At 37.7% G+C, this 72,089-nt stretch overlaps 1 pseudogene across 1 annotated transcript; it reads right to left on the bottom strand.

Moving 5' to 3' along the window:
- Window positions 1–21,906: 21,906 nt before the first annotated feature.
- Window positions 21,907–23,576, bottom strand: LOC308423177 (stress-induced-phosphoprotein 1-like; annotated as a pseudogene). The gene has a single exon. The product of its transcript is annotated as a stress-induced-phosphoprotein 1-like (transcript).
- Between the last annotated feature and the right edge of the window lie 48,513 nt (window positions 23,577–72,089).

The following is a 72,089-nucleotide window of genomic DNA, read 5'->3' on the forward strand; positions in this document are numbered from 1 at the left end:
ATTTTCATTCTTTTGAATTCTGAGTGCCAGTTGGAACAGCACCATTTGTTGAATAGGCTGTCCTTTTTCCATTGAATGTTTACTGCCCCTTTGTCAAAAAACAGGTGACCATATAAATGAGGGCTCATTTCTGGATCTTCTATTCTATTCCATTGATCCACATGCCTATTTCTGTACCAGTACCATACAGTTTTCAGCACAATTGCCTTGTAATACAGCTTGAGGTTAGGGATAGTGATTCCCACAGATGTTTTTTTGTTGTAGAGGATGGATTTCTCTATTCTAGGTCTTTTGTTATTCCATATGTAATTGCACATTGATCTTTCCAATTCCATGAAGAACTGGGTTGGAATTTTGTTGGGGATTGCATTGAATCTGTAGATTGCTTTTGGTAGGATGGCCATTTTTAAGATGTTGATCTTTCTAATCCATGAGCATGGGAGATCTTTCCATTTTCTGAGATCCTCATCAATTTCCTTCTTTAGAGTTTTGAAGTTCTTATCGAACATGTCCTTCACTTACTTAGTTAGAGTAACACCAAGGTATTTTATAGTTTTTGTGACGACTGTGAAGGGGACCTTTCCCCTAATTTCTCCACATGTTTGTCCTTTGAGTATAGGAAGGCTATTGATTTGTTTGAGTTAATTTTGTATCCAGCCACTTTGCTGAATTTGTTTATCAGCTGTAGGACTTCTTTGGTGGAATTTTTGGGGTCACTTAGGTACACTATCATGTCATCGGCAAAGAGTGATGTTTTTATCTCTTCCTTTCCGATTTGTATCACTTGATCTCCTTTTGCTGTCTAAATGCTCCAGCTAGGACTTCCAGTATTATGTTTAATAGGTAGGGAGAGAGTGGGAAGCCTTGTGGAGTCCCTGATTTTAAAGGGATTGCTTCAAGATTCCCGCCATTAAGTTTGATGTTGGCTGTTGGTTTGCTCTATATTGCTTTTATTATGTTTAAGTATGGACCTTGGATTACTGTTCTTTCCAGGACTTTTAACATGAAGGCTTATTGGATTTTGTCAAATGCTTTCTCAGCATCTAGTGGGATGACCATGTGATTTTGATCTTTGAGTTTGTTTATATGGTGGATTATGTTGATGGATTTTCTTATGTTAAACCGTCCCTGCATCTCACGGATAAAGCCTACTTGGTCATGATGAATGATCATTTTGATGTGTTCTTGGATTCGGTTTGCAGGGATTTTGTTGAGTATTTTTGCATCAATGTTCATAAGTGAGATTGGTCTGAAGTTCTCTTTCCTTGTAGGGTCTTTACGTGGTTTAGGTACGAGGGTTATTGTAGCTTCAAAAAATGATTTAGGTAATATTCCATCTGATTCTATCTTTTGGAATAATTTGGAGAGTATTGGTGTTATATCCCTAATAAATGTCTGATAAAATTCTGCACTGAACCCGTCTGGATTTAGGCTTTTTTTGGTTGGGAGACTTTTGATGACTTCTTCTATTTCTTTAGGTGTTATAGGGTTATTTAGATGGTTTACTTGGTCCTGGTTTAACTTTAGGATCTTGTATCTGTCTAGGAATTCGTCCCTTTCCTCCAGATTTTACAATTTTTTGGAGTATAAGTTTTTGTAGTAGGATCTGATGATTTCTTGAATATCCTCAGTTTCAGTTTTTATGTCACCACTTTCCTTTCTGATTTTGTTAATTCGGATACACTCTCTTTGCCCACTGGTTTGTCTGGCTAGGGGCTTATCAATCTTGTTGATTTTCTCAAAGAACCAACTTTTTGTTTTGTTGATTTTTTCAATGGTTCTTTTTTTTTTTTTTAATTTGGTCTATTTCTGCCATAATTTTGATTATTTCTTGCCTTCTACTCTTCTTGGTTATATATATAGAAAATCCTTAATTTCATTCTTTATTTCTTCTTTGACCCTGCTATCGTTTAACAGAGCATTGTTTAGTTTCCATGTGTATGTGGGCTTTTTGTTGTCTTTGTTGTTGTTAAAGACCAGCCATAGACAATGGTGATCTGAGAGGATGCATTGGAATATTTCAATCTTCTTTTATCGATTGAGGCTTGTTCTGTGTCCAATTATGTGCTCAATTTTCGAGAAGGTGCCATGGGGTGGTGAGAAGAAGTTGTATTCTTTTACTTTAGGATAATATGTTCTATATATATCTATTAATTCTAGTTGGTTCAAAGTCTCTCCTAGTTTTTAAGTGTCCTTGTTCAGTTTCTTTTTTCATGATCTGTCCATTGGTGAGAGTGGGGTATTAAAGTCTCCTGCTATTATTGTGTGGGGTAAAATGTATTTTTTGAGCTTTAGTAGGGTTTCTTTTATGAATGTGGGTGCTTTTTTATTTGGAGCATATATGTTAAGGATTATGAGTTCCTCCTGACAGATTTCCCCGGTAATGAGTAAAAAGTGTCCTTCCTTATTTTTTTTGATAACTTTTGGTTGGAAATTTATTTTATTCGATATTAGAATAGCCACTCCAGCTTCCTTCTTGGATCTGTTTGCTTGGAAGTTTTTTTTTGCCACCCTTTTACTCTTAAATAGTGTCTGTCTCTGTCTCTGAGATGAGTTTCCTGTATGCAGCAAAAGGCTGGATTTTGTTTATGTATCCAGTCTGGTAGCCTATGTCTCTTTATTGGGGAGTTGAGTCTATTTATCTTAATAAATATCAAGGAATAGTTGTTTCTGTTTCCTGCAATTACTGCTTTTTTTTTGGTTGAGTTGTGTCTGTGTTTTTATCTTCTTTTAGTTTTCGTGTTTAGGAGTTTTCTTGTTTTTACTCGGCTGTATTTTCCCTCATTGTATTGGGTTTTCCACCTATAATTCATTGTAGTGCTGGGTTTGCGGTTTGATATTGTGTAAATTTTGATTTGTATTGAAATATCTTCATCTCTCCATCGATGGTGATTGATAGTTCTGCTGGGTATAGCATCTTGGGCTGTCACTTGTGCTCTCTAAGGGTGTGCATGATGTCTGTCCAGGCTCTTCTAGCTTTCATAGTCTTTGTTGAGAAATCGGGTGTGAGTCTAATTGGCCTGCCTTTATATGTTACCTGACCTTTTTCCTTTACTGCTTTTAGTATTCTTTCTTTGCTCTGGGCACTTTATGTTTTTACTATTATGTGTCCGGAGGTATTTCTTTTCTGGTCCAATCTATTGGGAGTTCTTAAGGCTTCTTTTATGCTCGTGGTCATCTCATTCTTGAGGGTAGGGAAGATTTCTACTACGACTTTGTTGAAGATATTTACTGTGCCTCTTAGTTGATACTCTTCTCCCTCTTCTATTCCTATTATCCTTAGTTTTGGTCTTCTCATTGTGTATTGGATTTCCTGGACATTTTGGGTTAGGAGCTTTTTGTTTTTTTCCTCTTCTCTGGCTGTTTTGTCTATGTTTGCAATGTTGTCTTCTGTCCCTGAGATTCTCTCTTCGATCTCTTGTAATCTATTGGAAATGTTTGCTTCTGTGACTCCTGATTTCTTTTTTTGGCGTTCTGCCTCTAGGGTTATCTCTTTTAGTGTTTTCTTTATCGTGTCAATTTCTGTTTTAATTTCCCTCTTCCATTCCTTTATTTCTTTGGTTCTCTTTTCCTCTTTTTCTTTGAGTTTCTTTGAGTGTTTTTCTTGTTTCTTCTTTAAAAGCTTTTGAATCTTTTTGCTTTTGCTCCCGTTCTTGTTTAAGTATCTCTATCAGCATCTCTAGGTATGATTTCAGGTCTGTGTCTTTTTTTTTCTGGATTGTTTGGAATTCCGATGTTTGCTGTCATGTTTGAGCTGGGTTCTGGTGTTGCTAGATTGTCTTGGTTTCCTTGGGATATACTCTTTCGCTTTCCTCTTGCCATTTTGTTGTCAGTGATATGTTCTTGCCTTTCCCTTGTGTCTTGTCTGTGTCCCTGGATCTCCACTGTTCCAGGTGTCAGATGGGCAGAGCCCAGTTCTATGCCTCAGAGTCGTTCGGTGGGAACAGAAATTCTAAAGTTCTGTTCCTGGTCGTTGGCTCAGGCAGGGCAGGGCAGAGCAAGGCAGGGGGTGCACTTTCCGTGTGCACTTCGCAGAGATCTCTCTGCTCCCCGGCAGCTCAGGTCTCCCACCCACCTGTTGCTCAGCCTCTACAAGTTGCCGTTCCGGGTGGCAGATATAAGTTTATTTTTTTAATATTTAACAAATGTGTTATATAAATTCTGTGGTACCCAGAAAATAGAGGTGACTTCTTAGATAAAGAGAGGCTCAGGTCATGGTTGCACAGATTATAGTAGCCTCCAGCAATTGGAGAGAGGACACTTTTGAATAAGTGAGTACAGATGGACATTAGAGATAGCAGATAGAAGAAATGTCTAAAGAAGTATACTCAATAATTTGGATTCAAGTAACCTTGTGGAAAAACCCAGCAGAAAAAAAAAAAATAAAGATCTATGCATACATTGAGATAGTTAAATCATCAACTTGATTCAGAGAAGGCAAATCTTTTGGAAGTGTGTGCATGTATAACACTCTCAAGATGTTGAGAATAGGTGAATAAATATCTAAATTGTGACTGATTTATTTATGATTGAGGGGAAAGGGGACATTTTAGTGTTTTCTTTACTGCGTCAATTTCTGTTTTAAATTCCCTCATCTCTTTGGTTCTGTTTTCCTCTAGTTCTTTGAGTTCATTGAGTGTTTTTCTTGTTTCTTCTTTGAAAGCATCTCAATCTTTTTGCTTTTCCTCCCGTTCTTGTTTAAGTATCTCTATCAGCATCTTGAGGTATGACTTCAGGTCTGCATCTTCTTTTTCTGGAGTGTTTGGCATTCCAATGTTTGCTGTTATGGGAGAGCTGGGTTCTGGTATTGCCAGGTTGTCTTGGTTTCATTGGGACATACTCTTTCGCTTTTCTCTCGCCATCTTGTTGTCAGTGATATGTTCTTGTCTTTCCCTTGTATCTGGTCTGTGTCCCTGGATCTCCAGTGGTCCATGTGTCAGATTGGCCAAGCCCTGTTCTGTGCCCTGAGGTTGCCGCAGGGTGGAAACAGAAGTTCCAAAGTTTTGTTCCTGGTCCCTGGATCAGGCAGGCCTGGGAGTGTGCGTACTGTGCGCACTCCACAGAGATCTCTTTGCTCCCTGGCTGCCCAGACCTCCTACCCACCAGTCTTTAAAGCTATAGGAGTTGCTGATCCTAGTGGCAGATGGGCCACTCTTTGTTCTGCACCCTGAAGTCGCCGCCAGGTGGAAACAGAAGTTCCAAAGTTCTGTTCCTGGTCCCTGGATCAGGCAGTCCTGGGGGTGAGCTTACTGTGCGCACTCTGCAGAGATGCCTCTGCTCCCTGGCTGCCCAGACCTCCTGCTCACCCGTCTTTAAAGCTTTAGGAGTTGCTGATCCAAGTGGCAGATGGGCTGCTCTTTGTTCTGCACCCTGAAGTCGCCACCGGGAAAAGGGGACATTTTAATTGTATTTATGAGTGGCATAACAGGGAAAGACATCTGGAAGTGTCTAAGACTGAACATGACTTGCAGAATAAATCTGGTCAGGAGAGGGGAGAGATTAGAGTATAGAAAAAGAGAAAGAGAGAGGGGAAAAGAGCTTGGGCTAATAAGTGAAGAAAGAAGATGGAGATCAAGATAATAAGGAGTGGGATATGAAGAGGAATCACAAAACCTCAAAGCCAAAGGAGCTAAATACTATAGAAATAAGAAGTTATGTGAAGGGAATCTAAGAGAATCACTTGGGTAGGGGAGATTTGGGGTAGCAGGTAGGATGAAAAATGCTAGAAGGATATTTTGTAGTTTCATCTATTTCCCTAAAAATTAATGATGCTCTTGGATTTAATATTTAAATAGTACCCCATGTGAAAATGAACCACAGATTCTGTAGAGTTTATCTGATTGAGGTACATCTGGATTGCTTCCAGTTTTAGGCTATTACAAATAAGGCTACTATAAAGGTGCTTGAGATCATGTCTTTGCGATATGCTGGAGCATCTTTTGGTCATATGCACAGGGGCAGTATAGTTTAGTCTTCACTTTATTAGTATTTCCAATTTTCTTAGAAAATCCTTAGTCCATGGTGATCTGATAGGATGCATTTTTGTACTTGGTCTTCTTGTATCTGTTAAGACCTGTTTTTGACCAGCTATATAGTGAGTTTTGGAGAAGGTACCAAGAGAAAAAGGTATGTTCTCTTGTTTTTGAATGAAATGTCACATAGAAGAATGTTAATAGCAGTTGGTTTAAAACATCTGCTAGTTTTGCTGATTCTCTCTTCAGTTTCTATCTCCATAATCTGTCCATTGATGAGAGTGTGATGCTGAATTCTCCCAGAATTATTGTGTGTTCTGTAATATATGAATTTTAGTGGGGTTTCTTTTATAACTGTGGGTGCCCTTTTGCTTGGAACATAGATGTTCAAGATTGAGAGTTCATCTGGATAAATTTATCTGTGATTAGTAAAAAGTGTCCTTTATTTTTTATGACTTTTGGTTGAAAATCTATTTTATTTGATATTAGAATGGGCACTCCAGATTGTTTCCTGGGCCCATTTGCTTGGAAGTTTTATCCCCAAGCCTTTTACTCTGAGGTAGTGTCTGTCTTTGACTCTGAGATGAGTTTAATGTGTGCAGCAAAATGCTGGATCCTGATTATGTATCAAGTCTGGTAGGTTATGCCCCTTTACTGGTGAATTGAGTCCACTTATGTGAACAGAAATTATGGAATAGTGATTTTTGTTTTCTATTATTTTTTTAGAGGTAGACTTATGTTCCTGTGTTTTTCTTCTCTTGGTTTTCATGATTTTCCCCCCTTAGGTGTAGTTTCCTTCCTTTTGTTGGACTTTTCCATTTATCATTCTTTGTAGGTTTGTAGGGCTGAATTTGTAGAATAATATTCTGTAAATTTGATTTTGCCTGGGATATCTTGGACTCCCCATCTATGGTTATTATGAGTTTTCCTGGAAATAGTAACGTGGGTTGGCTTTTGTGTTCTCTTAGGGTCTGTATGACATCTATCCAGGATATTCTGGATTTCATAGTCTCTGCTGAGAAATCTGGTACAATTCTGATTGGTCTGCCATTATAAATAATTTGTCCTTTTCCCCTTACAGCATTTATAATTCTTTCTTTGTTTTGAATATTTGGTGTTTTGACTATTATGTGTTTGGAGGGGTTTGTTTTATGGTCCAATTTATTTGGACTTCTTTAGGCTTCCTGTATGTTCATGGTCATTTCATTCTTAAGGACAGAGAAATTTTCTTCTATGATTTTGTTCAAGGTATTTACTGTGCTTTTTAATTGGCATCTTCCATCGTCCTCTATACCTATTATCCTTAGGTTGTCACATTGTGACCTGGATCTACTGGACATTTTGAGTTCAGAATTTTTTTGGGGTTTTACATCTTCTCTGACTGTTTGTCTTTTTTTTAATGTCCAGATGTCCTTAATAGAGGAATAGATATAGAAAATGTCATACATTTACAGAATGGATTACTACTCTGCTATTCAAACTGTGACTACATGTAATTTTTAAGCAAATGAATGAAACTAGAAACTATCATACTGAGTGAGATATCCTAGTCACAAAATACCATGGATAAGTGGATAATAGCCCAAAAACCTGGAATACCCAAGGAACAATTCAGTCCATATTAAGCTCAAGAACAAATACCTAAATGTGGATTATTTAGACCTTCTTATGAAGAAAAACAAAATATGCATGTGAAGAAACACAGAAACAAAGAGTAAAGCAGGGATTGAAGGAAAGGTGATCGAGAGACTTTCTCATCTGGATTCCATCTCATATGCAGCCATAAAACCCAGTCACTTGACTAATGCTAAGAGGTGCTTGCTTACAGGAGCCTGACATTCAATCTACTGGGAAGCTCTGTCAGAAACTTACTGATACAGATGAGGATGCTTGCAACTAACCATCAGACTGAGCATCGAGACCCTAGTCGAGAAGTTAACAAAAAGAATAACGGAGCTGAAGGGTTTGCAATTCCATAAGAAGGACTACAGTATTAAACATCCAAACACCAAAGAGGTTTCATGGACTAAACTGCCAAACAATGAGTACCCATGCAGTGAGTCATTGCTTTAGCAGCATATGTAGCAGAGGATAAAAAATATTCTGGCAAAAGATGAGAGGAAGCCCTTGGATCTGTGAAGGCTCATTTCCCCAGTGTAGGGGATGACAGTGTGTTGACTTAGAAGTGGGTGAGTGGGAGTGGGAGCATCCTCATAGAAGCTCGGGGAGAATAGCATGTGAGAGAGGAGAATGTGTATAACATATAAAATGTAAATACATAAAATATACAAAAAATGAATATTAAAATAAATCTAAAGAGTGTCTCCTTATAAGCAAGCACACTTATTTTATGGCCTCCTGCTTTTAAGCTAGAATAGTTTGAAGTTTAAAATTACTCCAGACAAACACAATATCTGAGTTCATATTTTATGAAAAACAAAGTTGTTCAATTAAAAGAAAACAAATACTAATACAATTTTAAATGCCTAGCTATATTTTGTCAGAGATTCCAAAATTATCAGTTTTTTTTTGCTAAAAATGCACATCTCAAATCTGCAATTACGTGCCTCTCCATCCTCCTGATTCAACTGATGCTTATATAGTTGGTTTATTGTAATCATTTGTTGAAAAAACAAAATATAGGTTTCAAAAATCTCATAAAATAAATATAAACGATTGTTGAAATATTGTAGTTATTTTTGATAAACAATAATATTTGTATTATTTCCTATTACTCGGATCATTTGAAGTGAGTAACATGGGACTTCTCTTATAAAACTGTGCCTAAGAAATGTATAAAGTATCCCATTTTTTCCAAGGAAAATTTTCTGTTTTCTTTAAAGGATACAGATTAAAGTTCTTTGTACAGGGGAATGCACATACAGAAACAGGTGAGGGAAAAAGGAGGAGTAGTAGGGGAGAGAGAGAGAGATAGATAGATAGATTGATAGATAGATAGATAGAGAGAGAGAGAGAGAGAGAGAGAGAGAGATAGAGAGGGGGGGACTCAAACTCATAGATCAGACTGATAGAACAAAAAGATAGAGAAAATAAAATAAAGAATAGAGAATTCAGATCTGAGCTTGCCCTTGGTTAATTGACATAATGTGATTTCTCATCTTGACTCTAAATTGCTTTCACAATAGAATTCTGCCTTACAAGTGGTTATGGTACCTGCAGAGAAGAAAAAAGAAGTCTTACATAAATGAATTGGATTTAAGTACAAATAAGATAAACTCATCAACTCTTGACTTTTATTAAGAAATATTCATGTTGTCTGGAGCATGGAATTCTTTCTGGATATTGTTTGAACACTTATGATTGATGGTTCTGGTTTATGAGGCCAGTTTTACTAAATCATTTAGTACTGTGAAATCAGGTTGAGCTATATATGTTATCAATAAAAGAAAAGGAAATACCAGAAATCTGTTTCTCTATTGCATCTTTTGCATCTATTCTGCATGAATCCCAGACAAATGTTAATGTATTGTCAACCCAGGTTCATTAAAATACTTTATATAAACTTTTCAGGCAGCAACATTTTCAGTCATTAGTGAAGTGTGACATAACAACACCCATGAAGCTATCCTTTGTCATAAATGGTGATCTTACAAAAGTGTTATATAGAATGGTATTGAAAGTCATCTCACTACATGAATAACAGATATTATGACAAGTATTATGGAATAAATTTCTTTGACTAGCAAACCATTATAATTCAATTCTCGAACCCATAAGTTTGGTCTGTGGCTTCAGTGACAAACAGATGAATATCTGCTCACTGATTCTCACAACCAAATTCACCAGCCAATTATCTAGGAAAACAACGAAACAGAGTGCAAAAAAATTCCTCCTCCCAAGTGGTTATTATCAAAGCTTTTATAAATAGTTGTAAATAAAGTTACTCATATTAATACTCCCTTAGGCTTCTTTCACAGTATCAGACAAAAACCTACACAGCCCTTTAGGAATTTTTTGATCATCCAAAAAATGTTGCTCAGGAAAATAAAAATACTGAAGAAGTTTCTACCTTGTATCTTTTCTCCATTACTGAAAATTAGAATTTTAATTGTAAAATCTGTAGTTTCTAATACTTTTCATATTATTGATTATTTGATTAAGTCATGTAAAAATTTGGAACATAAGAATCAGTTATGGCAATATTCTTTGACTTTCTACGTGTTTCTAATGAGGAAGGAAAAAGACCATATATGAAAATAAAGAAATTTAAACTTGCTAATCATCCTCAGTATAGTAAATTTTCATCCTATATAACTGGGCTATGAAAACTTTTGATATTTGCCCACATGTTGTTAATTTGAATTTACTTGCCATATTCATAGTATAGTTTATTTGTGTCTAATTTAGCAACAATTAAAGACTTCTTATATTTGAAAAACATCCATATGTTCATGTATTGCAGTGATATATTCTGTTTTTTAAATAACAATAGCATGACAATGAAGATGCTAACTGATAAAGAACTTGTCTACATAGAGTGTACTCTAGGGGTCTCCAAAATCAGCATCATTTTATTTGGAGACATCATTTAGAAAAGTTGCCAAATACCGTGAAGTACTATGAGAAGGAGGCAGACACATGGACACTCAAAATTACTAATTCTGGGTAGGTTTATAGGATAATATTGCCAGCCATCTCAGTCCCAGGGCAGATTTCTTTTCCTCTGTGGTTTCTGCCACACTCAGGATGTGGTTGCAACACTGTGCCTTGCACAGTAATAGACTGCAGAGTCCTCAGAGGAGAGTCTGCTGAGTTGTATGTAGGCTGTGTTGGAGGATTTATCTGCAGTCAGTGTAGCCTTGCCTTGGAACTTTTGAGCATAATTTGTTTCACCATCTGCAGGATCAATCCATCCAATCCACTCCAGGCCCTGTCCAGTCCTCTGCTTCACCCAATGTATAATGGTGTCAGCAATGTTGAAGCCAGAACCCTTGCAGGACAACTTGACTGAGGATCCTGGCTTCACCAGCTCAGGTCCAGACTGCTGCAGCTGTACATCTGAACGCACGCCTGTAGAGAGAAATGTGAAGTGATTGGCACTGTCACCTGAGTCTAAGGTCTCTTAAATTTGGGATATGGGAGCCCCTTACCTGTAGCTACAGCCATCAGGAAGGAGAAGATCCAGCTGCATTTCATGATAAGGACCGTGTGATTCAGTGACTGTAGAGAAAACAATGCTCATATGTTGTTGTTTGGTGTGGATATCTCTGCATTTATCATCATAGACTTCCATGGTTTGCATATTCATGAGCCAGGGTATTTCTTACATAAGGACATCCCAGCTGGAGAAGAAGGAAGTATAGTACACCTGGTCAGTCAACAGGATGCTGACATCCAAATCCTAATTCTATCTGAGAAACTTTCTCTGAGACATGTGCAGGCCAATAAGATTTCATATCAAAGCATAATTTTTCAATTTTAAAATAGAATCATAACCTGAGACATTTACTTGTCTTGGTGTCAACATTGAGTGTTGGTAGTAGGAATGATGATAATGTTTACTGGAAATGAAAAAAAAATCCTCATTTTTAAGAGTTTGCAAACTTCTTTCATATACATAAAAATAGTGTCACACTAAATATAACATAAATGACAGCAGGTGAACCTGCCTCAGAAATATGTGCAAATTTATTCAGCATCCTTTAACAGCTAAATCACTGAACCAAACAACATGTAAGTCAACAAAAGATTAATAAACTAAATATGCTATACATACACCTCAGCAGAATGTGTTATTCTGTAATAAATATGGAACTCAATGTTCTTAAGTCAATTAAGATATTAACAGAAACAGAGATATTGATGAGTCACACATGTGTCAGCAATAGATATTGTCCAGTTAGAAACAACTGTGCATGCAAACACTCAACAAAGGTACAACAAACTTTCTACTTGAAAAATTGACCAAATGGGAATGTTAAGGACAAGAGAAAGATATGTTGATATCATAGAGGATATACCCACTACAAATTATGCTTTTAATAAAAATTCCAAACATATGTGTAGTTTTAAGTTTTCTTGTTAAAAACTTTTTTTGTTAATCCCCTGAAGTTTTCATTCATGACTGAAAACCCTCCTTTGATCTCCTTGATCAAATGCCAGTCAAAGCTGCTTGATGTGGATGAGAAGGTTCATAACAATCTCCTGGATCACACAGACATCACTAATACACTTACACACTTCACAAGTTAGACCTCATTGTGAACACATGCAGACACATAGAATTCTGGTTAGGAACCTGTCACTCACATCATAATTTCCATTAACTCATGGAATACCCTCAAGGCATTACTTTTTAAAGAGCCAAATGCAAGGTCAAGCTGATTGATAAATACAGGTTAAATGGTCTGCGTCCCATGCTGATTCATGAATTGGCAGACATGAGAATCGAGGTTTCATGTTCTCTTCCATAGCTGTAAGATCAGTGCTGGTTCACATTTCTTCAGTTGAGACAATTTTGTCTGACTTCCTGATAAATAAGTGGTGCATGATATATATATATATATATATATATATATATATATATATATATATATATATATATACATATATATATATATATACATATATATACATATATATACATATATATATATAATAAACCAGTAACTTTGCATTGTACAGTAATTGAATTTAAAGTTAATACTGATTAATGCAACAATTAATATTATAACATTTTTTCTAATAATGAAATAATCTAGAAAGTCTCTCTCTTACTCTCTCTCTCTCTCTCTCTCTCTCTCATACACACACACACACACACACACACACACACACACACACTCACACACTCACACACACTCATACAAAAATATCTATATTATGCATTTCTACCTGTCACTTTCTATATCATCTATATCTATATATCTACATGTGAACATCATTTCATGGGGTATATTTGAGTTAACATCCTTAGGATTCAAATCACTATTTAATATCCAAAACTAAGTAAATATACCATATGTATGAACACAAAAGTTTGGAGAAATGTCTTCATCGTGAATCTCATAAGATGTTAAAAATTCACCTTCTCATATTCTACCTGAGGATATAATAATTCTGTAAGAGTTGTAGGTTAAATTTTAAGATTAGGTTTGTTGAAATATTTGCCCATTTCTCCTTAACCAAATCAATTTTGCTTCTCTGTGATTGAAGAGTGTATTCCACTATGAGAACAAGTGAGTTTTTGGTATTCCAGTGTTGCTGTAGATTGTGACATTTTTATCCCTGTGAAAGTCCCAGGAAAATAATTTAAATTCAAGGGTATATGATAGTGATCTCTATTCTTAGTTGGATTGAATCTGTCAGGAAAAATACAATACAGCTCATTAGGGAATGGCCTCTGGAGGGCTACACTGGTAAATTTAATCACATGTTGTTTATTGAGGGGGATATTCTGATGGAGTGTTGAAGACTCCCTGCTGATTGCATCTATAATCTGCTCTTCACGTTTCTACCTGTGAGTGAAGTGAGCACCACCTGCTGGCCCCATTCCTCCTGCAGCAGGGTTATTCTTGTGTGACCCAGGGTCTCTCTCTACCTGCCCCAGTTCCGGAATAATGACGAAGATCACATTTATTTATTTATAAATTTTGACCTTATACCTAGGAATATCTACAAATAGCTAAGAACTTAATTAACCTGAGAAGGGGCTTTCACTAAAGCTATTTATTTTCTATGGATTTTGTTCCCTTTTCTGGGCTCTGTGTAGATTGTTCCACTTAATCTTGAAGAAACATCATGAGCCTAGTTGGTAGGATTGTAACCAAGGGAACAGTTATCAGGATGTAAAAGTGAAATAAATAAAATAATGGAAAAGGAAGATAATGAGGTCCTGAATTTGAGAGGAAGTGAACAATGGATAAGAGATGGGATTCCAGTGGGAATATTGATGCGTACAATATTCAGGTAAGAAAATCAAAAAGGTATTTCAATTAAAAATTAGAAAAATTGTGAAAGAAATTTCACTTCATTTCCAACATTACGCTGAGTGGACTGTGTCCTGCTTTACTGAATGGAAAAACCTGGGAATCCACGTCTTCCATCCTCTGTCAGAGCTGCAAGGTCAGAATAGATCTGGTTTTCATGAATAGAGAGGCCTTGTTTATATTTCCCACTTATTGTAAGCTGTGAATTAAAATCATTAGTATTATGAGTACAGAGAACAGTTTAGTAAATGAAACAAAGAATGGGCAAAGAATTAATAAGTGTGTATTATTTAATGTGAATTTGTAGTATAATTGAATGTCTTATTTATTTAGTTTTTGACAACCAATACACCGCTCTACACATTTTGTGTGTTATAATACAGTTTTAGTGAGAATGTGTTTCTTTTCAAAACCACAAAATTATTATAATGCTAGGTTTTTGTTTTAATCCCACGTGTAGGAGATGGAGCCTTTTCAGATTGTCCAATGTTGTTATGATTTACCTTGTTGTCTAGCAGAGGCATGGCTTTTTTATCTACCAGTGGTTTGTGCATTTGTGTAACATTTGGAATTCTAGGAACTTTTCATAGGGTATATACATGCTAGAACCCTGAGAGGTGGAATTGGTCAATGTTGTTTATTTTTGGTGGGGGGTAGTGTTCAGTTTTGTGGTTTGTTAAGAACTAGTGGGCAAAGAAGAAACAATTAGATCTCTTTCAGTTAAAGAATAAACCTGAGTCAAATACATCCACATGCCTAATTAGCAGGAAGTAGTACAAACATAACATTGATCTCTATCCTTTTTTCTATTCTATACAGTGTTATGGAATTTGAAGGGCAGAAAAAGAGAAATGGAGATAAAAAAAAAAAGAACCCAAAATACCTAGTGTCATGCTACATACATTGTTGATAATTTTAGGAAAAATTACAAGGATCAAGAAATGAGAAACATATAATAAATTAAAGTAATTAGTTTAAAATATGTAGGCTGTAGTGAATTATGAAAAATAACTCATGTGCAATATCCAGTTTTGCAAATTAATCTTATGTAATTTATGTATATATATACACATTATATAATTATACATACATAACACTTGCCTACCACAGGTAAATATTTGAAAATACTTTCAAATATAAAGGAACATGTCTGTGAGTATAGAAAGGTGAAGAGAAATTTAGAGCCATCATTCTAGTCCCTGCTCTGATACATTTCCATCCTTTCTATCTTTATCCCTTCCTAGAGAATCACACTCTGTACTGATGTGTGTGAAACTCGCTCAACATGATGTGTGTAAACATTTAAACTGCCTCACCACGTGAATAGACTCTCCATTTTTTTTTTTTTTTTTTTTTGGTTTTTCAGTTCACAAATTCATACTACATGACACACTTTTCACATAGAGGAATGGATACAGAAATTGTGGTACATAAAAAAGTGGAGTACTACTCATATATTAGAGATAAAAAAGCAAGTTCATGAAATTCCTTAGCAAATGGCTGGAAATTAAAGCTATCATCCTGAGTGATGTACTCTTGTAACAAAAGAGCACTCATGGTATGTACTCACTTATAAGTGGATACCAGCATTCACCCCCACAAATAAGTTCAGAATACCCAAGAAACTATCAATAGATCTTATAAAGCTCAAAATGCAGGTGCCTCTGTTTCTTTTAGACAGGAGAACCAATCAGGGGAGGAAATACAAGGTTAAATAGAGTAGCAAGAATTGAAGAAGAGATTTACAAAGACTACCTCCTGTGGAGAACCACCCCAAATGAAGCCATCAAACCCCATTACTACTGCTGATGCCAAGAAGTGTTTACTGGCCAGATGAATCATCAGAGGACCTGAATGTTTTCTCAGAGGCTCTGCCAGAGTCATATAGATAATGATGAGGAATCTTGCAGCTAAACATAGGTCTGAACACAGGGACACCAATGAAATAGCTAGAGAAGAGACTGGAGGAGATAAAAGATTTGCAACCTAAAAAAGAGAACAACATCATCAACAAGCCCAGGCACTGAGGTGCTAAAAGTGATTGGGAGAGGAAGCACTTTCATGGAAGCAAGTTGAAGGGAAGGAGGGAGGAGAGTTAGGGGTTAAGGGTATAACATTTGCAATGTAATTTCAAATTGAAATGTAAATACAAAAAATATTCAATAAAATATTTAAAAAAATAAAAAAGTGACCTATTAACATGTAGACCAGAACACAATTATCCATGCTAATGAGTAGTATAACATCCATGACAGTTTATCTAGAAAAATTTTCCTTCTAGGACATTCTGTTCTGCAAATGTATTTTGTCTATGATCTTCCATAAGGAGATTTATTTTTCATGATGAATAGTCAATATACAGTGTGGATGGATATACATGGACTATCTCTTTTATCAAGGACAAATGTGGCATGAATGGAAATGGCCTTTGCTTACAGAACTACAGCCCAAAAAGCCTGATGAAGGCCCCTTTATGTTCTCAGACAACTGCCAAACTAAGTATAAACAGAGTTCCAATTCTTCTGGATCTGGGCTCATCCTCAGTCTGCAGATTCCTCATTCTCTTACCAACTCCATGTGATTCAGCAGTTCCTGGCGGTCAAGAAGATTGGGAGTCTCCAGTTCTGGTCTTATCTCTGTCCTTTGGATCCCCTATTTCCTCATTCCATCTTCTCTGTGTGGTTTTCTCATGGCAACTCCCATGGGACCCTGCTAGCCAAACCTTCTTCTTCCTACATCCTAGGCTACATTTTCTCACTCCCTGTACAGTATTTTCATGTTTACCTAAAGCTCAGTACCCAACAAACATGGGGGAGGATAATTTTTTTGTCAAACACACTTCATGGGAGCATTGGTGCTAAACGTTGGACTCAGAATGAATGGTCTTCATAATGATAAGATATTTGAAATTGTGTCATTTATGATTCTATAGGTTCTCAGGAGAGTGACATTGATTTTAGGAAGCAAATGCAATGATTTTTGCCACCTCTATGTCCTTCAACACATGAGTTGTGTATGACATAAGTGTTGATCTTCTAGGACTTATATGTGGTTAACTGAGTAGATAATAATTTATAGAGTTAGGCAACGCACATACTATCTCCCCTCTGTACCTGTTCCTCAACATTTGCATACTTATTTTTTTCTTAGTTTTTCTTTTTTGCTGTTTTAACACAACACTACTGATCATACAACTTGATATCATTTGCTAAGTACTAAATTAAATGTGATAACATTAATACAACATCCTCCATAGATTATGGAACATTGTAGGAGATGATGTGGAAAGGTCGTAAGGGCCAGAGTGTGCAGATGAGCTCTATGAAGTGCTGTCTTCATATGACAAGGTCATCACAACCATTACCACTCAGAGATAAGGCCTACTTGAAAAAAATAAAGAAATGAAAAGAAGAAAGGCAATGACTGATAAGAAGAACTAGGTCAGCAGAAGTGGCAGATGGAGAAAATTGTCCACTGGAGGTAACTATGTCTAAAATCAGTTTTACACCCACTCTGAGTTTCTCTACAAAGTTAGAGATTCCTTCCACTCTTTTCTACTTCTTCTTTTCAAAATTGCCTTAGGTCCACATACATTTGCTCACTGTCATGCAGGGTATATGAATTTGCCAACAAATGGCAAGATTTTACTGATTATCACCTCAAAAGTCACATTTATTTATTATAGTATTTATATTCTGTATAAATTCAAGTATCTTTTACTTTACAGCTAATTTTAATATAAATGTATAAAATACTTAAACTTGTACAAGTCTCTAATGTGGTAAGTGTCTTATCTGTTGTGCATAATTCTTCCATGATTCCACAAACCATTAAATACAACTGAAGTCAAGCATAATACCGGAAATATCATGAAGATCAAAGAAAAAAACACACATAGTGTTTTTTAATGTAAATGGGGCATTTATAAGCTTTTATGTGAAGCAAGGAGTTATACATTAAAGAATTTCACAGTTAATGATATTCAATAATGTCTACAATACTAATGCAGGGAAAATGTTGATAGTAAAAACATATTTTTGACATAAATTCATTCTCACATGAAGTTTTCATTTTCTTCCTAGAAACCTAGGATATGGGAGGTGTCCAAGAATCATTAGGGGTGGACTTAAATCTGATTTACTACATTGGTGATTTGGAACCTTAAGAAGCCACCTACTCTAGCAAGGCAGAAATGCCAAAGTAGCTCCAGAGACACAAACCAACCCACAAATATCACTAGTGTTGGAGTAGATCCTATCTAAATTATATCCAGACATGAATTCCATCCTGTCAGCAAGCAAGAATCCCTTACTCTGTTAATATTACTCTGTTCGGGTTGCAGACAGAAGCCTTGAATAACTGTCAGCTGAGAGGCTCTGCAACACAGTTGATTCAGACACAGACACCCACAGCCAAACAGTGGATGGAGCTTAGGGGCTCTTATATAAGAATAGTGGAAGGATTGAGGGTACTGAAGGGGATAGGAACTCTACAGGAAGACCAACAGCATAAACTAACCTAAATGCTTGGGGCTCTCAGATTCTGAAACCCCAAACACAACACAAAATCTGATTTGACCTAGGCCTGCCCATTCATATGTAGGACATGAGCCGCTTGGTTTTCATATTGGGTCAAAACAATTATTATGGGTTTTATCCCAAAAGCTGTTGCCTGCATGTGGGTCATGTTCTTTTAACTTGGCTTCCTTGTCTGGTGTCAATGACAAAGGAAGATCCTAGCCTTCCATAAATGTAAAGTATAATGGTCTGGGTTGATAATAAGAGGGAATCTCAGCAGACAGTGGATAAGGGGAGGAGGTAAAGGGGGAGAATCCTGAAAGTGAGTGAACTTTAGCAGGGGTAGTTAGTGGGTTGTAATGTGTATAAATAAAATAAAAATAAAACTGAAAAGGTGATACTGAAGTAATTTTTCTGGGCATTTTCTAAAGCACAATAATTACGTTTTGTACTGTCAGTAGTTTCAACCCAATAAATCACCCATTCCTGTCACTGGGCTTCTTTGCTACAACCTTAACTAAAGTTGTTAGTACCAGTGTTTCTTCCTATATATTAGGAGTCTGTGTTTTATGTGGTCTTCATGTCCTCTCTTTTGTGCTCACAATGAAGACACCACACCATGTTTCTTGCACAGTAATATGTGGTTCTTTTGCCATTATTCCAAGGTAATTTTTTTCATTGTACCTCTGTTATATGCTATTGAATGCTTTTTTTTTTTTTGGATTTTGAAAGATGAAGGTAGAATTCTGTGACTTGTGCAGAGACATCAATGAATAATCCACCTTCTCATTTTACTATCTAATCTCACTCTGTATCATGTATGGAATTCTCTCTATATCTGATCTAAAAAAGTCCTTCAGTTCCTGGTTATAGCTGAAGCATTTTCAAAGCTATGAAATTTTCTTGATGGTCAGAGCTACATGGTAGTAGATTTAAAAACATCAAAGTGACTGTGAGTTGTGAGAGAGGTTCAAATCATTCTTATCATAGTGTTCCACTTTAAAATAATAGGTCAGTAGAATTCTGACAAAACATCTAATTTTGAATCGGATACTGTATCACAAGGCTTTTATGATTTATAGAAATGGACTGTATGTACATTACAGAAAGATAATCTCAGTGTTATAAGAAGAATAAAAAACAGATTTCATAATCTCCCTCCAAACACCTTTGTCTTTATCATGGTGTGTGGACCTTCTTCCTACCAAAGGAGAAGTGAGAAAATATTAAAATGTGTAAGGATACATAGGAACAACTGCAGGAGTGAGACTCAACACTCACAGGAATTCCCCATCTTCACACTGCTCTGGCTCCCTAAGGATGAGAGGTCCTATCCATGTCCACAGTGAAGGAATATCCATTTTACAAAGCAATGAGACTGGTATGTCATTAAACACCATAAATAAGTTTAATTCCAGAGAACTAGACTGGAAGACTACATATTTTATCCTGTTAACATTCATATGACTGGAGGTTACATCTCCTCCTTACCTTAATTTCATAGATCTGGTAATATGAGATATTGATTATCTTTATGCCTTTCATTACATACATCTCTGTTTGTTAAGGAATGTATTAGTTCTTTAAAATGTTTTTGATTCAGTATTATTTCGCTGTTTTAGTAATTTATGTAATGTAGACATAACACCCTGGAATAGAAAGGATATTTCTGCTAGAAAGAATCAATTAATTGTATCTACATAAACAGAGGGTAAAATTTTATACCCATAGCAATCTGATCGCTGTATGCCATGCATAAATGCAAAGAACCTAATTGCTGCCGAGTTAATGAAAAAGGATACCTTTAAGTATCAAAAATAAGTGTTATGGCAAGAAGCTCCGGAAACCTCTCTGAGACACTCAGCATCAAGCAGACACCAAGCACAGGAGAAGCCAGGACACATATACCCTGAAAAAGGCTCTTGAGAGAAGGACATGGCAGCTTCCTAGTTGGACTGAACCTTGTAATTATTGTGGTATTTTTTCCCCAGTGAAGATGCTCCTGAATGGAAAAATTAAAGCTGAAAACAGTGGTGAACATATTTGAGAAGGATTAGGAAGTGTGTCTTTGCTGGACAAAATATGTCAATGAAGGCAGCCTGAGACTTCATGTAATTTACAGCATTCTCAGAGTTTCCTAATCTACTTGTTCTTGTTTATCACATGAGGATCTGAAGTTGTACCAACATAGTTTCTGCTGTTGCTGTGCTGTCATGGTAGAGCCAGATCTGTACAGCAAATTATTCATTTTATCTGATAAGTGGTCTTAGACATAGAATTTAGTAATAGTAACAAGTGATATTAAATAATTTTTTTCCGTGTATTTGCATTGCACACATTATTAAAAATTGTATTGTTCACTGTTATAAGGAGAACATACAACTTATGACATTTTTATATGCCAGACCACATATATTATCCATTTTATTTTATTTTAATTTGGATTTTTCAAATTTTACTTTTTAGATTTTTGTACACTCCAGTCATTATTTTTCTCCTGGTGAGCCACTTGACTGTTTCTCATTCCATACCCTTCCCTCCATCTTCATGAGAATGTACGAAAACCCTCACCACATCCCACAGAACTCTCGAATCCTTAGAGCCTCAAGTTTATGAAGGGTTAGATGTACCTTTCCTTGTGGAGGCCATACCACACAGTCCTCTGCTATATATGTTTCTAAGGGTCTCATATCAGCTGGTGTATGCTGCTTGGTTCCTGGCCAAGTGTCTGAGAGATCTGTTGGCACAGATCACAGGTTAGCTGACATTGCTTGTATTCCTATAAAGATGTTGTGATCATCAGTTTCTTCAAGACATTTTTTAATCCAACTACAGGTGTGTCCAGCTTCTGTCCACTGGTAAGGTGTATGTATCTTCATCTGTGTCAATCAGGTGATTGTTGGGCTTCTCAGAGGGGAGCCCTGCTAGGCTCCTCACTGTGAGCACACGACATCATAACTAATAGTGTGAGGTCTTGGATACTTGCCTTGAGGTGGATTCCACATTGGCCATGTCATTGGATTTTCTTTTTCTCTGGTTCTTCTCTATTTTCTTTTTTCTTTTTTTTTTTTTTTAACGTATAACCACGCCTCACTGGCTTGTTTTATTGAGGAGGGATGTGGCTAAGAACAAGTAAAGACAGCTGGGACCTTAGGTTGGGAATACCCTCCCCTCCCAGTATGCACCCACTGCCCCAAATAAAAAATAGCCAACTATAGGGGAGCAGCTGAGACAGTGACGGGGAGCCTGGAAGTGGGCAGGGAAGGACACTCGGAATTGAGGGCAGCAGTGAAGAGACCATGCGTGTGCTGGGAGGGCCCGAGGTGGTGCTGGATGAGTTTGTCTTCCTTGTAGGCATGTATAAATATAAAGATAAGCCTTTCTTCTCCCCCCTCTGCCCAGTGCTGCTTGCCACCGTCCCAGCTCGCCTTTCCTCATTGGCGAAGAGAAGAGGGGAAAAGCAAGTTATCACCGAATTGCGATCAGACCCACATCCATCAGCTTTTGGATCTTCTGTGCTATTACAGGATGCTTTAAGTGTTCACTCAGAGCCTGGGGGTCCTTTTGCATCTGCTCCAGGATGAGCCTCATGGCTGGGTCACTCATCTGCTGCACCTCAGGGTCAGCCGTAGCCCGCAGCTTCACATCCTCAGGGCTGTCGTGTCTGTTGTACTGTGCCATCATACAGCGTTGGTAACCGTCTTCTGCTTCCTTACAGTTAGAGTCCAGGTCTAATGCCTTCTGGTTCACAACCATGACTTTTGTATAGTCCTTCATGGCTTCCAGAGCAGCCACTTTTCGTGTATAAACTTTGATGAAGGTTGGCTCTAGCTGGTGCACTCTTCACAATCCTTTAGTGCCAGCTGAAACTCCAGGAGCTTGGTGTAACAGGCAGCCCGGTTGCTGTACAGTTTGGCATCTCTTGGGTTCCTTGTAATGGCTTCTGTATAGTGCTTCATGGCCTGGGGGTAGTCCCCTTTCTGGAAGCATTCATTGCCCTTATTCTTTTCCTCCAAAGCCACGTCAGGGTTGATATAAGCCAGCTGCTCTTGTTCCTTCAGAATTTTCTCTGCCTGATGGCACTTCTTGAGTACATCTGGGGTTCGATGCTCTGCTAGAGACTTGTAGAAATGGATAGCATCCTTGTACCTTTCTTCTTTGAAATAGGAATTGCCAATTCGGGCATAAGCTTTGGCAGTCTGCCAGTAGTCCTCTCGGTTCTCTCTGCCCACTTCAATGGCCTTCTCACAGAGCTCCAGGCACTTGTTGTAGTCGCCCTTCTCAAAGTGCACAGCTGCTTGATTAGTTATGTAAGTTACATTGGTAGGGTCCAGCTCCTTGGCCCTGTCATAATGCTTCAGGGCCTTGTCAAAATATTTCTTCTTGTAGGCATCATTTCCCAACTCCTTTTCTCTCGGTGCCTGTTTCTTATTCTCTGGAAGATCTTCTTCCATTAGTTCTGGCTTGGCCTCCTTTTCGGGAGGGGCTGGGGGTGGGGGTGTTGCTGCCTCTTCCTCTTCATCCATACTGCCCAGATCAACCCCAAGGAGGACACTAAGAGAAGTCATCACCCGGTGATCTTGTAGTTTTGTGTCCAGGTCTGAAGGCTTGTTCTGGAGCTGCTCTATGACTTCCCTGTAGGTGGGGTCACTGAGAAGAGACCTTGTCCTGGGATCATTCTCTAGCTTTTGGTACAGATTAGGCAAGTTGAAAGGATTCATGAATTTCCTCTCTGCCAACCTGGCCTCCATAGTCTGCAAGCCCTCCTTAAGCTGGAGATTATTGGCTTCATGTTTTATACCTTCTTCATAGGTTCCTTTGGCTTCTTCTAACCTGTTTAGGAAATCAAGGGCTGCTGCCTTCCTTGAATAACCCTTGCCTCAGTCAGGCTTCAGGTCAACAGTCTTGCAGCCGTCCTCATAGGCCTTCTGGTAGTCTCCTTTCTTGGCATAGGCTGCAGAGCGATTGCTATAGAGCACATGGTTCTGGGGATCTAGTTTAATTGCCTCAGAGTAGCACTGTAAAGCATCGTCAATATTTCCAGCACTCAGGACCTTATTGCTTTTCTCCTTTAGTTCATTCACCTGCTCCATAGCCTGGCCCAGAACCCCGTTGAATCGAATTTGTCTGTTCCGAGTTCCCAACCCTCTTCTCCATTTTTTTTTTTTTTATCTCAGGTGCTTCTTAAAGAGAAACAACTATGAGTCATAATGGACTGCCATGTGGAGCCCCCTGGATAAAATGCAATTGGAGATCTCTAGGTATAATTAATGGAATATTAGTGAGATGAAAGCTTTGTATTAACTGAAGACCTTATGACTAGTATGTCTTCCTGTACAGAAGATGTACTGTGACAAAATTTTGACCAGCTGCATGTGCATGCACCAAGTTAGTACAGAGCTTCTCTGTAAAGAACTTTATGTCTGGGCTCACACTGAAGATCCCACACTGTGTGCCTTGAACAGTAATATGTGGGTGTGCCCTTAGTAGTCACAGAGTTCAACTGCAGAATGAACTGGCTCTTGGATTTGTCTCAAGTGATGGATATGTGATTTTTGAGAGATGGGTTGTATCTAGTGCTCCCACTATCGCTTATGCACCTCAACCACTCCAGTTGGTTCCCTGAGAATGTCTAGATACAGCTCCAGTTATAATCATTGGTGATGGTGTATCCAGCAAAAAGCAGTTAAAGGAAAGTGACTTCAAGTGTTTCACCAGGCTAGGTCCCGACTCTTGGAGCTCAACTCAGGCAGAATACCTTCAGAATGAAGAAAAAATATGTTCATCACAGGCTAAAATACCCAGTACATCAACATGCAAAAATGGAAACACTCATCAGCAGGGTTGTCAACAGGCAGATAAAAATCAACATTCTCATATTTTAGGCTACAACCACATTCGTCAGGGACAAACTTCTAGTGACAGAGAGAGAGGTAAGCTGGCACAGTCCAAAAAGTAAATTTAACTTTGAACCAGGAAATGTCTTTGCATGCAGGGAGCCAGTCTTGCCTTCACAACTATGGAATGTGAATATTAACTACAGTTGTATTAAAATAAGACCAGAGGCTGAGAAGATTGTTCAGTAGTTAAGAGCACTGACTGCTCTTCCAGAGGTCCTGAGTTTTATTCCCAGCACCCACATGATGGTTCACAACTATCTGTAATGGCATCTGATGCCTTTTAATGGTGTGTGTGAAGACAACTACAGTGAACTAAAATAAAATTAATTAATTAATTAAATTAAATTAAATTAAAAGCTTTTGTCCTCGGACCTCTTGCCCTGCCTTACCCTCATGTACTCCTGAGGAGTGAAACCTCAGGGCTGACAAAGAGATAAGCATTTTTTTAATTATTAATAATTAATAAAACTAGTGTGACAGTTTTAGTGGATTTTTTAGGCAAAAATCCACTAAAACGGTTACAGATATAACCAAAGGAGACAGTTAAAAAGTGATTATTTTCTAAGAAAAAGGTGGACAACACCATTTTGAGTCAAGTGTCTTATGAGCAGTGACCTTAAAGAGACAGCCTCTGCTGACAGCATGCATTGTCCTGTGCCTAAAAAGGCAGGTAACTCAGGTACACTCAGAGATGGAGGCAAAGAGAGAGAAAGATAAACAGAGAGAGAAATAGAGAAAGAGAAGAAAAGAGAAAAATATAAAGAGAGAGAAATAGAGAAAGAGAGAAAAATAGAGAGATAGAGAAAAAGAGAGACAAAGGGAAAAAAAAAAGAAATGTTAGTTTCCGAATCTTTAAAAATTATTAAAAAATTAAAGATCAATTGATTCTTTTAAGATGGTATAAATAATTGAGATAAAACTCAAGTTTGTTTTTCTATTTAAAAGAATAGAGTATAGAATTTTCTCGAATCACATGCAAATTTTCACCAGTGATTCGGAACTAAGATAGAAGTCTGTACACCAGAGGAGTGAATATAGGGGGATATTAGGTTATACATTAGCAATGAGAATCTGATTCTCCAGACTAAGAGGAAGATAGACAAAATACTTTGTACTATGGTTCTAGATTTATAGAATTTAGTAAATGTTTGGAAATTAGGATCAAAATTAGATAGAAAAAATTAGTCACTGACTAAAAGAGAGAGAATGGTGTTTTTTGAAGTTTTAAGGTTTATCATTGATAGAGATCTGTGTCAAAGAGAGCATATAGCCATAAATTAGGGAAGTAATTAATAATTAAGATCTAATGCTCCAGATTGAGAGCTAGATAGGTCAAAATACATTAAAAATTGGTTTTACAAATTGCTTACTTATTTATTTGTAAGTGATAATAGTTTGTTTTTTGAAATATCCTGCTAAGTCTCATGACTCATCAGAAGTCATCTGGAGAGAAGTTATTATAATCTTAATCATTTATAATGTTTCAAAAGCGAATATGTTTACATTATTTCTCTGGGAGAAAATACAAGATACAAGATACTCTAGTTGCCAATGAAATGACATGCTATTTTGGTAGAAAGGATTTGCCTTTGTGCTTCTAAAAGGTGTGATTCAGCTCTGCGTGCCTTCCAGAGTTATGTGGATTAGATTTGATAGAGGTAGACCACCTAAAAAACTAAATTCAAAAGAACAAGGAAATATTTTCTGATACTAAAATGTTTTCTGTTGGGTTTTATATATGTTAGAGAATGTACAGCTAGGGTATAGATTGTCATGAGAATGCTGAACTGGCCTGACAATTGTCAGATGGCTTTCCCTCTTGGAACTAGCATCTTCATTCCCCTCACCCCTTCTAAATTCTCAACATCCATATTTTCGGCTTGAAGAAGGTAAGGGGAATCTTCATACAAGTCACTTAATTTTGGTGGTGTATGGTTATTGTAAGCATGTTTTATCAACAACTTAGAAATGCTCATAGTCATATAAGAAATAATTGGCTGTATTTGATTATACCGTCATAATCCTTTATGGTAAATAAGCTAAAGTCATTGGTAAGAATCATTCTAATTGAGAAAAAATTTAAATGATATTCCTTACAGTAATAAAATTTGATCTGATACAGATTTAAAGTACATAAGTTGTGTTTAGTTAATAAAATAATATTAGTTAAGGGCTACATTAAAAACTCATGTTTCAGAGTCATTAAAAGTGTGAGGAATTAATAGATATCCATAGAACATATCAACCTAAAAGTAAAGAATACTCCTATTTCTTAGCACCTAACAGCACCTTCTCGAAAATTACCATATAAATGGACACAGAAAGAGCCTCAATCCATAAAGATCAAAATACTCCCATGCATCCTTTCAGATCACCATCGTCTAAGGCTGGTCTTTAATAACAACAAAGACAAAAACAGGCCATATACACATGGAAACTAAACAATACTCTATTAAAGTATAGAAAGGTCAAAGAAGAAATAAAGAAGGAAATTAGGGATTTTCTAGAATTCAATAAAAATGAAATTATGACATACCCAAACCTATGGGATTCAATGAAAGCAGTACTGAGAGGAAAACTCATAGCTCTGAGTGCTTCCAAAAAGAAACTGGAGAGAGCATAAACTAGCATTCTGACAGCAAAGTTGAAAGCTCTAGAACAAAAGGAAGCAGATAAACCCAAGAGGAATAGAGAGCAAGAAATAATCAAACTTAGGGCAGAAATAGACAAAATAGAAACAAAAAGAAACATTTGAAAGAATTAACAAACCCAAGAGCTGGTTCTTTGAGAAAATTAACAAGATTGATAAAGCCTTAGTCAGACTAACTAGAGGGCAAAGGGAGAGTTTCCAAATTAACAAAATCAGAAAGGAAAGTGGAGAAATAATGACTGAAACTGAGGTAATTCAAGAAATCATCAGATTCTACTACAAAAGCCTATACTCAACAAACTTGGAAAATCTAGAGGAAATGGATGAATTCCTAGAGAGATACAAGATACCAAATTTAAACAAGGACCAGGTAAACCAACTAAATAATTCCATTACACCTAAAGAAATAGAAGAAGTCATCAAAAGCCTCCCAACCAAAAAAAGGTGAGGTCCAGATGGGTTCAGTGCAGAGTTTTATCAGACATTAATTGATGACATAATACCTATACTCTCCAAACTATTTCAGGAAATAGAATCTGAGGGAATACTGCCTAACTCATTTTTTTAGGCTAAAATAACCCTCCTTCCTAAACCACACAAAGAACCTACAAGGAAAGAGAACTTCAGACCAATCTCACTTATGAACATTGATGCAAAAATACTCAACAAAATATTTGCAAACCGAATCCAAGAACATATCAAAATGATCATTCAACATGATCAAGTAGGCTTCTTTCATGGGATGCGGGGATGGTTTAATATAAAGGAAGCCATCAATGTAATCCACCATATAAACAAACTCAAAGAAAAACACCACATGGTTATCTCACTAGATGCTGAGAAAGCATTTGACAAAATCTAACACCACTTCATGTTAAAAGTCTTGGAAAGAACAGGAATCCATATCCATACGGAAACATAATAAAAGCAATATACAGCAAACCAACAGCCAACATCAAACTTACCAGTGGGAAACTTGAAGCAATCCCACTAAAATCAGGGACTGGACGAGGCTCCCCACTCTCCCCCTACCTATTCAACATAGTACTGGAAGTCCTGGCCAGAGCAATTAGAAAGCAAAAAGAAATCAAAGGGATAAAAATTGGAAAGGATAAGTAAAAACATCACTATTTGCAGATGACATGATTGTGTACTTTAGTGACCCCACAACTTCCACCAGAGAACTCCAACAGCTGATAAACAAGTTCAGTAAATTGGCTGAATATAAAATTAACTCAAACAAATTAGTAGCCTTCCTATATTCAAAGTACAAACACGTGGATAAAGAAATTCAGGAAAAATACCCTACACTATAGTCCCAAAAACCATGAAATACTGTGGTGTGACTCTAACTGAGCAAGTGAAGGACCTGTATGACAAGAATTTCAAACCTCTAAAGAAGAAAATAGAGGAAGATCTCAGAAAATGGAAAGATCTCCCATGCTCATGGATTAGAATGATCAACATTTTAAAAATGGCCATCTTACCAAAAGCAATCTACAGGTTCAATGCAATCCCCATCAAAATTCCAACCAAGTTCTTCATTGAGTTGGAAAGAGTAATGTGCAATTTGATCTGGAAGAACAAAAGACCTAGAATAGCAAAATCCATCCTCAACAACAAGAAAACATCTTGGGGAATCACCGTCCCTGACCTCAAGCTATATCACAAGGCTATTGGGTTGAAAAGTGCATGGTACTGTTACAGAAATATTAACATAGATCAATGGAATAGAATAGAAGATCCAGATATGAGCCCTCACATATATGGTCAACTGATTTTTGACAAAAGAGCTGTAAGCATGCAATGGAAAAATAAAAGCATATTCAACAAATGGTGTTGGTCCAACTGGCACTCCGCATGCAGAAGAATGAAAATATAACCCTTCTTATCTCCTTGTACAAAGTTCAAGTGTAAGTAAATCAAAGATCTCCACATTAAACCAGGTACACTGAAACTAGTAGATGAGAAAGTAGGAAAAATCTTAGAACTCATAGGTACAGGAGAAATTTTCCTGAACAGAACACCAATGGCTTGTGCTCTAAGGTCAAAGATTTACAAATGGTACTTAATGAAATGGCAAAGTTTCTGTAAGGCAAACGACACAGTCTAGAAAAGAAAATGGCAGCCAACAGAGTGGGAAAAGATCCTTACCAACACCACATCAGATAGAGGCCTAATATCCAAGGTATACAAAGAACTCAAAAAGCTAGATACCAGAGAATTAAATAACCCTGTTAAAAAATGGGGTACAGACTTAAACAAAAAGTTCTCAATAGAGGAATATTGAATGGCTGAGAAACATCTAAGAAAGTACTCAACATCCATAGCCATTGGGGAAATGCAAAACAAAACAACCCTGAGATTCTATCTCAGACCAGTCAGATTGGCCAAGATCCAAAACTCAGATGACAACAGATGCTGTTGAGGATGTGGAGAAAGAGGAACACTTCTCCACTGCTGGTGGGGTTGAAAACTGATACAAACACTCTGGAAATCAGTCTGACGATTCCTCAGAAAAATGAACATAGTACTACCTGAAGATGCAGTTATTTCATTTCTGGTCATTTACCCAGAGACACTCCAACACACAACAATGATACATGCATCACAATGTTGATTGCATCTTTATTTATAATAGCCAGAAGCTGGAAAGTACCCAGATGTCCTTCAGTAGATGAATGGATACAAAATTGTGGTACATTTACACAATGGAGTACTACTCAGCTATCACAAACAATGACTTAACCAAATTCTTAAGAAAATGGATGCATCTAGAGAACATCATCCTGAGTGAGATAACCCAGTCACAAAAGAACAAACATAATATGCAGTCACTGATAATGGAATACTAACACCATAAAGCTCTGAACACTCCATAAACAACTCACAGTCTGTGTGAATCTCTAAAAAAAAATATTGTAATTAAAATAGAACTGTATCACGTCCCCCTTTCCTCCCTACAGCTCTTCCCAGTCTCTCTCCTATCCCCTCAAATTAATAGTGTCTTTTCCTATATTATTGTTATATATATATATATATATATATATATATATGTGTGTGTGTGTGTGTGTGTGTTATTATTTATTTTTTCTGTCAATAGTATTAACCCCATAGATAGTCCTTTGCTGGCACTAGGCCTCTGACTCCCACTAGCATGATACCAAATCAGCACTGATTCCTCTCAGATGCTGCCTTCAAGAGAGATCGAGAAAGTGAATGTGTGCCTGTCAGATTCCCTGCATGTTTCCTTCAGAATTTCTCTAAGAACTTTATTCATTCCCTCTTTAACAGACTTTATCCCATTCATAAGGTTATAATTAACAATAGTTGCTTATACTTCAACTATGTTGGAATATCCAGGGATTAGTGAAGCTGGATAGATGGGTTCTAATGTTACCATATAGAACTGGTTCTTGGTAATTTTGTTCTTGTGCTGTCCAGTAACTAGCCATCTGGCTATCAAATTTTAGAGGCATGAGGGCAAAATTCTGTGTTTATCTTTAAAGAATAACCTTTTCTTCTCATGTTTTATGTCTCTGCTTTTATGTTCTTGCTTTTGGTGTTTGCAGCTTTCAGATCCAGTACTGGAGCTACACTTTGTTTTCGTGGCATGAGTAACCTCTGTGGTTTTCAAGAGACCTCAGAGCTTCTGAATTTCATTGTGATAGCCATTAGGATTTTATATACCACTGTAAATTCTGGGTTTCTGGCTTTATCTCTAGAGTGTTTTGTACTTTTTTTAATCCTCTAGAAGAACAGTTGCTTTCAGCAACTTTGGACTGGGACGTGGAGTCTCTGGAAAGGGCACCATTGAAGATTTCTAGGCACAAATGAGTTTCAGTGGGCTGTGGACATTATATTAACTGAAACTCTTAGCTTTAGTGTGTCTTCCCATACAGCAGGATTCTGGTGCCAGATTTTTAGATAAGAAATGTTTTTTTTTTTTTTTTTTTTTTTTTTTTTTTAACCCAAAGAAGTTTCCCTGTGATTAGTGTGTTCTGCATGACCCCTGCTGGTGCAGAGCTGCTGTACAAGGGGGTTTATGTCTGGGATGACAATGAAGACCCCACACTGTGCTACTTGCACAATAATATGTGGCTGTGTCTTCAGTAGACACTGAGTTCAACTGCAGGAAAAACTGGTTCTTGGATGTGTCTCTAGTGATGGAGATTCGACTTTGGAGAGATGGGTTGTAGGAAGTGCTACCTTCATAGTATATGTATCCCATATGCTCCATTTTATTTCCTGGAAATTTCCGGACCCAATTCCAGTAAGAATTGCTGCTGGTGATGGAGGTGCCAGTGACAGAACAGGTGAGGGACAGTGACCGAGAAATTTTCACAAGGCCAGGTCCTGTTGCCTGAAGCTGCAGCTCCAATAGGATACCTTCAGACAATAGAGGGAATTCTGGTAATCACACAGAAAGAAACAAAAAACAAAAACAGACAAAAAAACCAAAAAAAAAAAAAACAAAAACAAAACAAAACAAAACAAAAAAACCTTTCATGTATGAAATGTCTGCACTAACCAGGAAGAGATGTCAACAGGTATAGAAGACTCAACTCCCTCATCTTTTAGGCTACTCCCCCTCTCTTTAGAGATCAGCCCCCAGTGTGAGATATGTGAGTTTCACCAGCCCAGGGGAAGATTTAACTTAAAGTTAGAAAATGCATTTGCATGTGGGAGCCAACCTTGACTTCATAATTGGGAAAGATGTATACAGACTGCACTTGGTTATGTAAATAAGATCATCACTGTCTCTGGCTTCCAATGGTGTGAATCTGGAGTTAATGCAGAAGGATGGTAGGAATCACTGAAACACATCTGGACATGATCCCATATTTCCATCCTAGTTCGATCTTACTACAGACACTTTTCTCATTCTAAGTTTTTACACTCTCAAATAGTGCAAAACTTCCATTCATAATTGGGTTCCTGATTTTTGTCTTTCTTGTTAGTAAGTCCACCCTGTTCCTAGTTTTCTTCTTTCTTCCTACCTCAAATATGTATTATCATCTTTCATAAGACTTGGTCTTACTGTGGTTGCATACATGATATGTTATATTTGCAGTAGAGATTTTAGCTTCATGCACAGTCTGTTACAGGCATGCTACAGTACACTTGTAGTTCTACTCTTTGGAAGAATTTCAAGATAATTTTTAATTGGAATAACAAGAGGTTAAACCAAACATTCATTATGTTTCCAATTTCTTCAATAACTCATCATAATTTTGTGTAATTTGCTTCCTTAAAAATGTCACTGTTGCTTGGATTAGGTGAAATCTTAAACTACCTTATTGAATTACGTTTTCCTGATAGATCAATATGTTGAAAACTTAAAGACAGATTTAGTATACATATTTTATGCTCTTTTTCCCATTATTTAAAGAAAATTGTAAAATTTCCACATATATACTATCTGTCTCTTTAATCCATGCATTCCTGGTTTTAATTGATGAGGGAAGTTTCTGTGGGATGTGCAGGAATCTCAGTGAATATCTTACCATATTTCTTTATCTAATCTTAGGCTATAAAATATAGAGAATGCTCTCAATGTCTGATCCAATATAGTCCTTCAACTCATGATTATAGCTGGAGAATTTTCAAAGCTATGTCATCTTATGGGCATCCAGAGCTGCATATTTGCAGATTTGGGAACTTCACAGTGACTGTGATTTTGTGGGGGAGGCGCTGGTATCTATTTGACCATAGTGTGCTCTTTTCAAATACAAAGTCATTAGATTTCTGACAATATATCTGATTTGTAATAAATAGTTTCTCACGAAGCTTCTTAGTTTGACAGCAATTGTCTATCTATATATTGAAGAAAAATAATCTGGGTGATTATTCTAGGTATAAAGATCCTGAAAAAATATATTTTATGATCCCCAGACATACACTTTCATTTTTATCATGGTGTATATGAGCTCATTCCTACCAAAGAGAAATGCCAGAATACTATAATTGGAAAGGATAAGTAGGATTAACTGTATTAGCAGACACAAAATCTCACAGAAAATCAACCATCTTCAAACTGTCATGGCTCCCTAAGGATCATAGGTCATATCCATGTTCACAGTGGGACTTATATTCAGTTCAAAAATCAGTGAGACTATAAACTGCTACATCATAAAACGCAATAAATAAGAATTATTCCAAAACTTCTTTAATGAACTTTTTCCTAAGTTCACCTATATGAACTTTATAGAAAATAAAGACAAAGGTGCTAAAGAATCTGTGTGAAAAGTAGCATCTATATATCTATGTTCAAAAGAATATTACTGATATTTGTGGTTATTTTCTTGATTTCAGCAGCAATAGCTTTCACACACTTTTAAAAATTCACTTATATTTCTTTTATTAAATTTTATTGGATGTTCTCTGTGTTTACATTTATTTTTCTCTTTTTTATTAGATATTCTGTATTTACACTTGAGATGTTATCCCTCCACCCCTCTTTGTCCATTTGCCTTCACAAAGGTGAACTCTCTTTTCTTTGTTTTTTTTTTTTTAATGATTTTATTTTCATTTTATATACAGGGGTTTTCCTGCATGTATGTCTGTGTGAGGATGTCATATTTCCCTGGAATCTGATTTACAGGCAGTTGTGAGCTGCCATGTGGTTTCTGGGATTTGAACTCAGGTCCTCTGAAAGAGCAGCTAGTGCTCTTTACCTCTGAGCCATCTCTCCACCCCTGGAGTAGTCTCTCTTAATCACACTTTACAATATTGCCTTAGAATTCCCCTATATTGGGAAAACAAGCCCTCCCTAGAACAAATGACTCTTATTACATTAATTGCAGACACTGCTATTTTCAGCTACATATGCAACTGGATCAATAGGTCTCTCAAAATGTGCACAATGGTTGGTGTTTTTGTCTATGTGAATTTGGAGGTTTGGGTTGGATAATCATGTTGTTTTTCCCATGAGGTTGCAATTCCTTTCAGATATTTAGGTATGTTTTTTAGAAACCTCAATGGGGTCTCCAAGAAAAGACCTATGGTTAGCTGCATGTATGCTCAGCTGTGTCTATATAACTCTAGTATAGTTGCTGATGGGGCATCTCCATCTGCTTCCTGCCAGTAAGTAAAGATTTAATGCTTGGATTTGGTGATTGCATATGTGGTAGATCCTAAGTTGAGGCAGGTTTTGAGTGACCTTTCTTCAATTGCTTTTATTCTATTTCACCTTAGATTTTGTCACATGAGGGTTTTGTTTTTCTTTCTAAGAAGTATTGAATCATCTACATTTTGGCGTTTCTTCTTTCTGAGATTCATAAGATCCGTAAATTGTTTCTTGACTACTGGTTATTTAGAGCTTTCTCAGGCAAATATCTGCTTATGAGTGAGTGCATGCCATGTGTATTCGTTTGTGACTCGCTACCTCAGTCGGGTTGATATACCGTAGTCCCATCCATTTGGCTAAGTATTTCATGAAGTCATTGTTTCTAATAGCTGAGTTGTACTCCATTTTGTAAATGTACCACACTTTCTGTTGATGGACATCTGGGTTCTTTCCAGGTTCTGGCTATTGTAAATAAGGCTGCTATAAACATGATGGTGCATGTGTTCTTGTTATATATTGGAGCATCTTTGGGATATAGGCCCAGGAGTGGAATAGCTGGGTTTTTAGCTAGTACTATGTCCAGTTTTCTGAGAAAATGTCAGACTGATTTTGCTAATGGTTGTACCAGCTTATAATCCCACAAACACTGGAGGAGTAATCGTCTTTCTCTACATATTTGCCAGCATCTGCTGTCAGATGAGTATTTCAAGGTGGTTTCTAGTTGAGATGAGGTTGGAAGTCTTGGTGAATTAAGAGATGGTAAGAATTCTTTTAAACTCCCAGGAAACCAGGCCCCTGCCACTATCCACAGCCCTCTAAAGATTACTGTTCATCATGCACATAAGTGCAAGACCCAAGATTCTCCACAGGGAGAGAAAATGACCACAGATCATATAGGCTCAAGAGAGGTCTTCATTTATTTTGGTATGTAAAGCCTGGATACTTAGCCAATTAACTTTATTTCCCAGACACTTCTCTCTGTGAAAGGTATTTAATAGCAGGCCCACATGGAAAAGTGATGTATGCTTTTTATTTATCCACTTTCTTCCCTGACAGTAAATGTCTTACATCCATGGAATTTTTCCTTTCATCAGGATCAGGCATGGGGAGCAGTGGAGAAACTCTTCACCTACAGAACTGTCCTCAAATGTCACATACAAGACCTCTATGTGTCCCCATCATTGGTTTCCACCAAATCCAATCCAGCAACCAACTGCTGACAAGACAAGGTCTTCCTAGTGTGGGGACAGCCTGAACTCCCCTTTTTCCTCCTCAGCCCCAGGGTAAATCCTTAGGCATGTTATTCCATATCATTTCTTCCAGGGTATCAAGCTGTGTCTGGGTAAAGAGGAGACCAGTGTGCCAATGGTCCCAGCCTTGTCCTAGGTCCAGAGTCAGGTGAGCAAGTTCTGGATAACCATTCCACAACTCACACCATGATTCCTCACCCCTGGAGCTGTGCTGTGCAGATTCTCACAAGAATATACTCTCTCTACAAACGTGTGGGATAAGCTTGAACAAACTACCTGCTTACTGCCACCCAAGGCAGTATTTCTTGATGGAATAGACACAGGTCCCCACAATTAACAGAAAACCTTCTCAGTGAAGAACAGGAAAGGGCTGACCTGAAGAAGAGAAGTGTTCATGATATTATGTGAATAATAAAATTATTAATAATAATAAAAGTGTAGATAGGGTTCAGAATTTTGCACTGGCAATTCTTACAAGAATCTGATAATTAAGTTTTCTTTTTTTCTGTCAGTAGTATTAACCCCTCAGATAATATTTTGCAGGCACCTGGCCTCTGTCTCCCATCATCATGACACCAAATCAGCAATGCTTCCTCTCAGCTTCTGCCTTACAGAGAGAGAGAGAGAGAGAGAGAGAGAGAGAGAGAGAGAGAGAGAGAGAGAGAGAGAGGGAGGGAGAGGGAGAGGGAGAGGGAGAGGGAGAGGGAGAGGGAGAGGGAGAGGGAGAGGGAGAGGGAGAGGGAGAGGGAGAGGGAGAGGGAGAGGGAGAGGGAGAGGGAGAGGGAGAGGGAGAGAGAGAGAGAGAGAGAGAGAGAGAGAGAGAGAGAGAGAGAGAGAGAGAGAGAGAGAGAGAGATGGAGCAAGTGTGCATGTCAGACTCCATGCATGTTTGCCTTTACTGAATTTCTCTAAGAACTTCATCATTTCACTATTTAACATACCTTATCACATTGATAAGTTTATATTTAAGAATTGTGGCTTGTACTTCATCTGTGTTGGGATATCCAGGGATCACTGAATCTGGATAGATGGGCTCTAATGTTTCCGTATAGAGCTGATCCTTGTTAATTCTGTTCTTTTGCTGCCCCCTGACTAGTCTTTTAGCTATGATATTTTTATATTCATACATGCCAAGTTCTAAATTTATCTTTGATTGATGAATTTTTTTCTCATGATTTCTGTCTCTGCTCTACAAAAATTCAGGTATGGGGACTGGAGCAGAGACTGAAGTGATGACCAACCAATAAATGGCCCAAATTGAGACCGACCTCATAGACAAACACCAATCCCTCACACTATTAATGATATTGTTATGCTTACAGCCAGCAGAAACTTGTTCTTTGAGAGATTCAAACCTGTGGCTGACTCAGACAGATATAGATACTCACAGCTAAAGGGTGAATGGAGCTTCTGGACTCTTATGAAAGAATTGGAAGAACTCTGGGTTCCAGTGGTGATAGGAACACTCCAGGAAGACCAACAGTGTCCACTACCGTGGATCTTTGGGGGCTCTAAAATGCTGAAACCTCAACCAAAAACAGGATAGACCTAGTCCTCCTACCCAGCACATATGTAGCAACTCTGCTACATGGTCTTCATGGTCCTGAGCTAGTATAATGGGGTTAATCACCAAAACTGTTGCCTGGTGGGGGTATATTCTTTTAGCTGGGCTGCCTTGTCTTTCCTCAATGTGAGAGGAGGGTCCTAACCTAATAAGTCATAATGTGCTATGGTGGGAGAATAATGAGTGGAAAACCACTCAGTAGAAGGGGAAAGGCTGGAAGGATTGTGGGAGGGGTGACTTGAAGGGGGCAGTGAGTATTATATAATGAAATACCTAATATTAATAAAAGTATTAATAGAATTCAGAATTTCTCACTGGGCATTTCTACCAGTGCCAGATAACTAAGTTTTTCTATCAGTCGTATGAACCAAATAAATAACCTTTTGCTGGCATCTGGTCTCTGTCCCCCATGAGAATGACATCAAATCTACAATGCTTCCTGCAGCAGCTGCCATACAGAAGAGTGAAGAAAGAGAACTTGTGGCTGTTAGGCTCCCTAAATATTTGTCTTTGCTAGATATCTTTATGTGTTTCATGTGCCAATAATAGTCATTAACACCCTCATACAGTTAGGTTTAAGGACATTTGCTTGCACTTCAGTTGTGTTAGAATGAGCAGGGTTTGCTCTAGTTGGATAGATGGGCTTTAATGGTGCCATATTCCTCTGATTGTTGTTCATTTTGTCCTTATGCTAAACACTAATTACATTTAGCTATGACGTTATTATCAGTTTAGGTGCCAATTTCTGATTTCATCTTTGATGGTTGATGTCAGGAGCCATAAAAGGATAAGTTAATATCTTGCAAGTGATCATCCTGAGTTTGTCTGCTCAGGATTTTTATATAATGTGTGACTGATTCACTCTTATTCAGCAATCCTGTAAGGAATTTATTTTAGGAAAGATTCCTGCTATTAATATGTTTTACTATTATTATGCATATATAATAATCATTAAGTAATAGAAAACCCATTTGGTACTGATCTATGAAGATTTATTGTTTTGTAGTGACGCTATATTGACAAATTAGTGCTTCTTAAGTCTTAATGATGATCCTAGAAGAATTCCTAAAATTATATAAGTGAGTATTAAACTTTTTTATAGTGAGACTGCCATTAGGCCATTTCTGATATTCAAAACTGCAAAGAGAACTCTGCCGATTCACCAAGTGTCACCAGTTAATTGTTCTTAGTAACAGACTCTCTCCTACTCATAGTGCATTAAAGAGGTTGTAAAACAATTAACCAAAGTTTGTAATAAAGGAACTAACAATTTACTATAGGTGTGAGGATAGAGGATAAAATATTGACTGTGTTTATCTATTAAAAACTTCACTAATAACTTAGTTATGGTTTTAAAGCTTCAGTGAACCTGTGGAGCTGAGACAGGTGACAAATATTTACCCAGATAATGTCTCCTGTTGGATAACCATGTAAGCATTCTCGGTTGTAAACATCTATTTCAATTTATGATTCAATTTCTTGGGTGAACTTGTTTTGAACTTTGTGACATGTGATAATGTAATCTGAAAGCTGCATAAGTTATGGGGATAAAGAGAAAGAGATACATTCCCATCCTTTTGTTCTCTTAGAAGAGCTTTTTGCCCCCTTTGAAAATATTGTTTTCTTTCCCCACTTCAGATCTTTCTGCTTCCATTGAGGTAGAGCTTCCATGGGACACATTTACTACATAGTAATAAATATTATAATCACTTTTCTAATTGTCTCTTTTCCATCCTTCAACTTCTGACTAACAGGCTGAAAGTTAGAGCCAGGCACTTCCAGCTGAGATATTCCAAAATTTATTTACTTAATTCTTTGCTGTTTGAGGAAGAGGTGCTAAATGCCAGAGACTTCAGTTTCTGGGCTCAGAGGGTCACAGAAGGTAACTCAACTACAGTAGCACAGTAACTTAGGCTTAGACAGTAAACTTTTTATTATACAGCAACCCTAAATATCTCATAAGACAAAGTCTTACTCTCCACTGAAGCTTTTTTTTTTTCACTGCTCTGACTGAAGAAGAATGAATAAGAAAGAACACTAACCCCAGTGTTGTTCCATGGCAGGATACATGTTTTTATTTTGATTTCTGTTTCTGCTCCTGTCTGGATAAAATGGTTTTCTAGTGAGAAGAGAGCCTCTAATTCCAGTATGGGCTTACCTTTTTTTTTTTTTTTTTTTTTTTTTTTTTTTTTTTTGTGGCCTGAGTAATTCTGTAGTGTTCAAGGGGCCTCTGGGTTTATGCAATTCAGTGAAATGAGATGGTCAGTAGGGTTCTGGGTACCAATGTAGCTTCTGGAGTTCTGGCTTCATCTCTAGAGTTTCTAGTACTGGTTTATCCTCAGGAGAACAGTTGTCTTCCAATGTGATGGTAGACTGGGTGATGAACCATGTGGATTTAAAAATTTCTGGTAACAAATGAAAGAGATTCAATAGGCAGTGGGCATTATATAAACTGAAGATTATAGCACCATTGTGTCTTTCTGAACAACAAGAGACACGTGGCAAGACATGTTTTTACCCACTCTGAAGAAGATTCCCTGTGTTTGGTGTGTTCTACATGCCACCTGCTGGTGCTGAGCTGCTCTACAAGGAAGTTTATGTCTGGGATCACAATGAAGATCCCACACTGTGTGTCTTGCACAGTAATATGTGGCTGTGTCTTCAGTAGTCACAGAGTTCAACTGCAGGAAAAACTGGTTCTTGGATGTATCTCGAGTAATGGAGATTCGACTTCGGAGAGATGGATTGTAGTAAGTGCTACCACCATAGTTAATGTATCCCATATACTCCATTTTGTTTCCTGGAAACTTCCGGATCCAGTTCCAGTAGGAATTGCTGCTGGTGATGGAGTTTCCAGTAACAGAACAGGTGAGGGACAGTGACTGAGAAAGTTTCACAAGGCCAGGTCCTGACTCCTGAAGCTGCACCTGGGCCAGGATACCTTCAGACAAGAGAGGCAATTCTGTTAATCACACAGGAAAAAAAATTATCCTCATGGACACATTTAAAAAATGTCAACACTCACCAGGAAGAGCTGTCAACAGATACAGAAGTCTCAATTCCCTCATCTTTTAGGCTCCTGCCCCCTTGGTCAGAGGTTAGCCTCCAGTGAGAGATATGTGAGCTGGCCCAGGCCAGGAGAGATTTAGCTTAGAGGTAGAAGATGAATTTGCATATGGGAGCAAACCTTATCTTCATAATTGGGGAAGATGTATATGATGGTACTTGGTCGTTAAAGTGAGACCATAGCTGACTCTGGCTTCCAATAGTGTGAATCTGGCATTAGTGTGCATGCAGACAGTAGGAACCACAGGAAACACATGTAGACATGATCCCACCTTTCCACCCTAGACCAACCTTCCTAAAGACACTTTTCTCATCATGTGTTTTGGGACACTGAAGTCAGCGACAACCTTCTTCATATGTGGGTTCATGACTTCTTGGTTTCTTATTAATAAGTCCACCCTGTTTCTGATTTTCTTCACTCTTCCTACACATGGTATGTGTCATTACCTTTCCTAACACTTGGCACAATATCTTACTCTTGTTGCACAGATGTCTGACTTAAACATTGAAACTTGCAAACATATTCAGTATTTATTTGTTTAATGCTCTTTTTCCACTATTCAAAGAAACTGTAAAATTCTCAAAGTATCTAGGAATCTGTGAGAAAAGTGACAGTATTATTGATCTATCTTCAAAGGAACATTCCTCATATTATTGGTAATTTCCTTGATTTCTTCAGCAAAGGTCAGGTTTTAACAGTCAGCTTTCATACACTTCTTTTTATTTAAAAACTATATTTTAAAAAACAAAGATAAATGTACATTTTTTACATAGAAGTATACAAATACATTTTTAAGGTTGTAATTAAGTATTTGTGGGTACATACACATACACATATGTATATATGTAACAATAATATATGAAAAGAGGGTATTAATTTGAGGGGATAGGAGAGAAACAGGGAGGGGTTGTAGGAAGGAAAGGGGGATGAGATAGAGTTATATTTTCATTAAAATATATTCTTTTTTTCTTGAACTTTACACAGTCTGTGAGTTGTTTCTAGGTTGTTCAGAGCTTTCTGGGGTTAGTATTCCATTATCAGTGACTGCATATTATGTCTGTTTTTAGTGACTGGGTTATCTCACTCAGAATAATATTCTCTAGATGCAACCATTTTATTAAGAATTACGTTAAACCATTGTTTATGATAAATGAGTAGTACACCATTGTGTAAATGTACCACAATTTTTGTATCTATTCATCTACTAAAGAACATCTGGGCTCTTTCCAGCTTCCGGCTATTATAAATAGAGCTGCAATGAATATTGTGGTGCATGTATCTTTGTTATATGTTGGAGCATCTGTGGCATAATGCCCAAAAGTAGAATAACTGAGTCTTCAGGTAGTACTATGTTCAATTTTCTGAGGAACTGCCAGACTGATTTCCAGATTGGTTTTATCAGTTTACAATCCCATCAACAGTGGAGAAGGGTTCCTCTTTCTCCAAATCCTAGTCAGCATCTGTTTTCATCTGAGTTTTGGATCTTGGCCAATCTGACTGGTGTGAGGTGGACTCTCAGGGTTGTTTTGGTTTGCATTTCATTGATGGCTAAGTACGTTGAACACTTACTTAGGTGTTTCTCATCCATTCGATATTCCTTGATTGAAAACTTTTGGTTTAAGTCTGTACCCCATTTTTAATAGGGTTGTTTGATTCTCTCTGGTATCTCATTTTTTGAGTTTTTTGTATACCTTTGATATCAGACCTCTATCTGCTGTGGAGTTGGTATATATATTTTCTCCCTCTGTTGACTGCCATTTTTTTTTTGATAGTGTCTTTAGTCTTACAGAAACTTTGCAATCTCATTAAGTCCCATTTGTCAATCTTTGACCTTAGAGCTCGAGCTATTCGTGTTCGGTTTAGGAAGTTTTCTCCTGTGCCTATGTGTTCTAAAGTTTTTCCTACTTTATCTTCTAATAGTTTCAGTGTACCTGGTTTAATGTGAAGATCTTTGATCCACTTGCACTTGAGCTTTATACAAGGAGATAAGAAAGGGTCTATTTTCATTCTTCTGCATGCTGAGTGTCAATTGGACCAACACCATTTGTTGAATAGGCTGTCTTTTTTCCACTGAATGTTTACAGCTCCTTCTAAACATGCCCTCATATCCCTAACAACACTTGGGACACGTGATGCTCTGACCTTGTATTCTGCAGGTGCTTCCAGAATCTATGGCATGGGTTTCAATCATCAGAAATATTGCATATTCCCTCTCCCCAACTTTATTTTTAAACTAAATTTTTATTTTATGCTTTCTCAGGATGAGATTGTGCCACCCTTAGGAAAGTCCAATTCAACATGTTAATGCTCTATATGTTATTCTAAATAGAATGAATGTTGTATTTAAATATTTCAAACAGAATTAAAGTCATATATATTTGATAATACTCAGAATATTTTTATCATTTCCCATCCTACTCCACTTCTCTTGACCTGGAACTCCCTGTGTGCCAGTGCCCCCTGCTGGTCATGACCAGCTTATTGAGAGTTTTATGTTGTAGCTAAAAAAAGTATTTTTTTACACAGTAATGCATGGCAATGTTCTCAATTCTCATTTCTCAGACTGTTCATTTGTAGATACAGTAAGTTATTAGAATTGTCTCTGGAATGGCAAATCTGCGCCTTATACGCTGCTTAGGTTTTACAGTTCAATAATATTCTATATCTGATAGCCACTCTAATCCTTTCTTAGGCCTTGGCAAACCAACTCCACGGTGAGTAGTCTGTGTACAGTACTAATCTCTGAATGGGAAATAATGGCTTAATCCAGGACTGAGCTTTTCTACCACAGGAGATGCTCAGCACTGTGCTTGTTTTGTTGTGTAGCAGAAGTTCCTATTTGCATCTCCTCTAGGTAAGTAGCAAGCTCTGCTTATGGTAAGTTATTTTGATCCTGGATAATCATGACAATTATGTATAGTTATGTCATGTATTTTAAAATGTGAAGATGAAATAGTGTTACATGCTCTCATATTTCCAGATCACACTAAGGTCTGTTTTATTATCTCCTGTGTATGGATTTGTGCTTCTCCATTCTGCTTACAGCTTCTCTCACATGTAAAACTTGGCCACAGTCAGATTTGTCTGGGGAAGATATATAATGCCACTGAATGTGATGGGAAACACTGGATTTTGTTATACTTTAATTCAGGTAAATATGAATATATATTTGAAGCAAATGTACTTGATATCAGACGACTGGATATTTCTCTGGTTCTAAGCATCAATAAAAATGGTATATTGTCTAATTTTCAATACAGTCACAAACGTGACCACATATTTTATCCTGAAAGCATCCAGAAAACATATGGTGAATTCTCAAATTTTCTTTAAACTCTATTGTTCTGGTAATGTGAGATATTATTTGTTTGATATGCCTTTCATTACTCACATCTCTGTGTTTGTTATAAAAAACAACAACAACAACAAAAAGAAACACAAAGCAAAAAACTTTTTCTGTCAATTGATTTTGGATCAATGTAATCTAACTGTTTTAGTCATTTATGTAATGTAGACATAATTCCCTGAACTAGGAGAGATACTCCTATTGGAAAGAATCAATACAATACATATATATCAACACAGGGTAAATTTTTGATTGTATATCCCTTGAGAGTCTGCTCACTGGATCCCAAGTAGAAATGTAGAGAACCTGAAAGCTTCTGTCTTCATGATATGTGACACCTTGGAGGTTTCAAATAAGTGTTAAGGCAGGGTCTCCCTGTAACAGCTCTGAGACACAGCATTAAGCACACAGAAACCATTGAAAGAACCTTAGGACACACATATCCTGAAAAATGCCCCCAAGGGAAAGACATGGCAGCTTCATAGTCAGGACTGGAAATTGTACTTTGAAATCTATTTTGCATGGAGAATGCTCCTGAGGGAGAAAGAATTGAGCTGGAGACTCTGGTGAAACTACTTGAGAAGGAGCAGGATGTGTGTCTCTGTTGGACAAAATGTGTCACTAAAGGCAGGCTTGAGACTTCATATGATTTACAGCTTTCTCAGAGTTTCCTTGTTATTGTTATTGTTGATTATATCAGGAACTTCAGTTTCTGCTTGCTGACATGATTTTCTTTCATGCTATGGCCCTCCAGATCTATAAACCAAATTAAACATTGTGTTTGATAAGTTGTCTTGGATGTAATATTTTAAAGCAGCAACCAAAAAAAATTAATGTGAGGTTTTTTTTGATGAATTCACATTGCAGAAATCATTAACACTTATGTTGTCTCACGATGTAAAGCAGGGCATATAACATGACATTTATCTTCCAGAACACATTTATTGTGTTATTTAATTTGAAAATTTCAAAAAAAAATATTCTTTAATTTTGCTTTACAACCCAGTCATTAACACCCCCCTATTCAGTACTTTGACTATTTCTCATATCATATTTCCTCCCCTATCTTCAAGCTAATGTACAGACACCCTCACCACATCCCCCACAACTCTCACCTCTGTAGGCTCTTAAGTATATTAAGAGTTAGATGTATCTTTTCTCACTGAGGCCACAGAGAGTTTTATGCTATAAATGTGTCTAAGGGCCTCATATCAGCTGGTGTGTCCTACCTGGTTACTGTCCAGTGTCTTAGATATCTAAAGGCACAGGTCAGTTATACTGCTTGTCTTTCTAAGAAGATGCCCTACTCCTCAACTTCTTCCAGATTTACCCTAATTCAGCCTCAGGAATTTCCAGCTTCTGTCCATTGGTTAGGCATCAGTATCTTCATCTGTCTCAGTCAGACGATTGTTGGGTTTCTCAGAGAGCAGCCATGCTAAGCCTTCGTCCGTTAGCACACCACAGCATAAGTAATAGTGTCAGGCCTTGGATCATTGACTTGAGATGGATTCCAAGTTGGCACTATCACTGGTCCTCTTTTGGCTAGGGCTCTTCTCTATTTTTGTTCCTTAGGTTATTTTTAGAAAGAGTCAGAAAGGGCTAGTATGTGGAGCCTCCTGAATTAGGTGCCATTAAAGACCTCTGAGTATAATTTAAGAAGTTTTGGGGTTGTGGGCATTGAATTAACTGAGCATCTTAGGAACAGTTTGCCTTCCTTTACAGCAAGAGTCCTGTGGTACAGTTTTGGGAAACATTTATACACTCTAATAGATTTCCTGTGCTTGTTGTATGCCCCCAGGGGGTACAGAGCTTCTCTGAGGGAGATTTATATCTGGGCTCATACTGAAGACTGACAATGAGTGTTTTGCACAGTAATATGGCTGTGTCCTTGGTAGTCACATAGTTCAACTGCAGAAAGACTTTATTCTTGGAATGTGAAGGGAGAGGGTTAGGAAGAGAAAGAGAATAGGAGAAGTAGAAGGGTAGAGGCCTGTCATGAGCACATGGAAAGAGGGGGGAAGAAATGGGTAGAGGAGGGACAAAGAGGGTGGAGCAAGAGAGCAAGCATGGAAGGGCAATAGTGTAAGAGGACAAGAGGGTAAAAGTGCTTGTTACACTTCTTGAGTTATACATATTCAGAATGGCCATCCCTGAATTCAAGCAGTAATAAAGAACAGAAGTAAAAAAAAATGCATTACATTGGTACAGAGACAGACATGTTATTAAATGGCATAGAAAACAAGACACAGAGATAGAACCACAAACTTTTGCACAATTGATCTTTGACAGTTTAAAAAATATAAAATAATGTAAAGAAAGTATCTTCAATAAATGGAAGTATCTATGTAGAAAAATGAAGTTATATTTATATTTGTCATTTTTAACAAAGCTTTTACTCCAAGTGTGTCAAACACTTCCACCTAAAACCAGACACAATAACTCTAAATAAAGAGAAAGTGGGAAAGAGTCTTGAACTCCTTGGCACTGGGTGAAGTAAATGGGGAATTTCCTGAACAGACATCCACTGGAGCAGGATATAATATCAAGAGTTGATAAATGGAATCTCATGAAACTAAGAGGCTTCTGTAAGTCAATGGAGACAGTGAATAGGACAAATTTGCAACTTACAGATTGAAAATAAAACTTATTAACTCTATATTTGATAGAATGCTAACATACAAAATATGTAAATACTAATAAAGCAAACTTCCATTAAAATAGCAATCATAACTGGGATATAGACTTAAAGAGATAATTCTGATCAAAGGAATCTTTAATGGCAGTTAAGCACTTTATGCAGATGTCCTTGAGAGGTTTTTGCAAGATTAAACATATGGATTCAACTGATATTTATAAAAACAGTGCAGACATGTGTTGACTACATTTTTCAACTTCTCTTTTCCTTCAGTTCCTCCTTTTTTATGCTAGAATGATTCAATGAAAACATTTGTTTAAAGAAACTCACATGTCTCTGAGTGAAAGATGCATTCTCTGGAGCAGGAAAATTAAGCTGTTGCATGTAAAACCAGTATGTCAGAACAGCAAATATATCCTATTTAAACCAAGATTTAAACCTGAAAACTAGTCACTGCAGAGAAGGTGTACAGTGTCAGCCAGTACATCATCTTATGGTTATAACATTCCCTGAAGATGCAATGCATATAATGACAATATCTCTCTTGCACAGATGACAAATCTATGGCACAAAAGAAGGCAGAACACAGCTGAGCTGACTATGGGATTAAGTATTTGTTACATGGAATATAATACCATTTCTAAACAAATATTATGAGCATACCATACCCTGGGATTTATTTCACAGCTCATTACTCAATGTCTTACATGGTACCCATAGGCCTGGATTCTCACAGGTGAATCTGATGTACATGTAATGCATTTCAATCATCATGGACATCTAATAACCCCTTCTCTCAACTTCATTTGAAAACTTATTGGTTCCTTGTTTCTACTGGATGAGATCTTGTTCACAGGTGAGTTCCATCTGCCCCACTAGTGTTCTCTGTATATTGTTCATGTCAGACTGCATCCTGTGTTTAATTATGTACAACAGAATAACGGAAACATTTGTGTACATATTTGTTTAGTTTAACGATTAGTAGAAATTGATCATATGGAGAGGTTTTATATAATGTGTGAATTATATCTGAGACCATTCAAACTTATAGTATTTAATTATACATTTATTATGTATTTTATGAAAACTTAAAATGTTTCTATTCCATTCAGGTTAAGGGTACATTGACCTACAGAATGTACCTAAAGATAGTGTAGAAACTAAGTATCATGGTAATTACCACAGCACATACTCCAGTGTCTAATGATATTTTCTTTTATTAAATTATTTATTTAAATTTTAAATGGTATCCTTTTCTCAGTTTTTTTCTATTGAATTCTCCAATACCCATCCCCTCCCCTTACTTCTTTGAGGGTCCTCCTCTACCCACTCATCTAACTTTCCACTCCCTCCTACCTAATGCTCTGCCATTCCACTGCAGGGAGGCATCAAGCCTCGACAGCACCAAGAACCTCACCTCCCATTTATGCCCAACAAGACCATTCTCTGACACATAAGAAGCTGGGGCATGGGTCTCTTCATGTGGACACTTTGGTTGGAGGTTTGTTCCCTGGGAATTCTGGGGGTCTGGTTGGTTGGTATTGTTGTTCTTCCTATGCTTTTGCACACTACTTCAGGGCCTTCAGTCCTTTCTCTAACTCCTCATTCACAATCTTAATACACATAAGTTGATCTGGAGTTCGCAGGGTGCTCATTGCCCCCTGCTGGCCTCAGTGTGTGACTATCAGTAGTACATGGCTGTGTCCTCATTTCTTGGACTGTTCGTTTGTAGATACAGTAAGAACTTAGAAAATTCTCTGGAGATGAAAAATCTCCCCTTCACAGACTCTGCATAGTTTTGTACACTCATATCATATTTGATATTTGCTATCCACTCTGTCCCCTTCCCTGGGGCTTGGCTAATTCAGTTCATCCAGTAAGCACTGAAGGTGAATCCAGAAGCTTCACATGAGAGTTTAAGAGATGCTCCAGACTGAACCAAGCTTCCTCCTCCTAATTCTATCAGCTGAACATCATCTGTATGGCTGAAAGAAAAAGAAAAAGAAAAGAAAAGAAAATCAGTCAGAAAATTATCACAAATCCCACCATCCATCTATTGTGAGTCCTTTTACACAAACAGAGTCTCTTCTACATGCATTACCTTTCAAAATAGAAAACATGAAAATGCATCTAAGTCCCAATTCCATTGCAAATTCTATATGTTCACTGCCAATCTCACAGTGGGAAGACCTGGCTGGAATCTAGGCTGAGCTCCTCTGCTGAAGGTGAGGTTTAGCCTGGGCTGGTTTTGTTGAGTAGCAGAAGTTTCTATTTGCATATCCTCTTGCTATAAAACATTTCTGATGGAAGTGTGTGAGAAAATAGTGCTAACAAAAGCTGCAAGGTTTATTTTTATTGTTGACAATTATCTCCATTATATGTTGTTATGTCATGACTTTGTAAATATTAAATATCACACTGTCTCACTGATATATAATTTCAGTGTCATGGTTTGTTCTCCCTCATGCTGTTTACAGCTGTTCTGTGAGAGAACCCTTGGACAGAGGAAGATTTGTCTGATGAAGTTCAACAATATCTTAATGTGATGGGGAATCTTGATTTTGTTTCATTTTATTTCATAAAATTATGAGCACATAAATTGGATGAAGCAGATAACCTTGACTTCACATGCCTGCACAAGTACAACCTCACAAGCTAAGCATCCATACACATGTAAACTTGTGTAGCTATTAACATTGCCAGAGACATGAACACATATTATATCCTGAACATTAGAAGTGGTCTTGATGCAGACTGCAAGAGAATTTTTATTCCACATCATATACCATGCAGGGGTAGAGGACTGTGGGACCCCATTGCAGGATCAGGACAGCTTTTGTAGGTCTCACAAGGCTGGCAAATCACAAACCAATCATGGCAAAACCCACAAATCACAAACCAATCATTTTAAATTATCTAAGCCCACACTTCATAGACCAATCAGTTCCCTAGTCTCAGAGGTCTGTATTTGAGAGGTCTCCAGGGTTTGCGTGACAATGGCACTCAGTATAAGTCACTAGGGCAGGGAGGTTTCTATGGTGCAAGCAGTTTGCAGAAGCTTCAGCTTATCTCCTGTTAACTTACTAGGCCCAGCTCGAGTATCCAAGGTCCTTCCCTATGCCCTTTTACTCAGCTTTATACAGAAAGCAGGCTCCAGAACAGCAAGGAGTGTGACCTTATATCTACTTACTGACAGAGAGCAGGGTCTGGAATTTGAATTATTTAGGGGTTCTTAGGCATGGGTGTTAAGGCTCCTTTAGCTTTGGGTCCTAGTAGGGGTTAAGCTATATTTTTTATCCTTTCATTCCCTCTTCTCTAGTTAGTAGTTGTAATCTTAGACCTGGGAAGACTAAATAAAAGTTTTATCTCAGCCCTGGGGGGGAGTGTTTGCAATGTTGTCTAAATACTGTGATCTGGACTGCACTTACTCATTCCCTAAAAAAGCAACAGATCTATTAACTATGCAAGGTCCAACTGAAAGCAACAGGAACAAAATCATTACAGGTCCCATCAGAGCAGAAAGAAGGGTGGTCATTCAAGGAGACCTGCCGAACAATCTGTTAAAGCACCTTTGGCCAGCTTCCCTTTCCCTTTAATGTCTCGCTAACCATTTTCTGAGTTGGCTCATGGGGTTTCTGATTGCCCCGGAGTGATCTACATAAAAGCAACATTTTTTTTTCTTCAGAATTGCACACAAACCTCTTTTTTTTTTTTTTTTCAGAAACAGCAGACCCAATTCCCTCCATATCTGTAGGACCACTTCAGACAAAAAGGCCAGTGATTCCTCTTGGTTGCTAAAAGATTTCTCTAAAGCTTGGAGATGTATATTAACTTTCTTAATGTCAAACATCTGGTCCAGCTAAGAGGCTACCAGTCTTCAACAATCTTAGAAATCTCAGAATGACTAATATCACCTGATAATGAGAAGCACAAAACACAGTTTCTAAAACTAGCCAGAGAGAGAGAGAGAGAGAGAGAGAGAGAGAGAGAGAGAGAGAGAGAGAGAGAGACTGCTGCTGATCACTTGGACAGTCCCACCTCTCTCAAAATGTTGGCACATCAGTCTTTAGCCTTCTGGACCAGGATCATATCTGACAGACCTTTCAATGCAGAAATTTAAAGGGCTGATAATTTTGGCTTGGCAAAGATTATGAGTCAACTATTCTGCATAAGTGTCCTTTTCTGGTCAATATTGTTTGTATATGAGGCAATTCTTGCCAAGTGGCTGTCTCGCCACAGTTGGAGCAACTCCATTGATGTTCAATTTCCTCTTAGAATCTGAGGAAGTGCACTGTCTTTAGCAGACAGGTTTCTTGTCAAATGAGCGTTAATTAAAAAAAAAAAAACTCTATAAATATCAAATTTTGTAGACTTCTGGAGCTTTTGAAGATTATTTATTTACATAAAACATCTCTGCACTCTTAATCCTTCACTACTCTTGGCCATCTTAAATTGAAATTCTCTTTTTTAAAAACATCCTTTTAATGACTCAGAACCATGAGCTAGTTATCTAGCCCTCAGCTAGATTGTTTAACCAACTAAACAGAATGTTGAAACTCTAAATCTACATCAATTTAACTTTTAGTACTGTAAAGATAATAACTTTCACTTTGTATCAATTAGAAGGATTCTTACCAATGAAGATATGACATTAGCTTAGTCGACAAAATAGGATTATGACTGTATAAACAAACCAAGCTAATTCTTTCCTGTATGACTATGAACATTTCATTTTTTTTATAAAAACAACCATATAATCCTGACTTTTAACCTCCTCCCCAAATGTCCAGGGAATTGGGCAGTGAGTCATCTTAAGTTTCTTCAAACTGAATATATGGGCATTGAGAACTTAGAAGTGGGGAGGTGTATGAAGAAGCTCAACAGGCTTCAAGAGGAAAAGACACACTGGTGGTTTTTTGTAGTCTCTCATGTCTGGAATCAGGCCAGTTCAGCATTCTGATGACAAGCTTTATCAGAGTTGTCAGTCTGAAACATTTAAAACAACAAAAAACCTTTTACTATCAAGAGATATATTATCTCTCATTATAAATTTACTTTTTTAGGTGGTATACCTCTATAAAATTTAATTTAAATAACTGCAGCAAAAACTCTAGCTAATAAATGATCTACATAGCAAGTCCCAACTTCCTGCCATCAAGGCATCAGTATAACAATAAAAGACTCTCAGCTATTCTCTGAGGCTAAACATTTTAAAGACACCCATTGCTTTTAGAAATAATACAAAAACAAATATAAAAACAATCTTTTAAATCTATGACAATTTATTCAGAATGGCAGCTGAATGGGGTAAGCCAGGCTGTGATGCTCTCCTAAGTTCTACAGCTCCATCATATTTTCAAAAAGCTGCAACAATCTACACCTGCTTGACTTTTTTTATCCTAATTACAAATACATGAGTTAAAATCTTAAGCCTGTGATCAAACTGCAAACTGCAGTCAATGGAACACCAGCACTTTTATTATTTTTAATTTTTGTAACATTAGAACATAACCACAATTTTAGAAAAATAAAACTATTTTTTAACAGTGCAAATGATCTATTCTTTATAAAAAACAATACCAAGTTTACTACTTTCACGCCACATATTTTGGCTACAAGTTTTTATATATGAATGCATGATGGCATAGCTTTTAATATCTTATTATTTTAAATAATATCTTTTAAGTCTGTTTTCTAGAAGAATTACATAAAATATTATCCCAAGTTTGGGGTATCCACAGAAAACTGTTTTCTATATATAGAAAAGACATGGCTCATGCCATGTGTTGTTGTCTAGGATGACTCTGACCAAATTACTAGATTTAAACAAACTTTGGGTATCAATGTTACACATTTTTAATCATACCCAGTTGCTTATAAGCCAATAATCTAAGATCAAAACATACAGAGCATATTTATACCTTCTAAAACCAGTCAAAAGCAAACATGAATTGACCACACATCTTATATAGTTAAAGCACATACAAATTTTATTTTTAGCTGTAATTTCAAGAAATGAGCACCCTATAACCTGATGAAGTCAGTAAACACAGAGATTTTTCTAAGAAGAACAGCCATCATCTCTAAACCAAGAGCAGCATATTTAGCTTGGGGTCCATGGACGGGTTAGGCTATATTTGTTATCCTTTCAGTTTTCCTTAAAACACACAGTAAGCTTGTTTATTTATAGAGCACGAGTGTGTAAAATTACCTTAAATATTTATTTATTTATGTATTTATTTATTCATGTATGTATGTATGTATGTATGTATGTATGTATGTATGTATGTATGTATTTATTTATTTATTTATTTATTTATTTATTTATTTATTTATTTATTTGGTGTTGGAAAATGTACCCAGTGCATTGTGTATGCTAGGTAAACACTCTTCCATGAAAATACATTTTCAGATCTGAATACCCAAGAAAGAATTCTCAGACTTTATGAAGCTGAAAAAGAAGGAAGGCCAAAATGTGGAAGCCTCAGTTCTTCCTAGAAGGGGGAACAAAATACTCGTGGGAGGAGGTACAGGATCAAGTGGAAGAGCAGGGATTGAAGAGAGACTGCCTCACTTGGAATCCCAGGTATCCATTTCACGTGCAGCCACTGAGCCCAAGCACCATACCTGATGCTGGGAAGTTATTGCTGTTGGGAACCAGAGAGGGATGCCTCCTCATGGGCTCTGTCAGAGTCATGCAGCTGAGCATGCTTGCAGCTAACCATGAGACTGAGAATGGGGATCCCAGTGAGGGTTCTTGGAGGATAGGATGAAGGAGCTGAACTGTGCTGAGGCCTCATGGGAAGAACAACATTGAAGAACAACCAAATCCTCCTCAGCTCCCATGGACTAAGACACCAACCACTGAGCACACATTGAGAGGTCATGGCTCCAGTTGCATAAGCAGAGGAGAGTAGCAGTGTCTCGAATCAGTGTAAGAAGAGGCCTTTGGTTCAGAGAGGACACATTTTCCCAGTGTATGGGAATGCCAAGGCACTGAGGTGGAGAGGGTGATTGGAAGCTAGTGCACCATTGTGAAGACAGGTAGAGGGGGAGGGGGAGGGAAGTGGGGTGGGCAAAGGGGATAACCTGTCAAATGTAAATACAGAGTTTCTGTATTTAACTAATTTAAATAATACATTTCCAGCTATTTATTTAGTTTTATGCTATATGTACGAGTCTTTTGCCTGTATATGTGTGTGTGCACCATGTGCCATAGTGCCCATGGAGGCAAGAAGAGGAGTTAGGATTTTCCAGAACTGGAAATAGAGATGGTTATGAGTCACCATGTGACTGCTGAGACAAAGCCTAGGTCTCCTGCAGGAGCAGCCAGTGCTCTTAACTGATGAACCAGGCTTTCAGTCTTTAAATAGTTTTAGTAATATTGATGTCATTTATTTATTCATCACTGTCTTGGCTGTGTTTACGATGAATGTTACTCTATTAAAGAATTTAATATCTTCTAAATATCTAAAAATATCATTGCCTTCAGAATCAAAGACACTTGACACTGGTCTTTCTTTGTAGTTTTAAATATTCTTAACTGAAGGAGTATTCTTTGTTCAGGCCCACTTCATAGTAAGTTTCTGGAATATATTTTAGTATTTTTTAGATAATAAAATGTATAAATATTTCAGACTAAATATTTTCACCGGTTCTGTCTTTGTAGTCCATACCGGGTGCATTAATTTTTTTGAAAACAAATTTTTACAAGAAAAATTTAATCAAATAAATTGTTATGGTTCATTTGAATGTTTGTTAAATTTATGTGCTACAAAATTTCAGGACCTTTCAACTTCAATACCTCATGTTTAAAAAATAAACCTATCCAATTAAGAACAGGAGAGAGCTGCTTCAAGAGTCTCATGACAAGTTAAAATGTCACAAATCTCAATTATGGTGTTTTTAAAGCTAAGTCTTCTCTAACCTTTGAGGTCTCCTAGTTTATTTCTCCACTTAAAAAAAAATCACTGTACTTCTCTCACTGAAGCTTCAATGTTTAGCTGCACTTAGCAAACTCTGATAGTGGAAGTTTCACATTGTTCTTTTTGTTTAATTTTCACTAAGAGATTGCAACCAGACCTGAAACAAGGAAAGTAGGCCTTATGACTAAGTGTGCACCACCATTGTCACCGAGCTTCAGACAGAGGCCTGGGGGATTGAAAAAGAAACACACACACACACACACACACACACACACACACACACACACACACACACATACACACACTCACACACACACTGGTCATTCAGCAATGGGTGAATGCCACCGGAGCTTTAATCTGGACTGTTTTTGTAAGAAATAAACAACAAAGCCTGGGGAGGCCAGGTGCAAATCAGGATGTTTTCAGGGTAAAGATAGCTGGGACTGAAAGTTTTGGGGTGTGGTTAAGAACCACAGTGGATACAAGTCCTTAGCAAAACAAGTGGAGGAAGGGAAAATAAGGCCAGGCTCCAATGGTGGGTTACAATAGCTCCTCCTTTTATATCATGTAAAAGACAAATCTGTAAAGGGGAAGTAGAGGCTCAAATGAGTGAAAAAGTGGCATAACTCTATTTCAAGCTGTGCCTTGTCTTAGGATCAATCTGGGGATTCAAGGCCCTTGCCCTTCTCTGGGTAGCCTGTAAGAGTTCAGAGCCTCTCTCTTAGGTTGTCCTGCTCCCAGAAGGGTGCCTGTCCTTGGCTAACTGTTTGTCAGTATGGCCACAATTTTTCTGTGGTCCAAAATGTTACATTGACCTGGACTGGAACCAAAAGAGCATGCTTCACAGAGGATGCAGGAAGGCAGTAAAAAGCCTCTCTTGCAGTCTCAGCTGCATGTCATGACCTTGTCTTATATGAAGGAGGGAAGTAGCATGGCACCCAACTCTGGACATGCTGGATGCTTGGAGCACAGGCATGGTAAAGGATTAGAGAGTAGAGGCCAAGAGGGAAAAGGTACTAGCATATTGTGTCAATGAAATCTCTTCCTTCATTAAGGATGTTGTACTGTTGTCTCACCAGCATCAATTGAAAGCTGTAAGTTGACTTTGCAAAATACCTAGAAACTTATTAAAAATAACTGGTGCAAACATGAGAATGTGGTAAATGCTGGACATACCCACAAATAAAAGTGAAATAATAACAGTTATAAATAAATTATTACATCAATTTCTGCCCACTTGGAAAATTATGTGTTTCAGGTCTTTAAGTATTTTCCTTACCTTACTACTGCTAATCTTAAAAGTTTGAGGAATAAGTACGTTTTATGTTCATCAACTTCAGAAGCCAATGTAAGGTTTCTGTTCAAGCTCACTGCTGAGTTGCTGAGGCCTTTCTTATTATCAAGTGCTCAGGTCATATTCTGGTCTATGAGTTCTTCAGGGCCAGGGCCAACCCAGGCTGCCAGCAGGGCTCCAGTTGAGCTAAACTATTAACTTCAGGTGTAGGGCCCCAAATGCCTGCTTTCTATCTTTAATTTTACCCTTCTAGACACAAGTTATTGTTTATGTATCTGTAATGAATTATGGGACCCACAAATTATATCACACACCATAGTTTTCATTTTGAATCTCATTTAAATTTTTTTTTATTATTTATTTAAGAATACCTCCAGTTGTACCCACTTTCCAGTAGATTACATAATTTTATTCTTCTTTATGACTGAGTAGAACTCCAGTGTGTATATATACCACATTTCCTTCCTCTGTTTCATCTATTGGCCAGCACACACACACACACACACACACACACACACACACACACACACAGAGGACATGAAACCAGAAATAAGATTTGGGGAAGGAGAAAACTGTTGGGAGCCGTTGGTGCTGCACCAATAGATAGCACCAGCTTCAGCCTCATTCAGAGAGAAAGTGTGAGTTCTCCTTTTGTACACCAGAGACACACCATGCCCTCAGGCAAATGTTTCCCATGTTTGAGGATGATGACCACCTCAAGCATAAGCTAGTTAAAGAGTTGGCAAAGTCAGTCCAAACTTATAGAGTCACTGATAATTATACAATAAACCTGGATAGGCTAATGCCACCTGGATTGCAGGTCACTTGCCTATTTTCCAGGCAAAGGGTAATTTATTTATTCCAGCCCAACCTAAGTGGTCACCTTTCTGTACAGGAAGAAGAGATTCAGCCCTGTATCCTTAGACTGGCTGTCAATCTCGGGGAGTACATTGGGCAGTTAAGGGCCTCTTTAACTTTTCTCCTAATATAAAAACAGTTTTTAATAATACCTTAGAAAATTGATCTGGTTCAAAAACAAATAGATATATTGTGGCAGGTTGCCCAGCTGGGATGCCAATGAAAGTTCTCAAGATTATGGGTGATCAGTATACAGTATGAAAATTTTAATAAAGCTGCAAATTATTCTAAAAAAATTATCTCAGTATCTTGTATATGTGTCCATTGATACCTGTTCAAGAATCATTTTTGCTTCTCCTTTATCAGGATAAAAGTCTTCTCATGCATAGAGAACTCGTTGTCTTGATGCATAGAGTTCATTGGGAATACCTAAGTCTTAAAAACAGATAATGGTCCTGCCTATACATCATCAAAATTCAAGCAATTTTGCCATCACATGGGAGTTTCACTCCTGACAGGATTGCCTTATAATCCTCAGAGTCAAGGCATCATTGAACATGCTCATCGCACCCTAAAGGTTTATTTAAACAAACAAAAAGTGAGAATTGAAGAGGTGCCCTGCACACCCCAAATGACAATTTCTACTATGATTCTTACCTTAATTTTTTTTTTTTTTTTTTTTTTTTTAATTTGGATGCTCATGGCCATTCAGCTGCCGAGAGCCATGAACAATGGCCTTTCCATCCAAAGAGTTAGTAAAATGGAAAGATGTTTTGACTGGTAATTGGAAAGGCCCTGGATCCTATTTTAATACAATCTAGGGGAGCTATTTGTGTGTTTTCACAGGAAGAAACAAGTCCAATTTGGATCCCAGAACGTCTAACATGCCGAGTGCTACCAGAAAAAGAAGCTGTTCCACCTGCTTCTGATGAACTTGTCCTGCATGTCGATTCAAGGGGAACCAAGATGGGAGATTCTGTTGGTTTCCAAAACCGATGCCCATTTGCCTTACTGCAAAACTATTTCCTCCTTTGTTTGACACCATTATAACCTTTGATGTACCGTACTTGCCCTTAGACACAGAGATAGCAGGGTTATGGGGATTAGAACTCTTGCCTTATCAAGTAATTTTGGCATGCTTTTGTGCAGAGAGACTGTGTTTCTGCTCTGGATGGTGTGCAAACTCCGTACTCAACAATAACGTGACATAGTGGTCATAGCACAAGCTCTTGCTGCACTCGAAATGGGCACCTCTCCCTCTGTTTGGCTTAGTATGCTTAAGGAAAAGTGATGGTTCTGTGTCTGGATAGCCCCTGCACCCTGAGCCTTTGAGGCATTGCACCAGGATCGGGTGTCCTACACTAAGGCAGCCTTTACACCCTGCAGGGCTTGTTCCCATTGCACGAAGGAAGGTGCCTTACCCAAAATTATTGCTGATCATGGTCTTGAACCCTAAAGGTCCAACAAGAGCCTGATGGTTTATTGGCCATGTTTTTATTTAAGAGTAAAGGGGGAGATGTTGGGAGCTCTTGGTGCCTCACGAATAGATAGTACCAGCTTCTCGCCTATGATTCAGCTAACAGAGCTGTTGCCCAGCCCAAGAGACATAGTGCCCATATATCACAGATGTCACAGCCCACTCTCGGGTCATACTAATGAGCTACTGGAGGACACACCAATCAGGTAGCAATACAAGTCTTTTGGGCATATATAAGCAATTCATTTTTCTTCCACGGGAATCCTCTGTTCAGAGAGCTGTACAATAAAGGTTGTTCACAGTAGAATCCTGTTGTTGCATGCCATTCCTGCGGGCAGGAATTGGGACGCGCGACAGGAAAACAGCAGCAAAAAAGAGCATTAGGGGGGGGGTAAATGTGATAAGTATGTTCGAGTATGTTATTTACATGAAAGACATTATATATATATATAGATAGATAGATAGATAGATAGATATAGAGCTATATCTATCTATATATCTATATATATATTTATATCTATATCTATATCTATATCTATATATATATATATATATATATATATATATATATATATATATATATATATATATCAACCTAACCCTATTTACCATGAATCCCAATATTAAAGATAACAGCAGATACCTTTGGAATAAATATCATTTATCATTTATGTGTCTAAACAAATGACACATAAATTTCAAATTTAGTAAGAATATTGTCTTTCATTGGAATTTGTTTCACCAAGATTTATACTTTTACAATAAAATAATTTTAGTTTTAGAGTTAAAATTTTAACTAAGTATGCCATTCAAATTCACAAAACTTGAACTCACAGCAAAATGAGTTTACAAAAAAAGTGAATCTAAATGAACAACTGCAGCGTTATGGAATCAGCAGGTCTTCTTCTGAGCAACAAGGAAGTGAGTTAGAAATGGGGTCACCAAGCCAATAGCAGCTCACAGCCGCTTCATACTAAAGAGTCACTGAGACAAAAGCAGCTTACAGCCAATTCTTAACGTGTACAAGGAAATGTATCAACAGTATCTATTTAGCCCCATGGAGGAACACACAGATTAATCCTGTACAACCTGTTGTGACTGCTTGTATCCTCATTTCTTGAATGAAATGACCTTGATCATCAGCACAGTGGCATCAACTTCATTTCCTGTATGTTGTCAAGAGTAACACTAAGACCTCCACACAGAGCAGTATGAAAATAGTTTGTGCTTTATATATGCCATCAAAGGTGACAGGCATTCAATTTAAAATTTAGAAGTAGTTATGTACAAGCAAAGGTGAGATTGGCCAGAGGGCACAATCCTCTCCAAGGGTATTTGTCTAGGGACAAACACTGATAAATCCTAAACCCCATTGTTACTATTTCATGGTAAGTCTTTATTGTCAGACTTTAACACCAGGTGTTCAATGGGGTGTGTGTTTTTTGTGTGTGTGTTTATTTTGCGAGTGTCTGCATGTGTGCAGGTGTACTTTCCTGAGTGTGCATATGTGAAAGCTAGAGTTCAACTTCAGATGTTTGCCTCTCTTGGCTTTTATATTTTTATATAGCCTCTCACTGAAACTGGAGCTGCTGTGTTGTCTAAACCGACTGGACAAAGGGTTCAAGATTCATGCTTTGGATCTGAGCACTGGGATTGCAGACTGCCACACCCAGCTGCTTCGTGTGGATGCTAGCATTTGAACTGAGTTTTTCATGCTTTTAGAAACAACTGTTTTGGCCACTGAACTACCTCACTTGATCTCATGCTATTCAATTTGGAATGATAGGCACTATCATGGCCCAGTGCCTTGACCTCAACTGTTGGACACTTTCCTCTGTGCCCAAGTTGTCTTGGGTGGGTCGTGGAGGTCTTTTTGTTTATGAGGCCATCAGTCTTGAACACCCATCTAAGAGCTGAGGATAACAGCACTAAAGGAGCTTCCTCTCAACTATTCATGATTTTCTAATACAGCAAGGTGCTAGAAATAAGATTTTGTGACAAAACCAGGAGCTCATATAAAATGCAAAGAATTAAAAGACCATGAGAAAGGACTAAACCAGGACACACAGGTATTTGTTCTGTATACAGTGCCCTCCGTGTACAGAGGTGTGTACTGACTGGTTTTGTACAGCATGGGTGTAGTGACTGGTTTTGTGTGTCAACTTTACACAAGTAGGGGTTATCACAGAGAAAGGAGCCTCCCTTAAGGAAATGCCTCCATGAGATCCAGCTGCATTGCATATTTTCAACTAGTGATAAAGGATGGAGGGCCAATCCCATTGTGCGTGGTGCAATCCCTGTGCTGGTAGACCTGGGTCCTCTAAGAAAGCAGACTGAGCAAGCCAGGGGAAGCAAGTCAGTAAGTGACATCCCTCCATGGCTTCTGCATCAAGTCCCACCTCCAAGTAGCTACCTGTGTAAGTTCCAGTCCTGACTTCCTCTGGTGATAAACAGTAATGTGGATGTGTAAGCTGAATAAACCCTTTCCTCCCCAACTTGCTTCTTGGTCAAGATCTTTCATGTAGGGATAGAAACCCTGAGAAAGACAAATGGTATCTCAATTTTAATGCTTAATGAACTAAATTTTTTGTTTACTTATTCTTATGTATTCTAATACATAAATTGTAATCCTCAGTAGTAGGCCATTTTGTATCGTCAATTGCAGTACTAATTTCATTACAAAGACTAGTCACTCAATAACTGACAATGTGTTTAAATTTTTCACTGTAAATGTGCCTTCATGGCCAAGTATTTGGTGGATGGCTGGCTGATAAAACACAACCCAGAAACTGAAAGATTCAAGGGACTTGACTGTACATAATCTTTTAGTTTATGTGAAGTAGTGCTGCACTTGTGATACTATTTGCATGGAACATTAAAGCCCCTATCGATCACACACAAACACACACACACACACACACACACACACACACACACACACACACAACACATACACATACACCACACAGTCATTATCTTCAGATACATACCTACCTGCCTATCTATCTGTCTGTCTGTCTATCTATCTATCTATCCATCTATCTATCTATCTATCTATCTATCTATCTATTTTTCTATCTAGAGAAAGAGAGGAAAGAGAGGAGAAAGAGGAGAGAGGAGAGAGAGAGGAGAGAGAGAGAGAGAGAGAGATAGAGAGAGAGAGAGAGAGGAAGAGGGAGGGAGGGAAGAAGGGAGACACAAACACAGAGAGGCAGAAAGAGACAGAGAGATAGAGAGAGGGTAAAAGTGAAAGAGAGTCAGTCTCATGTAACCAAGGCTGTCCTTGGCTTCCACTATCACCATGTTCTAAGTTCTGGAGTTATATGTTTGCCCCAACATGTATGCTCACTCCTTGTTACATTCTTGATAAGTGATTCTGTAAAAGAAAAATCACGAGAAACTTGAAATATGTGTTTTCCTTTTCCCACACATACAGGTTCATCTGCCTCTTCATAAGCACACAGCACTTATGTTGCCCTACATTGGGACATAAACATTCTATTTGTGTCAACCAAAGGGAATTAGAGCAAGCACATTAGAAAGGTCCTTACGAGCACAGCTGGGCAACAACATAATAGTCTGCAGCCATGTAGAATGAGGTGCACTTGAGTGTAAGAGAGAGAAAGTGGAAAGGAGAGAACAGTCATTGGGAAGGGAAGGAGGACACATGAGAAGAGGAGAGATGGTCAGGAATCCCTTCTGTGGATTTAGGGCATTGCATTGTCTGTTAGGAAGATATTTACTATCTATCTGGCTCTGATCACATCTTTCTGACACTCAGGGCTCATCCCTCCAGGTCTCAGTCCCTTCTGTTCCTGGCTGACAGGACTAAAATCATTATATACATCTTCCTCTGTGATTCCCCAATTCTTATTTCTTACATGATGGTGGCTTTGACCGTAACCAAAGGAAAAGATGCCAAGAAGGAACATGCCAGCAGAGATGAAAGGGCAGACATGTGGGGCAGGGGGGAACTGAGTCACATCTATCTCCCCATCTGATTTGTTAATTTGTCCTTATTTCATAACCAATGAAAGGGAGGTATGTTACTGTAGCTAGAGGAAACCTTTTAGGCAACCCCTGAGCCCAGTGTTTATACATTTTAATTCACTATACACTTCCTCCCACATCAATGACAGAAACTTATTTAACTGAAGCAAAAATAATCAAACATCCCAAACATATCTAGGCTAGCACATACCTGTTAGTTGATGTGCTCTTGTGCTTTCTCAACAGCTGCCACATTTGATGTCACTGGCTTCTTACAAACCCTTCAAGGCTGGCCAATACAGTAAGAATGGTATTGTTTCCTGTCAGCTGTAAATCATATGGACAAAGAGAAGGAAAGCCCAGCTCCACAGAGCAGGCAAAGTCAGCTGAATCCCTCTGCAGTGACTTGCACAATCAGGGAGTGTTTTTCTTTCCTGTAGTTGCTTGTTTAAAATCTTTTATCCTGTCTTTTTATAATAACCCTAATGCAAATATTACAACCACCCACCAAGGCAAGAAGTAATGATATTTATTTAAATAATTCAAACTAGGTTTTTAGCATTAACAAAGTTTATACTGAAGTGCTAAGTTATTCCTTAACTGCAGGGCCAGCACTTCATTAAAAAAACCAAGGGCCCAAGACCTCTTGCCATTGTTTTTGCTGTCTCTTTGAGTGCCATGGTGTGTATCCCCTGCCCTTGGCTCCCCCACAGCCTCCTTTGCCTTTTGTGGAGTAAGTACCTCCATGTTTATACAGGCGTGGGATCAGTGTCCATTGTTGGTTTAATTGTGTAAAATCGAATCTCTCACCTTATATCAACGATGAGTTTTTACACTCTTTGTATCTAGACATTGAAAGTGTTACACCTGGGAGGAAGCTGGGTACCTCTTCTCTTGATTGATTCTGTGTCTTTAGTATGGCAAAGTGGCTTCTCTACAATGCCCCAGACCCCATAGAGCAGGCTTCCTGACATGCCCACTACTGGTTCTTTAACTTCCCACACAACATCTGGGTACATTCTTTGAGTTTCAGATCTTCCAACACCCCACCCTCAGCCAAATACACACTCTTCTACATGACCTTGACTTTCTTTCTACAGGTCCGATTTATTCTGGAAGATCTGTGAGAACAGGACAGTCACTCAATGCTGATGTCTAGAGGAACATTTGGATTGCTCAAGCCCCAGCAATGAGGAGTCTGGAGGGCCTTCTGTGACAGCTTCCTGGGAGGAATGCTCATTGTCGGATGCTCTGAGCTGGGAGCTGAGCCTTGCTAACCTAAGGGCATTGTGGTCCTGTTGTCAGTGTGTGTTTGATGTCACCCTGGAGCCTGCAGCCTGAGCCCGGCTATGTTCTCCATTCTGGCTTCATTTTATAACTTTTTACATATGGATGTGATTTATCTTAGTGTAAGAATTAGAATTAGTGTCCGATGATAGGCCCCGTACTCTCCCAGTCCTTAAATGTCTTTAAATTTTTTTTCTACATCTGTTTTAATTTTTAAATCTTGCATATCATTATTCAAAATTTTAGAATATGCATGATTCTTGACTTTTCCTGAGGAGACATGAGCATACACCCTAAATAGAGCTCAAATCAAAGAAAAGACTCCCGTGGAGGCTAGCTACTGAATCAAGGCCACAATAATAAAATAGCCTTTGATTGTTGACTTTCTGCCTTTCTTTGTGTTTCTTGCATTTCCCCTGGAGAGAAGGTATATGACACAACTGGGTACCTTGGCTAAATTCCACACATAAAATAATATTGGAACCCCAAGTTTCTCTCTGCCTCTTTGTAGTCAGCTCCTCATCTGTTCCAGTCATCAACGAATCTACTTCCTCTTGGCTCTGGTTGGTTGGCACTCTCTAGAATTTACTGAGTTAAACCTTATAGTATACACACCTTGCTTTTGCAGTCCTTTTGACTGAGCATATGTCTGGATACTTATTCTTATTTTTGGGTGGTTCTCTTAGTATCTTCTCAAAGTTTCGTTCAAAGAGCAAACGGTTTAAATTTGATTTATTTTGGCTTTAAGCTCAATGATGCTGAGTTAGCCAGTTTAGAGTCCTTTTACACTTGATGTTCTTAGAAACCTGCAAAATCTCATATGTACACAAATCGCCTGCATGTTTTCACTGCTAACTTCTTACTCAGCTCTGTTACAAGGTGAAGGGCACACTCTGTATTTCAATATTTCCAACTCAGTGGAGGCTTGCTTTATGGTTCTGTGTTCTGTCTTGGCAGACATATGTACTATACAACATAAAAATATGTTTTTACAGTTTCTAATTCTGTTTAGTTTCATTATGTCCCTGTGGCTTATGGTGTTTTCCAAATTATTCTTTTCTAAGATATTGTACGTTGGCTCTTTATCCATCAAAGAGGTAATGCTGCTTTTTGAACATCTAGTGAAGTTATTAATAAATCTATATTCACCATAGAGGTTTGATTGTTCCTACTGCCTCACTGTCTAAGTATCCACACACTCTTTCCCTACCTTCCTGAATCATTTGAATATCTAAAAAAAAATCATAGGCAGCTTATAGTTTTTTTATTTACATCTTTGTATTAGTTATTGTTGGTGGCTCATTCTAATTTATTATAAGCATTTGAAGTCTATCTTGAATTCATATTTTGTTGCTTATGTAAGAAGGAGAACCCCACAGTTGTATGGGTTTACTTGCCCTTTTCTTCTATTGGCTACTTTCTACACTACGGTTGTCATGGTGCTGTATCTACACAACATCTGTCACATGAAGAAAAGACCATCTACTTACTTCAATATTTAGTAGCCCCAGGGCTCCATTGGTGTCTTAGATACATGCAGCTTCTTTTAACTTGTAGAAAGTCAACTGGGCTCAAGAAGCATGTAGTGGCATTCTTGTAAGCACATAAAGACTGTGCACAACATATCAAGGAGGGAGCAAGACAGTGCAGAATAGGTTTTCTTGTATTTTTTTTTTAACTTTTGGAAAGAAGATCTTACTATGTTGCCTAGGCTTGCTATGATGCCCCTGTGTCATCCTCTCTCAGTCCTGAGATTATAGGTATGTACCACAACTATAGGCTTATGATACTATATTAGGCTCCCAGAAGCCATGTAGTAACAATCTTATAGTCTTCTCTGATATGTCCCAACATAGGAATGACTCCCTGATATTTCTTAATTTCAAAAGTCCCTGATACTTGGAAAAGAATGATTCATTCCTCGGAACTTTCATTTTCTGTTTAGACTTCTGAATATGTTTTAACTTTGCTGTCATTACATGATTGTAGTCATGTTCTTGTAGTATCTCCATCGTACTTAGACATGGTGAACTTGTTAATTCACACTGAATTTGATGAGTCTGAAACAAGCTTCATGTACGAACTGAAGCACTGCTTGCAAGCTTAAAAGTTCCCTCAACACTGCTTTTTTTTTCTTTTAAAAAAATAAAGCCAGTACTCATAAACTTTAGAATTAATTTTGTGTGACAGTTTTTTGTTTGTATAATATCTGTTCGTTTGCCTTTGAAAACAAAAATGATTTATTGTGTGGCTTTGTGAAACTAGAAAGCCAGTGCTGTCCAAACATTTTCGGTTTGATTTTTCAGAATATTTTGATGAGAACCTATAAGTTTTCCCCATGTGAAATGTGTATAAAAGCCTTTGCGTCTTACTGTGCAACTCATTACTGCTCTCTGTAAAACTGAGGAGAAATCAAAGAAGGGGTGCTGGAAGCTGAAAGAACCTTTTCTAATTTACATTTCAAATTAAGAGTGGGTAAGAACATGAGCCTCCAGCTCACTATTCTCCCGCCTCAGCCTCCTGGGTTCCGAGGCAGCAGGTTATTTTCTACACACATCATTTCTTAATGTCTTTCTAAACTCCAGGAGTGAGGAGAGCTTTTCCTGAGGTGCATACATTCCCCTTCAAGGACTATGACCCATTGCTGCCTCCTTTGCTTTCTTCTCCCCCGGTGTGCCATCTTTCACATGGACTTTGCTGCTCTAACTTTGTTCAAGACAGCTCATATGCTGCTGCATGCCAGTGTTCGTTTTATATCCAACACTCTCCACTATGCAGCTGCCATGTTAACTATTGTAGGATTGGTAATAATAAGAGGAAGCCAGGGTGTCAGGAAGCATGGCACCCTGAGAAATGTGGGCTGTACAATGAACCAAGAAACAGTTGTTTCTGTTGAAACTATGTATCCTGGTTTCCCTTTTATGGTAGAAAACTTATCAGAGTCTTCCCCAGGCTTGATGTTGGTTGTGGAAATGGCTCAGGTTCTGTAGCCTCTGAAGTATTATGACAGGCTGCTTCTTTCTGTATTTTTGTTTTCTGCCAAGGGGGCAGCAGAGAGCAACCCATGGTTCTCATTTCCCCAACACAAATGTTGATCAAGTTTCAAATCTTTTACCTGGGCCTGCTGTTCTTGTTAGGGTTAGGCTGCTAGGGTTCTGAGGTCATTGCAAACCACTTGTTCATTATTGATCCTTAATTTAACACAGTTTTCACACCCTTCTCCCAGTTGGCGCCACAGATAGTCAATAACTAATGAGAAGTTGCAACTTTAAAATACAGTTGGTTCCCCACCTTAAGTTGGTTTTTGACCTCATGGTGATGTAAGATTGATTTATAACCAGTAGAGACTGCAGATTTTAAATTTTGGCCTTTTCCCTGGTTAGCAGCATGTGTCATGTCATGCCTCCATGATGCTAGGCAACAGGTATGAGAAGGAGTTCTCAGGGAGCTATTGACTCAGGTGGGTAAATAATCCATAATTCACAGAGTGCTTGGTTGCTAAGTTGTGCTGTCAACTTAGCTGCATTGAGTGCATTTTTGATTTAACAGTATTTCTAACTGCATGATTGTTGAGTTAAGAGTGGTCCCATCATATTCTGGGAAGTGTCTTCAGAGTGTGAATGTCCAAGAATCGGAATAGCATGGCCCTGAAATATAAACAGACCTGATAACAACAGCCCAAAATAAAACCCACTTTGAGATAAATCTGAGCATTTACAACACACAGTATTTTTATGTCCAAAAGAGGCCACGGAGAAAGGACCGCCTCTCCAGAGAAAGAACTGCCTCTCCAGTGTATAAATGGTGTTAGGCAAACGAGGTATTGTATGAAGGATGGAAATAAGCTCTCTCACTCATTGTAGACAAAATCAGCTTCAAATGGATAAAACAGTTAATTCTAAGAGCCACAAACAGCAACGACTACTTCTTATTAGATAAAATGTCCTCTTTATTGGTCTGAGTGATGATGTTGATATTTTACTTTGGGAAAAGGACTGTCAAGTTGGTCTCTGAGCATCAGGTCTACTATATGGGTCTGAGTGATGATTTTTTAATTAAAATGATGCTTGAAAACAAGTGACAAAATGTAGAACAGACAAAAGGTTCACACCAAATAGATCTATTCATGGCGAAGGTGCCAAGAGTAAACAATCAATATAAGGAACTGGAGAAAATATTTTCAAATGATTTACCTGTCCCATGAATTGTATAAGAAAACCACAGACACAAAAAGGGAACTCAGCTAAGAGTACAATAAAAGTAAATTGCCCAATTGAAAAAAAAAATGATTCTGTAAAAGATTTTCTCTAAAAAAGAGGAACAGACAGCTGGTGAACAGACAGCATGAAAAAATGTCCAGTGTTAGGGATCATTGTGAAGAAAGCAACTCAAAACCAGCAGACACTACTGCACTGTTATTAGAGCAGCCAATAAGAGTCAGAAAAACACAATGAAACAGACAAAAACAAAGTGAGGTTTTGGAGAAAGGGTTCCTATGTACTGTTAGTATAAATTAGTATAACATTTTAAAAGTATTCTGGAGACACCTTATAAAGTTAAAAACAGAATGACTGCATGGTCCAGCATTTCTACCACTGGGTACAGAACCAAAAGGCATAAAATCAATGCTAGACAGCTATGCCCACCCCCTGTTTCTTGTAATGTATTAAGTAAAATATCCAATCAATTCAAATGTCCCTGGTGTAGAAATGATAACTAGATAGTTTATAGAATAATGGGATAAAATGGAATAGCATTTAGCTCTTCAAATGGTTTGTGACTTGCAGTAACATGGATGGACTCTGAAAACATTCCAACAGTTGAAGTCGGATAGGCACATAATCCAACTACCACATTCTCTGACATGTCTATAGGTGAACCGAAAAAATTCATTCTTATATATAGAAAGGATGGTAAGTGGTGGTATACATAGAAAGGTTCTCATCAAAATATCAAATTCATATCTGAAGGAATAAGTCCAGACCATCTGCTATGCAAAGTTGTGTTGCCAGAAACAGAGCTATATTGTGTTTATTATATTTTTGTTATATTGAGAATGAATGTTGCCCACTCATATGCTTACTGGATATATCCATCCCACAATGTGCATATACTTCCACATGACAGGCTACATGTTAAGTTTCATTTTCATCTTACAAAACAGTTTGAACCTTGGTAAATGATATATAAAATTTCTCAGATATTGTTATAATCTTTTTGTGCACTGTATAAAGGTTGCCTTTGTATTATTCAAATACTGATGTTGTGCCAGCAAAGGATTGAGTACAGGTTCACATCGGTATTTATTTATTGGATCATCATGTTCTTTAGCATTTTGTAAAAATATACCACTCTAACATTCTGACTGGTTTAATAAAGACATGATAGCTTATAGCTGAGGCAGGAGAGAAGAGATAGAACTTCTGGGAAGAGATAGAAACTTTGAGGAACAATTGTGAGGTATGGGATTAACCAGTCAGACATGGAAAAAATTGGATGTTTGGCGATTTAGTGAAAGGGAATGAGATCAAATGAGCTAATTAAGTTTTATGTGCTAGTTGAGGAAAAGCAAAAGCTATATATAGTGCTTAAGCTTTTTATAAATATTAAGTCTCTTTGTCATTATTGGGAGCTGGCAGGTTCGGACAGTCCAAAAACGCTTGGTACACTAAACATGGAACAGAAATCTAAGATTAGAGCCTGAAAAAAATTCCAGATAGAAGGCAGGAACAAACATTTCCCAGAGCTGGATGCAATTTCGAAGATGGGTGGGAGGCGAGGTTCCTTTAAGAAAGAGCAAAGCCTTAGTGTGCAGCTGCTAGAAGCTCTCCCCAGTATGATTGCAGTAAGGTTGGATCCCAGAGTGGATGGAGGTCAGATGCAGTGGCCCAGACCAGTGAGGAGACAGATGGGTTCACTGCAGGTGACAGAAGACCACAGGAGTGTATTTCATTGTGAGGGGCTCCTATTGTTGCAGCCAGAGTTGTGTGGTTGACAAAGCCAGTGAGCTGGTGGCACGGAGGGCAGAACTGTGCCTTGTGTGGAACCCATGGTTTCTGCAGTTGGCTGCTACAAGCACAGAGCAACTCATCAGCCTTTTCCCTTTGAGCAGGACATCCATGGTGGAGCTGCCTGCTGATGACAATGGAGCTTACAAACACACAGCAGCTTGATAGGACCACTAGGAACTACATGCAAAAGAAATCCAAGCCGAGACTAGAAACCTGAGCTCCCAAACTTCTGAAAGGTTAATGTATTAAATTTAGAAAGAGTAAGAGGAATAATACACCAGATAGAGATAATCACAGAAAAAATATTTAGTTTGAAAATAATAAAGTGACATGGAACAGTCAGAGGGTAGGCTGGTGTGTGTGGAAAGAATAAAATCTGGCGAGTAAAAAAAATAGAAAAATATTTTCTGTCTTAAAAATGGATACTACAATGACAAAGGGCAGTTGGACCTATATAATTTTCTTTTGATTACCATCATAAAAATGTATGTCCTTTTTAAGAAAGATTAGATTGAAGAAGGCTTAGATAAGGAAAAGGCTGAGGAAATTCATGCTAAGTTACAAACAATAGGATGAAAATTAGACAGTCTTTTAAATCAGAGTAATCTTCAGAGGAATACAGTATAAAGGCCATAATGTCTTCTTGAGATGAGGTTATGTAATGAAAACCCATAGAGATGCTATGTACTGAATTAAAAATACAGATTCTATTCCAATGGACTCCATCTTGGAACAATGTCATACAATAACTTGTATGCTTGTTTTACTGTGTAGAGTTTGGAAAATTAAAGTATGTCCTGGCATTAATATATCACACAATTGATACATATTCCAGGTTTCAAAGGACTTCTGCCTTGAGCTCCAAAATGGCTGCTCCTGTAATTACACATCTATTAGAGAGGCCTTTGAAGATTGAAGCTGAAGATGATCCAGCATATGTGTCCAATAGAGTACAACATTATTTTATACATTGTAGGATAGAACATGTAACAGACAAAATTTACAGTTCTACAAGTCAGAAAATTGTCCAAACGTCTAACTATACCTTAAAAGAGATGCTCATAGAACATAAGGGTGAGATGGAATCTCCAAAAGATAGATTAAATAATGCATTATTGAACTTTAAGTTTCTTAACTTTCTATGAGATAGGGAGATGAACTGCTGAAAAACACTGGGTTTGAGAAAGGGCTTCAGAATTAATCTGAACCACATATTATAAGGATATAGCAGAATGCAAGTCTATATAACTTGAATGGAGGGATGGAAGATATATAACTGCAGAATGAAAGTCAGGAAATGTGTGGCACTGGAGGAGAGGCTATGCCTTTGTTTCAACAGGAAACACAAAAACTGAATTCGTTCAAAATTAATAAAGATTAGGAAGATAGGACAGTATTGGCTGTAGACATGAAGGGAGAAATCAAGAATAATAAAACAGTTGTCCCCTCTATATGGGTACAGTGCTGAGCCTGGCTGAGACATGAATGTCTCTTCATAGCCAATAAATCATATTGCCTGCAAAGTCCTCATGTCTTACTATTACAGGCTATCCTTTTATATGGCATGGGTGGAGATTTATATTACAGTTTGATTCTATAGTCAAAATGGAGTTTAATGCCTATCTTGCTCAGACAGAGAGCAGAGAATCATGTTGAGATGATTTGACCTCACATCCCACACACAGGTTAATGCAAAAATGTATATTACCTATAAAAGTTTATCTGTTTTCAGAGCAAAAAAGACCATCCACCAACAGAGACAGCCTCCCAGCTGCCTTAGCTGTGGTTTCATCAAAAATCTGCATCTAGGACAACTTCAAATATCTGTCTCAGTTGGTCCAGCTTCACAGACATTTCCAGTCTGGACTTAAATTATGCCTTGCACATCCCATCCCACAAAGAATGGACAGAAAATGATATGGTTATCTCTCTAGGAAGTGGCCAATATTCCAATTTTCTTAGGGTTCTCAGAAGATGCTGTTATCCAAATTACATGAAGCAATCTTAAGAACACCCCACCCCATTCTCAGGAGACAGGGTTGTTGATTTTGGATTGTTCATTAATTTGTTACGTTTTTGTTGTTGTTTATGGTGGTTTGGCCACAAGTTGTTAATGTTCTTGGTCAGTGAGGAAAAAAGTAAAGGAGATTAGATCCAGGGTTCTTTTTCTACCTTTCTCTTTCCAATTCCCTTCTTTCTTTTCTATCTAGTGTGAAGCAGGAGGGAGAAGTGATGAGAAGCAAAAGGGGCAAGATATAGGAATGGTTGGATAAAAGGGTAGATTATCGAATATATTGTTAAAGTAAAAAGCACTACAAGGCTTAAATATTTTACATAAGTATGAATTTTTGTATGCTAAGAGAAATTTAAGGTTATTTTATGACATACTGTATGCATGTTTTGACTCTTGTTTAAGGCATTGTAAATACACCTCATTTAATAATGTAATATAAAGTTCTTGTTTTTAAAAGCTCCTTTTACAAACAATTGACGATAATTAAGCAATGCAAGTTAATAGATAATAAAACTCATGGTCATGTTAAGTCATGAGATTAGTTAATTTCAAAAATAAGCTTTATTTACACTCCTGGAGATATTTTCAAACTTAACCAGATAGTGAATATCTGTAAACAAGCAATGTTTGCTATTCCCATATACTTTTCAAAGATCCAGTGAAAAAGATCCGCAGAAGATAGAATTTAATATGTTGTAAATAACAAAAGGCTTTTTGTATCATTGATATTTTTTAGCTACTGGCAATACCCATATACTATATTAAAGAAGACAGTGGATAATGAAGAATCTCTGTATGGAGTTTGCATCAATTGTGGGAAAGTCACTGGGAAAAATACTGCCCTGTATTCAATTGCTGATAGCATGCTGTTCAAACCATGGACAAGAAGGACACTGAGAAGTTGGTCAACTGACCAACTTTTCTAAGATAAGTTAGGCCAGTCCTTCAAAATTCCTGCTTCACAGACAAGTCTGTCAGATATTCTTGACCTGTAGACCAGAGATGGATGCCCCAGTCTTGCAGAGAAACCTTGGATGACTGACCAGGCAGCTAGCATTTTCTGCTGTTTCTATAGTTCTGGAAGCTGCTTGCTTGCACTTCCTGTCTACTATGATAATATTTGGGTAATATTTAAATTTTTTGGGTCTTTGATGGGGTGGCAGACTAAAAAGTTATAGTCTCACATATAATCTTAGGTTGTTTTTGAGTTAATACAATAATTTAAGATCTAAAGATGTTTTTAGGCTAATAAAACATTATGATAGAAAGTGATTTTGGTACAGAGCTTTGAACTTGCCAAGATAGAATAGAGTA

This window comes from Micromys minutus, assembly GCF_963924665.1.
Source record: "Micromys minutus genome assembly, chromosome: 1".
NCBI classification, from domain to species: domain Eukaryota; kingdom Metazoa; phylum Chordata; class Mammalia; order Rodentia; family Muridae; genus Micromys; species Micromys minutus.